The sequence below is a fragment of the Hevea brasiliensis genome, chromosome 13 (assembly GCF_030052815.1).
Source record: "Hevea brasiliensis isolate MT/VB/25A 57/8 chromosome 13, ASM3005281v1, whole genome shotgun sequence".
NCBI lineage: Eukaryota > Viridiplantae > Streptophyta > Magnoliopsida > Malpighiales > Euphorbiaceae > Hevea > Hevea brasiliensis.
Genome location: NC_079505.1, coordinates 78,641,245 through 78,713,333, shown reverse-complemented (window position 1 = coordinate 78,713,333; position 72,089 = coordinate 78,641,245). Strand labels below are relative to the sequence as shown.

At 32.7% G+C, this 72,089-nt stretch overlaps 4 protein-coding genes and 1 non-coding gene across 8 annotated transcripts in view; 3 read left to right on the top strand and 2 right to left on the bottom strand.

The window, feature by feature from the left end:
* LOC110659449 (uncharacterized) overlaps positions 1–11,036 on the top strand; it is a 24,598-nt gene extending 13,562 nt beyond the window's left edge. The window contains exons 11-33 of one of the 2 annotated variants that reach the window (XM_021817392.2): positions 77–145; positions 464–539; positions 1,447–1,577; positions 2,365–2,424; positions 2,534–2,603; positions 2,709–2,773; positions 2,853–2,914; positions 2,997–3,120; positions 3,201–3,258; positions 3,349–3,461; positions 6,232–6,309; positions 6,407–6,469; positions 6,593–6,688; positions 6,777–6,886; positions 7,513–7,702; positions 8,498–8,612; positions 9,161–9,273; positions 9,354–9,431; positions 9,842–9,907; positions 9,988–10,116; positions 10,218–10,274; positions 10,356–10,436; positions 10,703–11,036. In XM_021817392.2, coding sequence (XP_021673084.2) covers positions 77–145; positions 464–539; positions 1,447–1,577; positions 2,365–2,424; positions 2,534–2,603; positions 2,709–2,773; positions 2,853–2,914; positions 2,997–3,120; positions 3,201–3,258; positions 3,349–3,461; positions 6,232–6,309; positions 6,407–6,469; positions 6,593–6,688; positions 6,777–6,886; positions 7,513–7,702; positions 8,498–8,612; positions 9,161–9,273; positions 9,354–9,431; positions 9,842–9,907; positions 9,988–10,116; positions 10,218–10,274; positions 10,356–10,436; positions 10,703–10,753 — 2,055 coding nt within the window. In that variant the 3' untranslated portion in view covers positions 10,754–11,036. Of the gene's footprint in view, positions 1–76; positions 146–463; positions 540–1,446; positions 1,578–2,364; positions 2,425–2,533; positions 2,604–2,708; positions 2,774–2,852; positions 2,915–2,996; positions 3,121–3,200; positions 3,259–3,348; positions 3,462–6,231; positions 6,310–6,406; positions 6,470–6,592; positions 6,689–6,776; positions 6,887–7,512; positions 7,703–8,497; positions 8,613–9,160; positions 9,274–9,353; positions 9,432–9,841; positions 9,909–9,987; positions 10,117–10,217; positions 10,275–10,355; positions 10,437–10,702 lie in introns of those variants that run through there. The other variant, XR_009142591.1, reaches the window with a different exon arrangement.
* Positions 11,037–21,473: 10,437 nt separating this feature from the next.
* Positions 21,474–22,332, bottom strand: LOC110660677 (RING-H2 finger protein ATL5). Its single transcript, XM_021819053.2, has 2 exons — positions 22,115–22,332; positions 21,474–22,010 (listed from the first exon to the last, which is right to left on the bottom strand). Exons 1-2 carry the CDS (start codon positions 22,152–22,154, stop codon positions 21,607–21,609), a joined length of 444 nt encoding a protein of 147 aa, XP_021674745.2. The 5' UTR covers positions 22,155–22,332; the 3' UTR covers positions 21,474–21,606.
* Positions 22,333–50,472: 28,140 nt separating this feature from the next.
* LOC110660803 (receptor-like protein EIX1) lies at positions 50,473–53,046 on the bottom strand. The gene has a single exon (XM_021819241.2). The coding sequence runs from the start codon at positions 53,044–53,046 to the stop codon at positions 50,473–50,475; it is 2,574 nt and encodes an 857-aa protein (XP_021674933.2).
* Positions 53,047–61,131: 8,085 nt separating this feature from the next.
* Positions 61,132–61,238, top strand: LOC131172328 (small nucleolar RNA R71). The gene has a single exon (XR_009142810.1). It is a non-coding gene; the product is annotated as a small nucleolar RNA R71 (small nucleolar RNA).
* Positions 61,239–65,198: 3,960 nt separating this feature from the next.
* On the top strand, positions 65,199–70,399 carry LOC110660702 (5'-deoxynucleotidase hdd1). Of its 3 annotated transcripts, none has more exons than XM_021819076.2 (8): positions 65,199–65,600; positions 66,321–66,445; positions 66,961–66,998; positions 68,215–68,325; positions 68,417–68,496; positions 69,510–69,546; positions 69,623–69,664; positions 69,777–70,399. In XM_021819076.2, the coding sequence occupies exons 1-8, from the start codon at positions 65,328–65,330 to the stop codon at positions 69,806–69,808; spliced, it is 738 nt and encodes a 245-aa protein (XP_021674768.2). In that variant the 5' UTR covers positions 65,199–65,327; the 3' UTR covers positions 69,809–70,399. The 3 variants fall into 3 exon arrangements, with proteins under 3 accessions (XP_021674768.2, XP_021674770.2, XP_021674767.2); XM_021819078.2 differs by having other exon boundaries at positions 65,200–65,600; positions 69,804–70,399; XM_021819075.2 differs by having other exon boundaries at positions 65,201–65,600; positions 69,793–70,399.
* Positions 70,400–72,089: the final 1,690 nt, after the last annotated feature.

Here is a 72,089-nt window from a genome sequence, read left to right as displayed (position 1 = left end):
TTATTTCTGTTTCTACTCATAGTTTTCATTTTACCTCAAATGTTGTATTTAGATCTATGAAACTTGTTTTATGTAGGTTGTTGGGAATAATATTAAGGAGTTGGTTTATTACACCATTGCTTTTCTGCAAATGACAGAACAACAGGTATTACACATTTTAAGGTCCTGTTTTCTTTTTCTACCCTTTTATGTGTATCATACAGTGGTCGTTGTGGAAGAACATCATTTATTTTAGGAGAGATCTATCATGTTAAATACAAAGTCGATGATGAGTCTTGTATTTGTTTCTGAGAAGAACTTTTGGGCTTTCTATGATTTTTTGATCATGCTGAATTTCCTGTCTGTCTATTTATTCAACTTGTTTGAATCTGCAAATATTCTGTTATTTATGGCCTTGAAACTGAGGGTTTTCCTCCCCTTCTTTTTCCGTTGATTGTGTTGGTTCATATGTGATGGTGGGTAGGTTCATACGTGGTCAATGGATGCTAATCAGTTTGTCGCTGATGAGGATGATGTCACTTATAGCTGTCGTGTTTCTGGTAAGCAGCTTTAAGCCTCTTAAATTGTTATTTAGTACTCGTGATGATAAATTGCGAAATTACTAACTGGAAAAATGAGGTTGAATATATCTTTAGTTGCTTAATTTGAAAACAAATTTATGATAGCTATGAAATTTGGAAATGTTAAAGAAGCTGACCAGGAAAATTTTAGAAGTTATGATGAGATTAAGCTTGCTGATAAAACTTGATGTTTGAACGATCAACTATTCTTTGGAAAAAGAAGTAATGTAGTTATTGGGACGTGTACAAACAAGTAATGCCTTTACAAAGTTATTTTTGGTCTTTGGATTTTGATATTTTGTCTATTTCATAGGGATATTTAATATGTTACCTCTTTTATTCTTATATTGAAATATTAGGAGTTGCGAACTGGCTAGGAAGGTCCACAATGATGAATGATCTTTGAAAAAGTGGAATATCTGAATTTATATATCAATATACTTTTACTCGGTCATGTTTTTGAAGCTTAGTTCTCTCTGTTGCTCCAGTTTGCTGATTTTCTTCACGAATTCAATAGCCCAATGAAATGGATTTGCCAATGTCTCTGTCCCAATAGAATGGATTTGGGGATACTGTTCTAGGTTTGGATAATATTAGGAATAATGGAAGAAAGCATAGTGACTTAAGGGTGGAATTGTGTTTTAGATAGTGGGTAGCCAGACCAGTCGAGTATATGCCTTAAATGAAATATTAATCATATACAAAATTTATCTTCTGAAATGCCATAGAATAAGTTAATTGTATTACACAGTTTATTCAATTCTATTCTTTATACACATACGTTAGATTCTTTATCAGCACAGGGATTTGTAATGATAGTTGTGATATATATATATATATAATCTACTAATAATGGAATTTTTTCCCCTCAAACTGCTTCTGGCAGGTGTGCTTCTGCTAGAGGAGGTGGTGAATTCTTTTGGTGGAGAAGGAATGAATGCTATCATAGATGCTGTGAGAGACAGATTCAATGAGTCTCGACAAGAAAAAGCTGCTGGTTCATTAGTTTGGTGGAGGGTAAGTGTAGAAATTTTATTTCTTGATGAAGCATTGATCTTGTAAAAGGGTATAACTGAGGACCTTTAGTTTTGCCCTTGGCACTTCAATTTTTGTCAAGTTTCTCATTTTGACATTATACGATATGTACAATACAGCAGATACAATGTACATTGCGTAGTTTTCTCCTTCTGAGTTTCGAGCATCTCCTTTTGATATTGGATTGTTTTCTCCAATAAGGACATTGCAGCAGCAGCAGTCATTTAGCTACTGCACTTATGGCTTTCAAAAGGAAGTCTTTCATACTTTGCTAGTCCTTGGTCATAAGCTTTGGTCAAACTGTACTTTAAATTTATAGCTCATTGCTCTTATATTGGCGAGACTGCATGAGCATCCTCATTAGCTTCTAGTCATTACCATGACTATTCTGAAAGTTGCTGTATTATGTGAAGTTGTCTCTTGTGGTGAATGTTTTCTCAATCTCCAAATAAACTATCAAAGCATCCTACTGAACTCTTAACAACCTCTCTCTCTCTCTCAATTTTTTTTGTTAATGGCGTAACTGTGTAGTGTTTCTCTATTTTACGCATTCCAGTTATGGTTTTATCTTACACTCAAAGGATTTCTGTGGGTTTTAATAATTAATTATTTATTTTTACGTGATTTTTATTAACAGCTTGGAGAAATTGTTTGTGCCTTGATGCAGAACTTCAATTACAGAGTTCTGATGGAAAAAGTTATATTATGTTGTTCTTTTTTAATTTTTTGTAGTCATCTTAATTCACTTTTGCTTGGTAACATCTGGCAGATGAGGGAGTCTACACTCTTTGCTTTGGCTTCTCTGTCAGAACAATTGCTTGAAGCAGAGGTTTGTATTTTTGACATTATTTCTCTAGTTGTTGGGTTCTAACATGGCTGTTTTTTCTTTGTGTGTAATATGAGATGCTGTTCCCTAAGTGTTCAACTTTTCTTTATAGGCTTCAGGTCTGACAAATATTAGCTTAGGAAACCTTGTAGAGCAAATGATTACTGAAGACATTGGAACAAGTGCTTCTCTATTTCTCTTCTTTTTTTCCACTATTTTCCTTTTGGGAATAGTAACTTTGATATTAATAGGTAGACAATAATTGGTTCTATTGTTATGTTGTGCAGGGGTGCATGAATATCCCTTTCTTTATGCTCGTATTTTCACCTCAGTTGCTAAGTTCTCCACTGTGGTAATTACTGCTATATTTATCTTTCTCTAACATCAAAGTATGTTGAAAAAAATTGTAACTGAATGTCACTATTGTACAGATCAGCCATGGAGTTCTTGAGCATTATCTCTCTGCTGCAATCCAGGCAGTTGGCATGGATGTGTTAGTGAACCTAATGATATTGTGATATTTACCTTTACAATAAAGATTGATATGAATCTTTTGACATTTGTTATCTTAGCAGGCCCCCACCTGTGAAAGTAGGTGCTTGCCGGGCACTTTCCCAACTCCTACCTGAAGCTAACAAAGGAATTATTCAGCCTCATATGATGAGTTTATTTACTTCGCTTACAGATCTTCTTCATCAGGTAGTGATTTGCAAATATGTTGCTGAAATTATAGTTTTTATACTCACTTTTATAAGTTGCTCTATAATTCTGCTTCACAGGCATCTGAAGAAACTTTGCACCTAGTACTTGAAACACTGCAGGCAGCAATTAAGGCAGGTGGGCATGGATATAAATGTGAACCATACTTCTATGGTATCTTCATTTTTTTTTGTTGCCTGACTCACTGTTTGTATTTGCTGATTGTAGCTCATGAAGCATCAGTAGTGGTTGAGTCCATTATCTCTCCTGTAATCCTTCATACATGGGCAGTTCATATTTCTGATCCCTTTATTAGTATTGATGCCATTGAGGTTCTGGAGGTAACACATACCCTTGTCTGTATCTGCTTTCTATTTCTTCCTGTAATAATTTCTTTGCTTTCAATTTTAGGGACCATCTATTCATATTGGATGGATAGGATTGGTGATTGGATTGCAATAAGTTAAATGGGTCATATTTTTGTATATTGTATTATTTTCTTTGGTGGTTGTGTGAAATTTTATGCTTATGTTTATCGTATGTCATTGGAATTGAATTAATATTCAAATGTAAAGACAGAACATGCCTTAAAGCGGGTGGTGAATTCTTAAGTACTTTTTGTGATATTGATGCGATATGTATTCTGAGCCTGTTCTGAAATTATGAGGTGGTTGTTACATTTTGGGAGTAAATTAGTTGGGACTAGGGGTGAGTATTATTCGGTTCAAACCGAATAAACCGAACCGAACCGCCTTAATTCAGTAATTCGGTTCGGTTTTTAAGATAATTCGGTTTGGTTTTATATTATAAAAATTTCTGTTATTTTGGTTCGGTTCGGTTTTGAATCGAAAAAAATCGGTTAAACCCAACTGAACCGAATAGTTTTATTGACTTTTGAATTAATTTATTTTTATGTAGAATTTATGAATTATATGTAATTTTGTATAAATAAATTGTTTAATTTTATTGATTAATGGTTATTAGGTTCAAACCAAGGTTAAAATCAGACCAAATAACTTGAAAATCAAGTCTAAATTAAAAAATAATAAAAAATCAAAACCGATCGGTTTGAAGCGAATCAAACCGAAATAGAGCGGTTCAGTTCGGTTTCTAAAATATGTAATTTGGTTTTTATAATTTGATTCGATTCGATTCGGTTTGAACCGAATGCTCACCCCTAGTTAGGACTTTTTTTTTCTTTTTTTTTTTTTTTGGGGGGGGGGGGTGTGTGTGGTGGTGGGGAGTGCTGGAGAGAGAGAGAGAGAGAGAGGTGGAGAGTAATGTTACATACTGCTTATGGCAATGACTGTTGGTGTTTCATTATTTGTTTAATTATTGATCTTGATCTTGTATATAATTAGAGTTGCTGATGCACTATCAATTAACCTTGCAAACATTAATGAAAGTGCCACCAGAAGTTTCTAAACAAAAACTGCTGAGTTCATGTTTGAATTTCAGCTATGAAACTGGAACTAAGATCAAGGCTTTTTTTTTTTTTTTTTGCAAATAATTTTGTGGAAAAATTTTCCACATTTTCCAGTGTTTGGGGTGTGTAGTATATAAATGGAAAGGGGAAAACTAAACTGTTGATAAGGAAAATGATTTATTGTTTCAAGACACAGTAATTTTTTCGGAATTTTTAAAGCTAAGAAAGGATGTAATTCACAGAAGAAGCAAATATGCACATATTTATTAGTCTGTTGCTGATATCTTTTGTGTTGTACTGGATCACTTTTGGCTGCTGGAACTTTCTTCTTGTTCCTTTTTTTAATTTTAATTTGTGTGTATACTTTTCTCTTTTACAGAAGTTGATTAAAATGAAGTATCCAAACATAGAGTTCTTATTGGAGCAAATCAACTGTTCTCATTGTTTAACTCATTTAATGAAAAATTACTTTTACCAATATATGTATTTCAAATTCTGAGAAAAAATTTATAATTGATTTAGTGTTACAACCAAACAATAAATGTATTCATTTCTTCACAAAATGTTTTGTACAGAATGATTTTCACTGGCAAGCCATTTTCAGCTAAGCAAACCGAGTTTAATCACATAATGTTTGTACAGAAAATGGCTTTCACTGGCAAGCCATTTTCAGCTAATCAGACCTAGTTTCATCGGTTCATTGTTTTCCAGTTCAACTTGTTTATAAATTTTTGAGGCTCTTTTGTTTCAATAATTAAGAAATGATGTGTTTAGTTCTATTATTGTTGGTACAAAATCCTGAAAATAGTAGGATCTAGAAAGTGCAGGGACAAGAAATTAGGACAGTGGCTGGTGCGGTTGTCTTGACATACAACTCACAGCAAACATCAACATAGAGGAATATTTTGTGATTTTCCCTATTCTTTTGTAACAATTATTCATACACAGTGCTAAAATTCTTCCATATCATATTTGTGTTGTGGGGGAAGAGAGGTGGGGGTATGCATGTGTATACAATTTCATCTGTGCAAACATAAAGCTGGTCTTATTTTCTTGCTACTAGTTGCACCTAATTTAATTATATGAACCTGCCTAACTTCACCTTAAAAGCCAGCTTGTATGGGAAAGGCTGCAAACCCCTAAGACTTCCCTTGCTAACCGATGTAGGAAGTATCATTCCCGACCCCCTTAGAATGTATGTTCTCATATAGAGAACTGGGATCATGGCGCATCAACCAGACAAGATGGGGCTTTAATATCAAATGACCTGAACTTGTCTCACTCCACCTTAAAAGTCAGCTTATAAGGGAAGGGATGCAAACTATATACAACACCCAAGACTTTCACTTGCTTACCGATGTGGGATGCATTGTTTAATGTTGCAAATTTGTCCTCTTATTTAGTTTCTTCCCACTCTTTGTTGTTGTTCTGACTTATATAATCAATATTCCTATTCAATGTGATTTGAATCCAAAGAATTTATGGCAATGTTGGGCCTGTCTCCTCATATTTAATATCCTCAAAAGTTGTTAGAAGCAGTTGAAGAAAAAGACAACTTTTCTGGATTGGTCATATCTATGACATGCACGCACACATGACACATTCCCTTAAATTTGATGATTTTTTGCAATTTGATTGTATATTATTCGTTTATCTTATTATTTTCTCTTGAAAATATCCTCCAGGCAATAAAAAATGCTCCTGGCTGTTTTCGTCCATTGGTTTCTCGAATTTTGCCACATATTGGGCCAATCTTAAATAAAGTATGGGCATGAGAATTATGTTTAAGTAAATTTTGTTTCAGTTTCTCAATAATGATTTAAGGGATTGATTCTGATGAATGTTGTTGGTAATTATCAGCCACACCAACAGCCTGATGGACTTGTAGCTGGATCCTTGGATCTGGTAACTATGCTATTAAAGGCAAGTGATCACAAAAAGGTTTTCTTGTTTTTGGTTTTGTATTGATTTTCTTAACCAACTATAAGCAACACCATAATTGTGGTACCTGCTTTGCTAATTACAGTTTATGATAGCATTGTACAGAATGCTCCAAATGACGTAATAAAAGCTGTATATGATGTTTGTTTTGATGCTGTTATACGGATAGTCCTTCAAAGTCAAGATCACAGTGAAATGCAGGTTATTTATATTTCTTAGTTATGCTTTAGTTTTGCATATGTTCAGTAGATAAATGACTTGTTTGTCTTACTGTTACATCATTGATCAGAATGCCACAGAATGTTTGGCTGCTTTTGTATCTAGTGGAAGGCAAGAAATGCTTGCTTGGGCTGCTGATTCTGGATTCACAATGAGAAGTTTGCTTGATGCAGCTTCAAGGTTGGTTATTTACCTATTCTTTAAATATTTTTTTCTGGCATCCAGACTTCAGTGCTTTGGTCCTTGTCAAGAATGGGAAGGGCTAGGATTCTTGGAGTTTGTTTACAGTATCTAGAGGTCATAGTGATGCTTGGCATTTTATTTAAATTATTCACTGCCATAATTTTCCTAAAACCATTCTTGCTGATTAAAATAATGCACTCCAGCTTTGAATATATTCATATGCATCATATTAAACAATTGAAAAATATTGGTTGTTTCTTCTGAAATTATGAAATGTGAATTGAAGCACAAGTTACTGGCATAAAGATGGTGATTTGACTTCTGGCTTTTCTTATTTGGTAAATGTGGAAGGTGTTTTCTCCTTTATACAGAGCATTTCTTCACCTTTTTGTCAGACGCTGGTATATCTAGCCAGCTAGTTGAGAGACATTGATTTGTTTTTTTATGCTATTCGGCATAATGCATGTACAATTTTACATGATAATTGGGACTAAATGGTTTGTGATAATGCCCCATTTAAAACATTATATTGCAAGTGACATATTGTGGGAAATCTTGCAAAATTTTTACTGACAAGTTATTTTAGATTGTAGTTTCTTGATACCAAATTCTGGTAAATGCAGGCTTCTTGACCCTGATCTGGAAAGCTCTGGATCTCTTTTTGTTGGACGATACATTTTGCAACTCATGTTACATTTGCCATTGCAAATGGCGCAGCATGTCCAAGATCTTGTTGCTGCTCTTGCTAGGCGAATGCAAACAGCTCAAATAGCGGGATTGAGAAGCTCCTTGTTACTTATTTTTGCTAGATTGGTACTTGTACTTCAACCATTGGCAGATGCACCACACTAAATGAGGGCTCATTGACCCGTCTTTTTATTATATATATAAAGTGAACCCTCATAAATTTATTTAAACCATTTTTTGTTAAAAGTTCATGATATCGGTTGATGAATAATTGTTTAGTTACTTGTTTATAGAGAGATGTATTTGATAACATTGATAATAATGTAATTCTTTATAGTTTTAGTGTATTAAGAGTGGTCGAGTTCAATTGTAAGATATTAATATTGTATTTTTGATATTTTTTATTAGTATTTTTTATTATTTATTTTATATGTTGATTACAGAAAAAATATTTCTAGACCCGCCACAAACTTCAATGTTCTTTGCTTCATTTCCGGTGAACTTAAAAACTTCTACTGTCAACTGTTTTTGTCAAGTGGAGCAATGCTGGATGATAGTGTTAAATCATCTTTTTTTCAAATTGCAACTCATTTTACTAGTGTGGTCTTCTTGTGCATTAATTGATGAAGCTAGAGACTGAATTTATTTTTGGTGTGAAAATTTCTAACTGGCTATTTAAATAGCAGACATCTCTAGCTGTTTGGATCTTTTTCCCAACTGAATTGACATTGTTTTTACTGCATAAAAATGGCATTCTACGGCCTTTTCTGGCCTACACTTTGTACTTGTCATGCTTGAAACTTGAGAGTTGCTTGTGAAATTTACCTATTTCACTTTTTCGTTTCCTTCTTTCAGCTCTGGGTTATAAGCTTTCATTGTTTGTGGTTTTCATGGATTGATCTCCAATTCTTGAAAATGCAGGTCCATATGAGTGCCCCTAATGTTGAACAGTTCATAGATATGCTGATCAGTATCCCTGCTGCAGGCTATGAAAATTCCTTTGTTTATGTAATGTCAGAATGGACTAAACAACAAGGTCAGTATCTTTCTAGCATACTCTTGCTCAACCAAGTTGGCAATATTATGCTTCTTGTTGTCGCCTTGTGATGCTCTATATACGAAGTTCCTTTGTTTCCTCATATAGAATATTTGTGTTGTTTTAACACACCCTATACCAAGAACTGGCACTGGCCATAGCTGCCTTTGCCGGAATTCAAAATTTCCTTTTGTGAAGACTATTGCAGTGATGTTATTTTGCATGGATGACAATTGATGAATTCTTAACATTCTGTTATTTTTTCTCATATTTTGTTATACATAGTGATCCAACATTTTCGTCAGCATCTCCTTATCTTAGTTCACTCTGGTTTTACCTTGTAGTAGGGATCAAATATTTTGCTGTTATAGTGATTTGCTAAAGATCTTATAAGCAGTGTCTCAGTGCCCACTTTTTCTCTCAGTGCCCACTTTTTCTTCTTTCTTCTTTATTAATCTCATTCTGTTTTGTTATCCTACAATCACTGTTCACCAAGCAGTCAATTGTTAGCTCCAACTTATTTATCTCAAAATCCTTATTGAGCTCAGGGGAGATACAAGGGGCTTATCAAATTAAGGTTTCAACCACTGCTTTGTCCTTGCTGCTATCCACGAGACATGCTGAACTAGGGAAAGTTAATGTACAGGGTCATTTGCTGAAGGTTTGTGTTGATCATTTACTTAAAATAATCATATGTAGGATGTTCTTCATTTGTTCGAGAATTTACTCCTTTTCATGTAGTCTAATGCAGGGATAACTACTCGCTCAAAAGCTAAATTAGCTCCGGATCAGTGGACTGTTGTGCCACTTCCTGAAAAGGTACTTCTAGAATCTAGACTAAATTCAGTCTTGAATCTTTTAGGTGGATGAGTTGTCACTGAGCAGAGGTTATCTTGTGGTAAATGTTGGTAGACAAAACATTCTGCAAGGCCAAATTGGCTAGTGTATGCTTTTTGCTAATTGAACTAGATGGGTAATCTCCCGAAATAAGACAAACTTTTAAAATTAAAGGCAGAAGTAATTGCTTCATTCTGTCTCCCAGTTACCATGTATTGCAAATATGGTTGTTGCTTCCAGAATAGTTTCATGGTTCTTCACATTTTGTGCCTGAGTTCTTACAGCTTGTGTTTTAACAAGGTTTTGTTTCTTTCCAAATTATTCATATTTCGCATCTGAGTTATTTGGAGATAAAAAATGAAAAGGTCTTCTCTTTTCTCATGTGTTTGCAGATACTGGCTTTATTGGCTGATGCATTGATTGAAATCCAAGAGCAAGTGACTGTTGGTGATGATGTGGTAGGCTTCCTTGGCAGATTCCTTTCATATCGGCATAGCTACAGAAAATGGAATAGCTTTGAACCAACTGTTATTTGCAGGAGAGTGACTGGGAAGAAATTCAGGAAGGAGATGTGGAATCTGATAAAAATTTGTTCTCTGCTGCCCGTACATCATGTGGCAGAACCACATATGATCAACTTGAAGCAATGGCAAAAGCTTTTAACGAGGTTGGTTGACACAAAATTCCCCTCCCCTTCCCCCTCTTGTATTTCATACTTTTCCTGCCTCTCACAACGCTAACAAACTATTGTGATACATAAATTTCAAGAATGAAGAGGATGGGGATGATGATGACTTATTCCATGTTGCTGATCCACTGAATGAGGTGGTTTTTCATGCAATATATTTACCTAATAAATATATATAGTAATCTATATGTCTTTAATTCCTTGAATATGCATTACAGATTAATTTGGCAAGTTATCTAGCAGAGTTCTTTGTTAAGTTCTCTCACAGCAACAGAGGGCTGTTTGATCATCTTTGCCAGGTGAACTTGCATTCCCAGTCTTAAGTATTTCAATTCAATAATTAAAGAGAATATCAGTTTGGTAATTAATAGAGTAATAGTCCAGGCCCTTCTTTTTTTGTAAGGTATGCATGGGGATTGTCCTGTAATTACTGTAAGCTATTGTCTATGTATATGCAAGCTTATTACCCTAGACTATTGCTGGGTTTCACCACATATTTCTATAGTAATCTCAGTTTATGATAATGAAATGAATTATAGTTTGTTTCTTTGATTTGGAATTTCAGGGTTTAACACAGGCTCAACAAGATGCCATTCGGACAGTACTAGAACGTTGAGATGTTTATTAGGCGTGCTTGTGACTATGGATTTTTGCTACGTTGGGTGCTATTTGTATTTTCTCGTCTTTATTATTATCATTGGCTTCCTTGAGGGATTGTGGGCAAAGTTATTCCACTGATTGAACAAGAAACTGCTGAGTTGAGTTTGTAAAGCGAAAATGTATTTTTCATTCTCGATTGTATTCTATTTTTTTTTTTTCTTGGAATTATCGATTGTATTTAATTTTTTTTCCCCTGTGAATATAGCAAATTCCATGGACAACTTCAAAAGTTGTGAATATTAATGATGTTTTTCTTAGGCGAATATGGAAAATGTTTTTATGAAAAAAATATATTTTTTATTAAATTTTTTTTTATTATTTGATCACACTTATTTTTACATTAAAAAATAATTTTCTTAATTAAAAAAATATTTTTTATTGATTTATTTTCTTGAGTATTTTAAACATTAAAAAATATAAAAAATATCTTTAAAAAACAAACAGAATCTTAATTATAAAATTGAAGCCATTGCAATAATAAAATATGTATGTTTTATATCAGAAAATAAATTTTAATTTTAAGTAGTTGAAAATTGGAGTATTCACTAATACATTTATAAAAAAAACATACATATAAAACCACTGCCATCACAATGCTCAAGGAGTAGTTGTCACTTCATCATATATATATATATATATATATAATTAAAATATCTTTATCAAATTTCTAATTAAGATAGTATTAAAATGTTATTATTATTTACAATTAACTCTTACTTAACAAATTATTTAAAATAATAATATTAATAATAACATGATTAGTAATTATACTAAATTTTAAAAAAAATTCAAAATATAAAATTATAATCAAAATTCAATATTTATAAAAAGAATTATGTTTGTATATAAAAAAATCAGGGCATTACAAAAAAAATTTACAAAATTTATATATTTAATTAAAAAAGCATAATATTCTGTAAAATAATTATTTTATGTAAAATGTTAGATTAACATATTTATTTTATTTCATGATAAATTATAACATTACACAATTTTTATATTCTTGTTGTACATATTTATATAAATTGATGTTTATTTTTTATAAAATAATCACTTCACCAAAAAAATTATATTAATAAAAAATATAACATTCAATATATATAATACTAAAAAAAACACAAGTATGTGATATGAATTTAGTGATTAATTAGTTCAATTAGTATATTTTGTATATACTAATGAGCAAATAATGAAAAAGTATAAAATTTTCATTATTTGCTCATTATAGTTCAATTAGTATACTTAAATCAATTATTAAATATATTACAATTAAATTTAGTATGCATACCTTAACTCCATATAATTAATACATAACATTATAATATGTGCTTGATTTTTCATTAATTGCTCCTCATAATTCAATTGATACTTAAATCAATTTTGAAACATATTATAATTAAATATGCTATTCTTATTTTATATAATAAGTACATAGCACTAGATCTTTTATTAATTACTTCTTAATTATAATTCAACTAGAGTAAGTACTTAAATTATATAAAAATTATATATATAATTGATTCATATTATTTAACTAAAGATTAAATAATATTTGAATTCAACCATATAAATATTCAATTGCTCAATATCAATAAAAAAAAAAAAGAAAATAATGCAAAGATGTCTAGTTGATTGGGTGATATTTAAATGTTAAAATTTCCTATGCAATAGTTTTGATTCGTTTTATATTTTTAATTGTTCAAGGACAAAAGTAATCATTTCAAACTATTTTATTCTTTTTTTAATTTAAAAAACAAAAAATTGCTTGGAGAAAAATCAATCATTTTGCATTATTTTTTTTTTTAATTTTAAAAAGTGATTGAGTCATTTATATATCTATTTGTAAATTCTTCTCTCACTCCTCACATATAAAAGTATCAAATTTAAAAGAGAAAAAAAAATACATATATAAAAAGAAAAAAAACTAATCTATCAATTACTAGAAATTCCTTAAGTTAATGAATACGTTTCTTTTGATGTCAAATAATTAAAAGTAACATGACATATATTTTATAGTATTCATCAAGATTTTCAAATTCAAATAGATCAAAAATTAATTAAAACATATGATTAAAAGTTTAAGATTTAACCGAAGTCAAGCTAAATTTTAACTCAACTCAACTCAACTAACCCTTTATTCCAAGAATTTGAGGTCGGCTATATGGATTCACTTTCTCCACTCTGAATGATTTTGGATTAAATCCTAAGAAATGTGTAATGCTTCTATGTCATGTTATACTACTCTCCTCCAAGTCAATTTAGGTCTATCCCTTTTTTTTCTTTCTATCCTCTAACATAATGTGCTCTACTTATCTAACTAGAGCCTCCGTATGTCTATGCTTCACATGACCAAACCACCTCAATCTCCATTCTCTCAACTTATCTTCAATTGACACAATTCCTACCTTTTCTCTAATACTCTCATTATGTACTTTATCCAGTCTAGTATGGCAACTCATCTACCTTAACATTCTCATATCTGCAACTCTTATCTTATACGCATACGATTCTTTCAGTGCCCAACACTCACTACCATATAACATAGCCACGGGAGTTTTATGTGATAGTAAGATTTCCAATAAGTTAAAAAGAAAATTTTAACTAACATAATATTAAATAAATATTAACTATATTATAAAATTAAAAATTTATTTGAAAATTATAACTTACATATTATAGTTAGTAATATATATAAATATTTTAAATAACTTAAAATTTTTAATTAAAATTTAAATTTTGTTTAACAATATTTTATAATAAAAACATTTGAATTTAAATGTTATATTAATAGAATTGTTGATACCAATAAAAATAAATTAGTTAACAAATTAAAATTTTATCAATAATAAATAGAGATGTGTGTTATATTGGTGTAGAGCTGTTGGTTCACTAGGTTCCCTACGCTAGCTGCTAGAAATGTTTTTTATTGGACAACACTAACATTTATTCATTCTCAACCGCCAAAAATTGGATTACACCACTTTTTAAGAAAATAATAATAAAGATTATGATTGTAATTTTCATCCATTCTTAATGCATTAATATAAGATTGAAAATTACAATTTTTTACTTCCAATAATGCCCCATTTGATCTGGATCAATTTGATCCATTTAGCATTACTCAATTAAGAATTAGAGTGTAGACTAAAAAGGAAGCAAATATCTAATTAAAAGTTTACTCTGTGATTTCCTTTTATTATTTTTTGTATCCCAATATCTTAATTGTGCGGGGTCTTATCTCAGAAAATTTTAACATGACTTTTGAGTTTTTAAAGTTATCAATCATGGGAATAAAACAAAATTTTATATATTTTGAAAGAAAAAATATTTTTAAAAGTTATTTAAACCTTATTTGTTTTATAAAAAATAAATTTTTTTTTTAATATTTGAAGTACTCAGAAAAATGATTTTAAAACTAAAAAATTATTTTTATTTTTTAGATTTTAATAATCTTATTGAAATATAGAAATACTTACACATATATAATATAAATATATATTATTAATTTAATATTGTAACTACATTGTAACAAAAAAAAAAAAAAGATGGGACTTTGACGTGTGACAGTGGGTTTCCACTGTCACTGCCAGCTTTTTATAAAAAAAAAAAAAGTTTCAAAAATCCCCCCCCCCAACAATTTCTCTCCTATCCTCTCTTCTTCTTCTTTCCTACTCCGATGACAGGTCGGCGACCTCCCAAGCGGCCCCCCACCAAGCCGGCGACCCTCCGGAGACGGCTAGACCACTAGAAACGGCGGCAAGAGAGGGAGAAGAGAGAGAAAACGCGTGCACGGTGGGCAACGGCTTTTTGGCGCGATTCCGGCTTCATCTGACGTCCGATCGAGGCAATTCAGGTGGCGTTGGAAAGCTTGTTCCGAGAGCTTTCTTTTGATACCAATTTTGTAGCAAATGGAGGTCGGATGAGTGAGACATAGAGGAGAGAAGTTTCGGGTTTTTCAAGCTTTTTCGTTAGATCTAGGACGATCCGACTGTTGGATCGACGATCCGAGACCACATATAGATTGAGGAAGAGGGGAGGAACATGATGCTATGATCAGATCTGGCAAATGTCGCTGGCGACCAGCGGCCAGCCACCGTGCGCGGTGGTTCCAGCGGTGGCTCCGGTGGGCTATGGAGATGATTCAACTTCCAGAGGCTTCCTCATAAATTTTTGAAACTTTCGAGATACAGATAAACTTCGGGTAAGACTATTTTATTATTTCTCTGTCTGTGGAGCATAAATACAGTGTTTCTTAAATAGGAAAAATTGGAGAAAAATTCTAAGAAAAATATATTATGAAAGTAAAATTATTTGGAGATATTTTATGGTGTTTGTTGAATTTTTTGAGTGATTGTAGAATATTTTTGGAAAATATAGATGGATTTTAGTTAGATTTTTAGTATATGGGCATATAAGATTATTTGAAATTTATGATATTTAAATTTTATATAATTGGTTGAAGCTTGAGGATGGAGGTTTAAATATGTGAATATTGAATTGGGTTGAATTAAGAATATGTTAGCTGTTGGAAACTTATAGAATTGAGTAAAATTCTTGAATAAAATATTCATGGGTGATTAGAAAATTACAATTCATTTTGCAATAGCCTTATAATATTATTAAGGACAGCGGGACAAAATTTTAGAATTTTTAGAGCATGGTTGAGTAGATTTTTACAAAATGTCAATTATAGGGACTAAAACGTAATTTTTAAGATTTTGAGTATTGCTTGGTTTAGAGGGTCCAGGAGGGGCCATATAATGATGATGAGATATGAGTTGAATTTAGAAGTGTTATTTGAGCCTTTTTGCAGGTTGGGTAGATCCCAGGTATAGGGGAAACTCTGCCGGATTTCCGGCATAAATTAGGCTGTCTATTGCCTCTTTAGAGTTTTATTTTGACTTAGCACTAATAAATTTATAATTTAATTATTAGGTGATCGATGTCAGCTATTTTCCTGCATCCAGCAGCCACAATAGTCATCGGTGTACAGTGAGTAAAATATTAATTTTAATTGTAATTTCGATATTATTATATGTTAAGCATGCCCATGCATCACTTATATGTATGTATTTATGTAGTTAAACTCTAGGCACATTTTATGTTGCATTCATAACTGTTAAAGTGCCATAGATGTTATTGTGGTAATTTGGAGCAGTGTGCGTGCGTTGGCGTGCGTGTGATGTGGTGTTGACTATGGATAGGACGGGTAGACACGGCTTGAGTTCTTCACTGGGATCCAGATTTGGTTATTAAGTGGAAGTCCGAGCTGAGTTCTTCGCTGGCACAGGTTGGATTAAGAGAGCTGTATCGGGGATCAGCTCCCATATATATATTGATTGATATTACTGGGTGTGTGAGTGCTCCAAATTACCTTCTTGTTGTTATGATGTGAAAATTATTGCTGATGTTGCATTTCACTCTACAGGGTGCATTAGCTTTAGATAGTTATAGAGATTATGGTTAAAATTGATATTTTACTCTCTGAGTCGAACGCTCACTTCTATTCACCATATTTTTCCAGGCTACAAGAGGAGAAATTTTTCAGAATATCCTGTCCCTTTCCTCTCAGGTTATGAAAAGATTACTTAATTGTATTATTATCCTCTAAATTTGTAATTTAGGACTCCGCATGTACTAGTAGTAGCATTAATTCTGTCAGGGACTGCATGAATTTAAGTTTTTGTATTAATAAATGAAAAATTTTTTATGAGTTTTAAATAATTTGTAAGTGATGTAACAGGGTTGAGCTGGGCTCCCCTAATTTTAGTTTCTGATAATTACTGGGCTAAGTTAGCCTGAAATAAAATTATAACAGTTTAATTTAAATTATTTTATATGCATATTGGACCTAAATTATAGGCTTACTCATGGGTTGAGGAATAGTTAGGCTTACTACGGGTCTCGGGAGCTTTAGGCTGGCCCAGGTCTTAGTGTCGGTCCGGCTCATAGGTTGGGTCGTGACAAAGTTGGTATCAGAGCTTAGGCTCCAGATTCATGGGAAAGAATATACTTGGGAGTGTAAAAGGAGTCTTGTTAGGATGTTACATGCGGAGTATAGGATTCTGTTTTGTCATTTCTGTAATTCTTTGTTTCTAGATTCTGCGTTATACCTCGGAAAATATAAAAGTGCCTCAATTAGTGTCTTGATTTTCGTGGAGTACATAGAAATGTGAAATAGAATTAGTAGACATGTGAGGTCTATCATGAGGATACGTACTCCAAGAAATGCTATGTTTCTGTCTGTATGGGTTTAAATGGTGTGCCCATTTCGTGCAAGGCACAAGTACATAAAGGTGAGTCTTGAAAGTACAGTTGCCCTAGATAAGGATGAGGATACCATCACTGGCGATCATCGATGAATGACCCAGTCAGAATAAGTTTTTGATAATAGAAGATCCAAGAGAGATAAAAAATTGGGAGACCTAGTATGTCAGGACGTATCGTAGTAACTATACAATGTTCTCGATGTCTGCTCTGTAAGCTACAGATTACAGTACCGATCTGAGATGATTGTGTAGAGCTGCATGCATCCCTGTGGTGCTCCGTAATGAGGGTGTTTACGGATGGCTTCTGTTTTGGTACAGTTATGCCAGAACAGAGTTCTATATCTGCAAAGGAGTTGGGAACTCCTAGTTAGGGGTCTAGAGTTAGAATATTGAAAGGTCACAGTTGGGTGATAACTAGAGTCAGTGACTCAGTTACCCTAGCATGAGCTAGAGTTACATCAAGAGTTGCCATCAGACCAGAGGTTTCAGATTAGTTGCAAAGTAAACGTGACACTTATAGAGTGAGATCATCTAGTCTTCAGTATGGAATTTTGGATCGTTATTGTAGTATGACAGACGTTTTGCTTAGAGTTTAGTGAGAATAGTATATCTTGTGTGTATCAGTAAGGTGTAAAGTACAATCCTACTACCTAGAGAAGGTCGAAACTATGAACTGATGATTTATAGAGCTATGATATGATAAAAGAGTCATTAACTTGACATGGTTCTTGCAAAGTGGTAAATATAGTACCTTTGTTGCAGCAAGTTAGGGTATAGTCCTATCTTTTCAGAAGGGATCGAAGGTTATTGCTGATAATGATGACTTATGGAATAGTGTCCGAGATAGGACTGTAGTGTGTGGTAGAGAGTAGTTGGCTCGGGTATCCTGCAGAGGATGCAAGTTCCATTATAGGAATCATATATAATCAGATCACGAAGAATGTAAATCCTTTGAATTGGATAAACATGGAAAATAATAATAATAATAATAATAATAATAATAATAATAATAATAATAATAATAATAATAATAATAATAATAATAATAATAATAATAATAATAATAATAATAATAATAATAATAATAGTAACAAATAAATAAAATTATTGCAGAATCAGTTCTTGAGGTAGTAAGGGTATTATGTAAGCTAAAGGATAAGAATAGAAATCATACGATAAAGGTATGACTGCAATTTCCTGAGTTCCTTTCTAACTTCATATTGTTCAAAACAATAGTATAATCTAATTATAATAGTGTTAAGAGAAATAAATTAGCGAAGATAAATTATAGAAGGCCAATGGATAGAGAAAGTGCAGAATGAAGGTTTGGACAATTGATTGTAGATGCAATATAATCTAAATGCCAGTGGAAGTACTAGCTAGAGTGGTCAAAAGACCAAATCTGAGTAGCACAAACATATGATAACGCGATAGAGACTCTGAAAGATATAGTTAGCAAGTACAACTGTCATGTTAGGAAGAAGAATGGAACTAGGGATAGAATAGTCAAGTTTAATTTTGGGTAAGACAAAGGAAATAAATGAAAGGACAACCTAAATAGCGCATAATAAAAGGAATAAAGTTAAGATATAGGGTAGGCTAAGTGTTATTATTGACAAGGTGAATGACAAGGATGGAGAACCCAAAATGGGACCATATTAGTGAGAATAGTGATGGAAGTGTGGAATCTAGTAATGTGATACTCATAGCATGATGTAGTTGAGGTAGTGCCAGGGGCTAAATTATAGAGCTTGGAGTTTCATGATTGGATCATACTCTATCTATTCTCTATTTCTAAAGTGAAGTGGATAGCAATGGGGCAAGATTCTTTTAACTTGTTAACAGTATCAAGAAGATTAGGCGAGGAATACAATAATAATGAGCAAAAGCTAGAAGGTGTGCAATGATATTGTGGACTATCTAATTAGGCAGAGAAGAAGAAGTTAGTAAGTAGTAAGTTGAATAAAAGTTAATCTAAGGGATCAAAAAGGTATGATGAGAGGAAAAGAATGATAGATAATGACACAGGGGCTTTAGGTTAGACTTTTGAGATAGTGAAAAGGTAGTTAGAGGTTCATTATGAATGTCAGGCAAACATTTTTAGTGTGATCAACAGAATCACTTTGTAGTGAAGCAATAACGACATGACAACAGTAGGGGTAGAATGAAAAGTGACAAGTCTGGATGGTTATAAATCACTAGAAAGTTCAAGGATCAAATTAATGACCATAGATAAGGGTAGAATTAGTGTTGGAAGAATTTATTAGTGAGAGAAATCTTTCAGGAATCAACAAAAGTTAAGGGCACAATATAAATGATGATAGATATGAATCATAGGTCAAGTATAAGTAAAGTTAATAAATTATAAAATATTATGTCAGGAAGGACAATGGTACGGTAAAGGGTTCATGCAGATGATACCTTATAGGTAGAGCACAATTATGCTAGGAGATAATGAAATTTGGGGAGAAAAACCAAGAAACATAGGTTAACATTATTATATGGACAATCAAGCGTAGTTGAATATAAGAGAATATTTTTCTTTCTTTTCAAGTTTAGCTCGTGTTTTTGATTCTAGAGTGTTATATAAGGAACAGAAACTGAGTCAAGGAGACCTAGTTATTTAAGAGTTTGGTAGGCACCGATCCATACACAATTTCCTGATATGAGAATGATAGTAAGTGCATACTTAGTGTTAAGTATGAAAGGACGATCAGAGTAATAACAGGAGTTAAATCGAGCTAGTTACTAGGGCTTACAACCCTTTTGAACTATAAGCTGGAGGAAGTGCTAATTGCTAATGAGTTACAGTGAATAGAATTGTTGCTAATGGGAAAAGTTGAGACTGAAGTTTGGAAAGCTATGAGCAGTATATGTGATTATATTAAGGAGAATAAACATGTGAAGTATCTTGTTTGGAATTAAGGCACTACACACATTTCCCACAGCCGTGTTAGTTCATATGGAACTTATAGTTTATGGGGCTCCTATCCATCCAGGATGAGCAATTTCCTACTAAGGCTGTTAGGGAATGATAATGTTCTGATAGTTAAGTTAGAAAAGGGGGATACAAAAAGAATTTTCTATGGTTAATTATAAGTGTTACGTAATGTGAAGAATGTGCTGGTAGGGGTCAATCGTAAGATTAAAATTCTCAAAGTAATGGAACTAGTAATCAAGATAGGACTAAGAAATAAAAAGAAAGTTAAAGTTGATGATGGAATGGACATCCTTGAAGGAAAAAGTATAAGAATGAGAGAAAACAAAGGTTAAAGAATAAATACAGTAGGTTGAAAAGATATCAACAATAACAGAAATAGGAAAAGGAAGTGGATGAGACATTTTTCAGAATAACCTGTCCCTTTCCTCTCAGGTTATGAAAAGATAACTTAATTGTATTATTATCCTCTAAATTTGTAATTTAAGACTCTACATGTACTAGTAGTAGTATTAATTCTATCATGGACTGCATGAATTTAAGTATTTGTATTAATAAATGAAAATTTTTTTATGAGTTTTAAATAATTTGTAAGTGATGTAACATGGTTGAACTGGGCCTCCCTAATTTTAGTTTCTGATAATTATTGGGCTAAGTTGGCTCGAAATAAAATTATAACAGTTTAATTTAAATTATTTTATAACCATATTGGGCCTAAATTATAGGCCTACTTATGAGTTGAGGAATAGTTAGGTTTACTACGGGTCTCGGGGGCTTTAGACTGGCCCAGGTCCTAGTGCCGGTCCGGCCTATAGGTTGGGTCGTTACATAAATAATGAAAATATTTTTTATAAAAAATATTAAAATATTTTTTATGAAAAATATTTTCTATATATAAATTATTTTTTACGAAACAAACGGAGCTTTAATTAGTTGATAATATTTTGATTCTAATTTATGATTCTTCAAATGAGTCAATTAAGTCTCTTAAATTTGTTAAAATTAGCTATATAGATTATTTTTGCCATTCAGTAATATTCAAAATTAATTTCGTATAAATATTCAAAGATTATAAATTTTTTTATTTTACTTTCTTTCATATCATCTTAGGTCTCTTATTTTTATTCTCATTTTTTACCACTAATTTATTATATTTTAAGGTTAATTAAATAAATTCAAATTGAATGTTAATTAACTCTTAATTTTATAAATGATTTGAAATTTTATATAAATTAAAATAGATAGAGAAAATTGAAAAAAAAATATGTACTTTCAATTTTTACCGATTGGCAGGACATGACATCTGATTGGAATCTCCACTATTAAATTAATAGTATAGTTAATGGTATGGTAGAAGTGAAAAAATATAATTAGTAATTTTTTAATATGAAATATAATTACAAAAAATTTAAAACTATATATTTTTTTCGTTTTTATAATTTCCTCTAATATTCTACACACTTAATAAAAAAAAAAAATTATAAATGTTCTTTATTTGTGGCGGACAGATTGCGATCGACGCCCACCCTACCTTTCAACTCCAAAGATAAGGCGCTTAGATCACTGAGACATGCATTAATTATTATATTTGGAAATTCATATTCATCTTAGCCACCATGTCTGACGGTCGTCATTAGAACAGAAAGAAGAAGAATACTTAAACACGAAAACTTCCGGTCCAGGCTCTGTGACAGTCCTACGCGGGGCAATGAAATCGCGGCAAAGGGGACACCTTGCACATTTGCAAAGGAGCCAGGAGTCCAAGCAAGCTCTGTGAAAGACATGGTTGCATCTCAATTCTCTAATCTCTTCTCCATGTTGAAACCTGGAAAGACACACAGCACATTCCTCCAAAGAGTCGTTTTGCCCCGGAGGGTTGCGCTCATCGTAGTAACACAGGCTCAGTTCTTGCAGAGTTTCAGGCAGGTCCAGGCTAGGGTGACTGGAGAAGAAAGAATAGTGGAGCAAGAAATTCCATGCCCATTTTAAGAAGCTAGCTGCCAAGACTATATAAGAAAACATGATTGATATAAATGGGTTAGGGCAAATGCAAGCAAAGGGATAATAATTAATTTGATAAGGTAGCCATGGTGGAGGGATCGATGCTTACTGGGTACGTATTTATAGAGTCCCTGCATTCCCATCTCCATAAGATTCCGTGTAGCAAAGTATCAGAAGTCCAACACAAGTAGTTAAAATTAATTGAGATCTTGAAATGCGAACAGGCACTCATAACACAAAATTATTATGGCGTGTTAAACGTGTTTCAGCAACCACGTAATTGTTTTCTTCTGCATTTCCCTTTCCAATGGAATCATTGAATCATTAAATAGTCTACACCACAAAAATACAATTATTTTTATTTTATTAATTTTTAGGTTCAATTTTAAATTTTTTAATTTTAAAATTAAATTATCTCAAAATAAATTATTTTACACTAAAAGTGATATGTTCATGATTCAATTTATTTAATTAAATATCTTATTAAAATATATAAAAAAAATATCATCTAGCCTTTGATAATTAAATTAAACACCCTTTTTTAAAAAAAAAAATGGAAAAATTTACATCCTCATAGAATTGGACAAATGAATGGAAAGTATCTCATTTGATATGTGGCGAAGGTTGATTTTATTGTCAATTTTAATTATTATTTTTGAAATTTCAAAAATACCAATTTTTAAACAATTGATATTCTAAATAAATAAAAAAAAATGGCCATTCAATGTTAATTCTTAAAAGAAATGATGCTTATCTTCCTTGATCCTCATCAACGACATCATGTTGTGCCTAACTTTTATTTTGTTACTGTTCATAAGTAAGATCACAATAATAATAATAATAATAATTAATTATTCTTTTAACATAATAAAATAATATAAAATAAAATACAAAAAGCAAATTTAGCCCGTTAAACATACATAGAATAATTAGTCATATAAATTCCTCTAATGTAAGTGGATGCCTATCATAAATTAAACAATTAGATAGATAATTAGAAGATTGAGATTCATTAATATCAAATTAGCATATATAATGCACAAATGTTGACCGATGACATTCGCTACATAATTAATTAAATTAATTAATCTCTGAATTAAATTTTAATAAGGCAAATTATGAACGTATTGATTGATTTGGATAGCCATGGCTAAGGTCCAATTTCAGGTTGATCTTAAACTAATTTTCATCTGAACGAGATCTTGAACAAAACTCCAACTAGTGAAAGTACACATCTTAACGATGTGATCGTTTCCCTCTTGCGTATGAGGTAGTTTATAAAGACAATTATATTTGTCTTGTAGTCGTACTATGAGAATTATATATACATGAGGACATTGTGATTTTTAAGTGGTAGTGCCTTTTTTTTATAATTTTTTTTTTCACAATAATTATACTTTTTTTTGGTGCCAACGTCATCTTGTAGCTTTGAAAATATTCCATATAACTAATTACATCTAATCACAGTTTGGCTTGAATTGTAAATTATATCAAAATTGAATCAAATCAATATTTTTTATTTTTAAATCAAATTAAAACCTGTCAAAAGAGGTCAATTACCGTTCTGTGTTTTCTTAAGCATAATTAGAATCGGTTCAGAATCAAATCGAATTAAAAATTTTCAAATTTTATTTTTTTTACTTTTTTATCTATATTATGTAAATAATTTTGAGTATCTTTTGGACCATTCTCACTATGAATTTTGAAATTAATAAGTATATTTAGACTTTTAGGTTTGATTTAAAATTTTAAAAATTATATGTTTAAAAATATTTTTCCTAAATTACGTAAATAATTTTGACTATTATCAAATGAGGTAGAAAATAATTTCTATAAATTTTTAAAGTTAATTAGCATATTTCGATTTTTAGGTTCGATTTGAAGTTTTTGAAATTCTATTTTTTAACATTTTTTTCTAGATTATGCAAATGATTTTTGAGTATTTTTAATAATTAGACCATTCTCAAATAAGTTACACAATAATTTTTATGAATTTTTGAAATTGATTAGCATATTTTAGACATTTAGTTTATTAAAATTTAATTTGTTTTAATAATTTATATGTATTTTTTTGAAGTTAATTAACAAATTTAGATTTTTAGGTCCAATTTGAAATTTTTGAAATTCTATTTTTTAAACATTTTTTTTTTAAATTATATAGATGATTTTGGGTATCTTTAATTTTTGGATTATTCTCAAATAAGGTACACAATAATTTCTATAAATTTTTGAAATTAATTAACATATTTTAGATTTTTAATTTTATTAAAATTTAATGAATTTAAAAAATACTATTATTGGGATGCATAAGGTATAGAAATATCTAAAAAGTTTTTTTTTTTTTAATTTGTGAATTATTATTATAATTATTGTTATTATTTATGAAGAAAATAATTTATATAATGAATTTTAATAAATAGGTCTTAGAAAAAATATATATGAAAAGTTTATGAACAATATGGGAATTTAGAAGTTCCAATGAGTATATATATATATATATATATATATATATATATAGATGACAATTGCACAGGAATTACAAAGCCCATGCAGCTCAGAAGGCAACACAAGATTGGAACACACAATCCCTTGCTAAAACTATAACTGCTCGACCAAGAAACCATCAACTCCAAGATGAGGGTTAGCTAGGAGCAGCAGTTGCCGTTGAAGGGGATCAAGGAATCATGGCTTGGAAGACCGAAAATTGCTTGGCAAAGCTCTTCAGGCATCTCACTTTGATCTAGCCAAGGGACCGGCAACCCACAGTACGTCGACATCTTCACGTCCCTTGAGAATTCCAGCAGACTGGGAAGACTCCCGAACAAGATACAGAAACCATCAACAACCACATATTCTTCATAAATCCCTCCCATTGAAGGAACAATCTGTTAGCCAAAACACAAAGCTACACTATTCATAACTCATGCCAGGGGTGGGGAGAGAATAATCCACACTCCGATTAGGGAAGAAATCGTCCCCTACCTGGAGGGGGAGGGGCTGGCACCACTCGACACTCAATATTTTCTTGACTGGACACATAAATTCTCTCACTGAGAAGAGAAACAATTGCTCTCACTAATTGTACTGTAATTATACAAATAACATAAAAAATTGTACTCTAATTGCACAACAGATAATGCTTGCAAGAATATCAAAAATAAAAAGAGAAAAATAAAACATATATAGGCACCAAGAATTAGGGTTTATCTTTGCTTCTTAATTCCTGACAGATACATAAATTTCAATATGATAAAGTTGTTGCACCAACAAACAGGAGTGTTAATGGAGTGATGATTATCACAATGAGATCCTTAACTTTTTTAAGGCTAATCATATGAAGAATGCTTTTTATAAAAATATTATTAGAGGTAATCAGTACGTATATATTATTTCTCTAAAAGATATAGATTTTATTTTTTTTAAAATTAAAAATAATTAATTTTTTATATTCAAAAAGCACTATTTTTTAATACTCTCAATATATTTAATAATAAACTTAAATTATAATTCTTTTAGAAGAAAGAATATTCATTACACTTTTGAACTTCAATTTTTAAAAAAGAACATGGTAGCTAACCTTTGATTTTTTTTCTCTTACTCTTGTTTAGTCAGTATCGCTGCATTTATAGTATAGGTCCTATAATTTCCTCACTTTCATACTTAACTTTAAACAAACAGAATCTTATAATCCCTCACTTTTCAAACCCTTGTGATTCTTTTTGAGACTAATAATTTGTAACGGCCAGGCTCTAATAACTAGAGTAATTATCCTTTTTGGTCATAAGCCTCACGGATTTATCCCATAGGTGAAATGGAGAACTTCCCAAGAGGTCACACATCTTAAGATTTCTCTAAAGCGAGCATGTTTAACCCTGGAGTTCTTCCAACTCTCCAGGCCATTCCACCAAAAGGCGCCTCTAGTGATTAGTCTTCCATTTAATATATCATTACTTTTTGAACCCAAGACTATCTTCGTGCTTTGTCGATGTGAGATTTGCCTAAGGGACCTTTCTCCCCCCCTTTTGGGACTTAGCGTCCTCGCTGAGGTTTGCCCTACCATCACCCAAGAGGACACGCGAGTGGCTCTGATACCAACTTTGTCACGACCCAATATTTTGCATCGTGACCGACGCATAATTTAAGTATTCTTAAATCATGCAAGCCTTATCAGAGTATCTTAAACAAATATATTGTCACTTACTAATCCCAAAAAAATAGATAAAATCCAAATAAACAAAATATTGAATAAATATCATAAATATCCCATAAGTAAACTGTAGAGTCTTTACAGATTTCAAATAAAACTTAAACTGTTCAATAAACTAAACTAATTATTAGCCCGAGGAAACATGAATTTGGGTATACCATGAGAACAAATCAAAGATTGTCCCTCAAGAAAATGGGCTGAATATTTGGATCAGCTGCAGAATTCTACTAATCTAAAACAGATAACAGACAGAAAATGTGGTTTGAGCTAATGCTCAGTGAATGATAATTATAGCACACAATGGAACAGGAACATGCAGATGCTTGATTAATTTCATAATAAATTTTTTATTCAATAAAATTATGCTCATGCTATCAAAATCATTAATAAAATAATTTCATAAAATATATACATAAAAGAAATTCATTCAATAAAATTTTATGATACAGTACACCAGGGTGATGATACCCCAAATCACCAAAGGCCAGATGATAAGTGTGCTACCAGATATTAGATACCTTCCTCTTCCTTCATAGATATCAATGCATATGATACTAATGCAAACCATAAAGTGTAATGATGCATGACTCAACGATGTAACCTAATATCATGATAGTCCACATGGCGGGGCTAGATAGTAGATGCAGATTCTGGGCACAGGTACCAATTCAAAATAGAAAATCAAATTGTACAAATCAATCAAAATCCATGAAAAATTTCAGATAGCAAATAATAACTGATAGTGCAATTCCAACAGTTTATTTTAATAATTTCAGAGAGTCAATAAGATCAAATCAATCTCAAATAAATTCAATGTAATACATTGATAAATTTTATATTCAGATATCAATCAATATAAAGACATTAAAGGCCTGTTCCCGGAATCCTAATGGCTCTAATGCATAGATAATTGACAAAATTAATTATTTAATCAAAATCGGAATAAAATTCAATAATAAAATAAAACTCTAGAAAATCAAATGTAATATAATTGTTAAAATATTGATTTAAAATTTCATTTAGTAACAAATTTAATGCTAAGAAATTTTAAAAGGAACTAAAACGGTGCCATGTATTATAATTACCACTCACCTGGAACCTCCAAGACAATAGTTATTTTCAATAGAAGAGAGACAATTTCAACTGACAGATTGAATATTCGAATATCTTATACAACCAAAATATAAAAGAAAAATATCAAATAATAATAAAATAAAATAACTTTAATATATATATATATATATATATATATATATATATATATATATATATATATATATATATATATTTGTACTTTTTTTCTATTTTTTTTTTATAAAAATCAGTTATTGTCCAACAGTAATCATGATCAATCCAATTCAATATCAATAATAATAATAAAAAAAAAAAGAATTTCTAGAGTAGCTGTAACAGATCAAGGATAGAAAATAAAATCAGATTCACCAATTATTAAACAAAGAACGAGAATTTTTACCTTAAAAACAGAACCGAAGGTGATGAATAGAGAATTAAAAATTTAGAGATTTTCTGTGCACATCAGATTATAAATCGTAAATTTATATATATATATATAACAATAAATAAAAGATGATGAAAATACATGTTGAGAGTATTTGGTATCAAAGGAGATAATGAACAGGCTTTGAGAGCAAAGTTTAACAGAAAGATATTATTAGGGTATATATATTTCAAGAGTTCCGTTAGGTGTAGAATAGGATAAGAGTTATTATTGAACTGGGTTGTTCAGATTAAAGATATATATTTAATTTAAAAAAAAAAAAATATATATATATATATATATATAAATAAATAAATAAGCAGGCCATCAAATAAAATATTTCTCTTTGTTTTTAGATAAATATATTAAATTATTATTAGCTAATTAAAATAAATAAATAAATTGATAAAATATTGGGTTTCCACATACTTCCCCCCTTAAAAGAAATTCAGTCTCTAAATTTAAATAGACAAAATTCTAACATGAAGAATCAAATAAGTGAGGATATTTGGCTCGCATTTCAGATTCTACCTCTTATGTGGCCTCACTACTTGAGTGATTATGCTACAAGACTTTGACCAAAGTCACTTCCTTAGATTGGAATTTCCTAATTTGTCGATATAAAATCTTTACTAGTTGCTCCTCATGTGACATATTATCCCTAAATTGTATGGTATGAGGTTGCAAAATATGAGATGGATCTGGTACATACTTCCTAAGCATAGAAATATGAAAAATTGGATGTACATGTGCAAAACCAGGTGGAAGGGCTTAATGGTAAGCAACTGCTGCAATTCTCTCTAAAATTTCAAATGGACCAACAAAACGAGAGTTAAGCTTCCCTTTCTTCCCAAACCTTATGATTCTTTTAATAGGAAAAACTCTTAGAAATACATGATCACCAACCATAAACTTTACATCTTTACGCTTAGGGTCAGCGTAACTTCTCTGTTGACTCTGAGCAGTTAAAAGTTTATTACGAATCAACCAAACCTTCTCTGAAGTTAACTGTATCAACTCTGGTCTAGTAAGCCTTCTTTCTCCAACTTTATCCCAACAAATTGGTGACCTACATCTTCAACCATATAATGCCTCGTACGGAGCCATCTTTATACTTGTCTGATAACTGTTATTATAAGCAAACTCCACTAAAGGCAAATGATGATCCCAACAGCCACCAAAATCCATAACACATGCACGAAGCATGTCCTCCAACGTCTGTATGATCCTTTCTGATTGTCCATCTGTCTGAGGGTGAAAAGCAGTACTAAAGTCTACTCGTGTTCCCAAAGCTTCTTGGAATTTCTTCCCAAATCGAGAAGTAAACTGAGTACCACGATCAGAGACAATGGAAATTGGAACACCGTGAAGACTAATAATCTTGTCTATATACAAATGTGCAAGTTTAGCAAAGTCATATGTAGTCTTCACAGAAAGGAAATGAGTAGATTTTGTCAATCTATCCACTATCACCCAAATTGCATTATAACCACCTCGTGTACTAGGTAAACCTACAACAAAATCCATAGTAATATATTCCCACTTCCACTCGGGAATAGGCAACGGCTGAAGTAAGCTAGATGGTTTCTGATGTTCTGCCTTAACCTGTTAACAAGTCAAACATTTAGCAACAAAGTCTGCAACATCCCTCTTCATGCCACCCCACCAATAATGCTCCCTTAAATCACGGTACATCTTAGTTGAACCTGGATGTACTGTGTAAGCAGAATGGTGTGTCAACCCAATATTTTATCTATTTATTTATTTAATTATCTAACAATAATTTAAAATATTTATCTAAAAAAAATAATAAAATAAAATAAATAATATTTTATTGGATGGCCTGTTTATTTATTTTTATATATATATTATTTTCGAAATTAAATATATATCTGTAATCTGAACAACCCAATTCAATAGTAACTCTTATCCCATTTTACACCTAATAGAACTCTTGAAATATATATACCCTAATAATCTCTCCTGCTAAATTTTGCTCACAAAACCTGTTTGTCACCTCTTTTTCTACCAAATACTCTTAAAATGTATTTTCATCATCTTTTATTTATTGTTATATATGTATACATATAAATATATAAAAATTTACGATTTATAATTTGATGTGCGCAAAAAATCTCTAAATTTTTACTTCTCTATTCATCACCTTCGATTCTGTTTTCAAAGTAAAAATTCCCTTTCTTTGTTCAATAATGAGTGAATTTGATTTTCTTTCCTTAAATTGTTACAACTACTCTATAAATTTTTTTTTTCTTTGACTATTGATATTGATTGGGTTGATCATGATTACTGTGAGATAATAATATTAAATTTAGATTTTATATATATATGTAAAAGAGAGGGAAGCTGAGTTTCGTCTGGGTTATCATCTATCTATGTTTCGTCTGGATTGTCATGTGTGTGTATATATATATATATATATATATATTTTTTTTTTTAAATTAATCTATTTTTATTAATTTCATTATTATTATTATTATTATTAACTTTGATTTTAAAATAAAATTTTTTCATTCAATGGGTCTATCATATTAGTTTAATTGATTAAGTTTTTGCTATATTTTGGGTATGTAGGAGATTCGAATATTCAATCTGTCAGTTGAAATTGTCTCTTCCATTGAGTATAACTATTATTTTGGAGGTTCCAGGTAAGTGATAATTATAGTACATGTCATCATTTTAGTCCCTTTTAAAATTTCTCAACATTAAATTTGTTATTAAATGAAATTTTAAATCAATATTTTAATAATTATTTTACATATGACTTTCTAGAGTTTTATTTTATTATTAAATTTTTTTCGATTTTGATTAAATAATTGATTTTTCAATTATCTCTATATTAGAGCCATTAGGATTCTGGGAACAAGCCTTTAATGTCTTTATATTGATTGATATTTGACTATAAAAATTTACCGATGTGTTACACTAAATTGATTTGAGATTGATTTGATCTTATTGACTCTTTGAAATTATTGAAATAAACTATTAGAATTGTATTATCAGTTATTATTTGCTATCTAAAAGTTTTTTTATTGATTTTGATTGATTTGTACAAATTGATTTTCTGTTTTGAATTGGTACCTGTGCCTAGTATCTGTATTTATTATCTGGCCCCACCGTGTGGACTATCACGGTATTAGGTTGCATTATTGAGTCATGCATCATTGTAATTTATGGTTTGCATTAGAGTGAAGAAGGAGGAAGGTATCTAATATTTGATAGTGTGCTTACCATCTGGCCTTTGGTGATGTGGGGTATCATCACCCTGGTGTACTGTACTAAAAAATTTTATTGAATGAATTTCTTTTATTTATATGTTTTATGAAATTATTTTATTAATGATTTTGATAGCATGAGCATGATTTTCTTGGATAGAAAATTTATTGCGAAATTAATCAAGCGTCTACCTGTTCCTGTTCTATTGTGTGCTATAATTATTATTCACTGAGCATTAGCTCAAACCACGTTTTTTTAATCTGTTATCTGTTCCAGATCAATAGAATTCTGCAGCTAATTCAAATATTTAGTCTATTTTCTGAAGAGGGACAATCTTTAATTTATTCTCATGGTATGCCCGAATTCATGTTTTTCCTCGGGCTAATAATTAGTTTAGTTTATTGAACAGTTTAAATTTTTATTTGAAATCTGTAGAGACTCCGCAGTTTACTTATGGGATATTTATGATATTTATTCATTATTTTATTTATTTGGATTTTGTCTTTTTTTTTTAATTAGTAAGTGACAATATATTTATTTTAAGATACTATGATAAGGCTTGCATGATTTAAGAATACTTAAATTATGTGCCGATCACGGCTCAAAATTTTGGGTCGTGATAAAGTTAGTATCAGAGCCCGATTAAGGTCTAGTAAACTTGCGGAGCATAGGATCCTTAACGGCTTTTCAGTTTATCATTGCTTTAGATATCTGCGTCCTTCGTACTTTTCACCTGTCTTAATTTGGCTCACATTTTCAGATTTAATACTTGTTTATTAAAATGAATAGGTGCCTGAGTCTGTTAAACGTAAGAGGAGAGTTAGGGCCAAGGGTCTTAATGGTGCAAATCTTGATCCAACAAGGAAGGTATCACCTCAAACTATTAATCAGACATCTGAACAAATGCCTATGGCTAATACTAGGGCACAACTATTCCTTTATTTCTCCATACTTTTCCATGAGATTTAGTACTCCACCTACTTTGTTCGAGTATCCTTTATCTGTATCAACACCTATGGGTAACGCAATAGACACTGATATGGTGTATAGGGGATGTATAGTTCACATTGGAGATGTGGAATTAGTTACAGATCTTGTTTCTTTGGATATGTTTAAGTTTGATGTGATTTTAGGCACGGACTGGTTAGCCACTTATCACATTTAATTAGATTGTCATAATAAAGTTGTGTTCTTTAAAATTTCTGGGGAGACAAAATTTCAATTTTAGAGAGATCGTAGTATAGCCTCTAGTAATCTTATCTCAGCAGTGAGTGCTAGACTATTATTGTGAAAGAGGTGTAAGGGGTATCTAGCTTATGTTAGAGATGTTCAAGTAGAAGGTACAAGTTTGGAGAATGTTGCAGTGGTTAAGGAGTTCCCTGATATGTTTCCAGAAGATTTATTAGGTTTACCCTCAGAACGAGAGGTAGAGTTTAGTGTAGGCTTAGTTCCTGGAACTGAGCCCATATCTATGCCACCTTATCGTATGGCACCTATAGAACTTAAGGAGTTGAAGGAGCAGTTACAGGACCCACTAGATAAGAGGTTTATTCACCTTAGTATTTCTCCATGGGGTCCTCCTATGTTATTTATGCGGAAGAAGGATGGATCTTTGAGAATGTGCATTGATTATAGGCAATTGAATAAGGTAACTGTGCATAATAAGTATCCTCTTTCACTCATAGATGACCTGTTTGACCAACATCAAGGTTCAAAGTATTTTTCTAAGATTGATCTTCGATCTAGGCATCATCAATTTAGGGTCAAGAAAGAATACATACTCAAGACGGCCTTTAGGACTAGGTATGGACACTATGAATTTCTTGTAATGTCTTTTGGTCTTACCAATGCTCCAGCCACTTTTATGGATCTCATGAATAGAGTTTTCAAGCCTTTCTTAGATCAATTTGTTGTAGTGTTCATCAATGACATTCTAGTGTACTCAAAGAGTAAAGAAGAGCACGAGCAGCATTTGAGAATTGTCCTTTAGACCTTACGAGAATACAAGCTATATGCCAAATTCTCAAAATGTGAGTTCTGGTTAGATAGTGTGGCTTTCCTAGGCCATACAATATCTAAGGATGGGGTGTGTGTTGATAAGAAGAAAGTTGAGGCATTGCTTCATTGGCCTAGACCCATAACTCTATCAGAGATTCGTAGTTTTTTGGGTTTAGCAGAGTATTATAGATGATTTGTTCAAGACTTCTCTATTATTGCAACACCTTTAACTAAGTTGACACAGAAGAATGTGAAATTTCAGTGGTTTGAGGCTTGTGAAAAAAGTTTTTAGGAGCTCAAGACTCATTTAACTACAGCACCAGTGTTAGCCCCTTCATCTGGATCAGGGGGTTATGCAGTGTATTATGATGCTTCTAGGATTGGTTTAGGATGTGTTTTGATGCAGCATGAACAGGTTATTGCATATGCTTCTCGTCAGTTGAAAAGACACGAGCAGAATTATCTAACTCATGATTTGGAAATGGCTCCAGTAATTTTTGCTTTGAAAATCTAGAGGCACTATCTGTATGGTGAGACTTGTGAAATCTTCACTGACCACAAAAGTCTCAAATACATCTTTGACCAACGTGATCTTAATCTTAGGCAAAGGAGATGGATAGAATTGCTGAAGGATTATGATTGCACCATACAGTATCACCCTGGAAAAGCTAATGTGGTGACTGATGCTCTAAGTAGGAAGTCTTCTGGTAGTTTAGCCTATATATCTACCAAGAGGAGGCCTTTGATTGGTGAATTACATGAGTTGTTAGATCAGGAAGTAGAGTTTGAAATCATAGCTGGATCATTCTTAGCACATTTTCGAGTTAGGCCTATCTTGATTGATCGAATTAAGGCTGCTCAAAAGAGGGATTCTCAGTTGTGTGAGATTATAGATAGTATTCATCAAGGCCAAGCTCAAGGGTTCATGTTAAATGATGATGGAGTTCTTTGTTATGGCACTAGACTTTGTGTCTCCAATATTGATGAGTTGAGAAGAGAAATCATGGAGGAGGCACACCATTCTGCTTACACTGTACACCCAAGTTCAACTAAGATGTACTGTGATTTAAGGGAGCATTATTAGTGGGGTGGCATGAAGAAGGATGTTGCAGACTTTGTTGCTAAATGTTTAACTTGTCAACAGGTTAAGGTAAAACATCAGAGACCATCTGGTTTACTTCAGTCGTTACCTATTCCTAAGTGGAAGTGAGAGCATATTACTATGGACTTTGTTGTGGGTTTACCTAGTACACAAGGTGGTTACAATGCAATTTGGGTGATAGTGGATAGATTGACAAAATCTGCGCATTTCCTTCCTGTGAAGACTACATATGACTTTGCTAAACTTGCACAGTTATATATAGACAAGATTGTTAGTCTTCACGATGTTCCAATTTCCATTGTCTCTGATCGTGGTACTCAGTTTACTTCTCGATTTTGGAAGAAATTCCAAGAAGCTTTAGGAACACAAGTAGACTTTAGTACTGCTTTTCACCCTCATATAAATGGACAGTTAGAAAGGACCATACAGACATTAGAGGACATGCTTCGTGCATGTGTTATGGATTTTGGTGGCTGTTGGGATCATCATTTGCCTTTAGTGGAGTTTGCTTATAATAAAAGTTATCAGGCAAGTATAGAGAAGGCTCCATACAAGGCATTATATGGTTGAAGGTGTAGGTCATCAATTTGTTGGGATGAAGTTAGAGAAAGAAGGCTTACTAGACCAGAGTTGATACAATTAACTTCAGAGAAGGTTTAGCTAATTCGTGATAGACTTTTGACTGCTCAAAGTCGACAGAGAAGTTATGCTGACCCTAAGCGTAAAGATGTAGAGTTTATAGTTGGTGATCATGTATTTCTGAGAGTTTCATCTATGAAAGGAATCATGAGGTTTGGGAAGAAAGGGAAGCTTAGCCCTCGTTTTGTTGGTCCATTTGAAATTTTAGAGAGAATTGGAGTAGTTGCTTACAGTTTAGCCCTTCCACCTGCTTTTGCACATGTACATTCAATTTTCCATATTTCTATGCTTAAGAAGTATGTACCAGATCCATCTCATGTTTTGCAACCTCAGACCATACAATTTAGGGATGATATGTCATATGAGGAGCAACCGGTAAAGATTTTAAATCAACAAATTAGGAAACTCTGGTCTAAGGAAGTGGCTTTGGTCAAAGTCTTGTGGCATAATCACTCAAGTAGTGAGGCCACATGGGAGGTAGAATCTAAAATGCGAGCCAAATATTCTCACTTATTTGATTCTTCATGTTAGAATTTTGTCTGTTTAAATTCAGAGACCGAATTTCTTTTAAGGGGGGAAGTATGTGGAAACCCAATGTTTTATCTATTTATTTATTTAATTATCTAACAATAATTTAAAATATTTATATAAAAAAATAATAAAATAAAATAAATAATATTTTATTGGATGGCCTTTTTATTTATTTTTATATATATATTATTTTCGAAATTAAATATATATTTGTATTTTTATATATATATTATTTTTGAAATTAAATATATATCTGTAATCTGAATAACTCAATTCAATAGTAACTCTTATCCCATTCTACACCTAATTAAACTCTTGAAATATATATACCCTGATCATCTCTTCTGCTAAACTTTGCTCTCAAAACCTATTTGTCACCTATTTTCTACCAAATACTCTCAACATGTATTTTCATCATATTTTATTTATTGTTATATATGTATACATATAAATATATAAAAATTTACTATTTATAATCTGATGTGCGCAGAAAATCTTTAAATTTTTACTTCTCTATTCATCACCTTCGATTCTATTTTTAAGGTAAAAATTCCATTTCTTTGTTCAATAATGGGTGAATTTGATTTTCTTTCCTTAAATTGTTATAACTACTTTAGAAATTTTTTTTTTCTTTTACTATTGATATTAATTAGGTTGATCATGATTACTATGAGATAATAACATTAAATTTACATTATATATATATATATATATATATATAAAAGAGAGGGGAGCTGAGTTTCGTCTTGGTTATCGTCTATCTAAGTTTCGTCTGGATTGTCGTGTGTGTGTGTATATATATATATATTTTAAATTAATCTATTTTTATTAATTTCATTATTATTATTATTATTGTTATTATTATTATTGTTATTATTATTATTATTAACTTTGATTTTAAAATAAAATTTTTACATTCAATGGATCTATCATATTAGTTTAATTGATTAAGTTTTTGCTATATTTTGGGTATGTAGGAGATTCGAATATTCAATCTGTCAGTTGAAATTGTCTCTTCCATTGAGTATAACTATTATTTTGGAGGTTCCAGATGAGTGGTAGTTATAGTACATGACACCATTTTAGTCCCTTTTAAAATTTCTCAACATTAAATTTGTTATTAAATGAAATTTTAAATCAATATTTTAACAATTATTTTACATGTGACTTTCTAGAGTTTTATTTAATTATTGAATTTTATTTCGATTTTGATTAAATAATTGATTTTGTCAATTATCACTGCATTAGAGCCATTAGGATTCTGGGAACATGCCTTTAATGTCTTTATATTGATTGATATCTGACTATAAAAATTTATCGATGTGTTACACTAAATTGATTTGAGATTGATTTGATCTTATTGACTCTTTGAAATTATTGAAATAAACTATTAGAATTGTAGTATCAGTTATTATTTGCTATCTAAAAGTTTTTTTGTTGATTTTGATTGATTTGTACAAATTGATTTTCTGTTTTGAATTGGTACCTGTGCCCAGTATCTGTATCTGTTATCTGGCCCCACTGTGTGGACTATCACAGTATTAGGTTGCATTATTGAGTCATGTATCATTGTAATTCATGGTTTGCATTAGCATCATATGCATTGATATCTGTGAAGAAGGAGGAAGTTATTTAATATCAGGTAGCGCGCTTACCATCTAGCCTTTGGTGATGTGGGGTATCATCACCCTGGTGTACTGTACCAAAAAATTTTATTGAATGAATTTCTTTTATTTATATGTTTTATGAAATTATTTTATTAATGATTTTGATAGCATGAGCATGATTTTATTGGATAGAAAATTTATTGCGAAATTAATCAAGCGTCTGTCTGTTCCTGTTCTGTTGTGTGCTATAATTATCATTCACTGAGCATTAGCTCAAACCACGTTTTCTCTGTCTGTTATCTATTTAAGATCAGTAAAATTCTGCAGCTAATCCAAATATTCAGTCTATTTTTTGAAGAGGGACAATCTTTAATTTGTTCTCATGGTATACCCGAATTTATGTTTTCTCAGGCTAATAATTAGTTTAGATTATTAAACAGCTTAAGTTTTTATTTAAAATCTGTAGAGACTCCGCAGTATACTTATGGAATATTTATGATGCTTATTTAGTATTTTGTTTATTTGAATTTTGTCTTTTTTTTTTTGGATTAGTAGGTGACAATATATTTATTCAAGATACTTTGATAAGGTTTGCATGATTTAAGAATACTTAAAATATGCACCGGTCACGGCTCAAAATGTTGGGTCGTGACAAATGGTGTGCCTCCTCCATGATTTCTCTTCTCAACTCATCAACATTGGGGACCCAAAGTCTAGAGCCATAAGAAGAACTCCATCATCATTTAACATGAACCCTTGAGCTTGGCCTTAATGAATACTATCTATAATCTCACACAATTGAGAATCCCTCTTCTGAGCAGCCTTAATTCGATTAATCAAGATAGGCTTAACTAGAAATGTGCCATGAATGATCCAGATACGATTTCAAACTCTACTCCTTGATCTAGAAACTCATGAAATTCACCAATCAGAGGCCTCCTTTTGGTAGATATGTGAGCTAAACTACTAGAAGACTTCCTGCTTAAGGCATCAGCCACCACAAATAGCTTTTCCAGGGTGATAATGTATGGTGCAATCATAATCCTTTAGTAATTCTACCCATCTCCTTTGCCTAAGATTAAGATCACGTTGGTCAAAGATGTATTTGAGACTTTTGTGGTCAGTGAAGATCTCACAAATCTCACCATACAGGTAGTGCCTCTAGATTTTCAAAGCAAAAATTACTGCAGCCATTTCCAAATCATGAGTTGGATAATTCTGCTCGTGCCTTTTCAACTGACTAGAAGCATATGCAATAACCCATCCACGTTGCATCAAAACACATGCTAAACCAATCTTAGAAGCATCACAATACACTACATAATCCGCTGATCCAGACGGAAGGGCTAACACTGGTGCTATAGTTAAACGAGTCTTAAGCTCCTGAAAACTTTTTTCATAAGCCTTAGACCACTCAAAATTTCACATTTTTCAGTGTCAACTTAATTAAAGGTGCTGCAATATGAGAGAAGTCTTGAACAAATCATCTATAATACCCTGCTAAATCAAGAAACTATGAATCTCTGACACAATTGTGAGCCTAGGCCAATGAAGCACTGCCTCAACTTTCATATTATCAACACACACCTCATCCTTAGACACTATATGGCCTAGGAAAGCCACACTATCTAACCAGAACTCACATTTGGAGAACTTGGCATATAGCTTGTATTCAAGTAAGGTCTGAAAGACAATTTTCAAATGCTGCCCATGCTCCTCTTTACTCTTTGAGTACACTAGAATGTCATCGATGAGCACTATAACAAATTGATCTAAGAAATGTTTGAAAACTCTATTCATGAGATCCATAAAAGTGGCTGGAGCTTTGATAAGACCAAAACGCATTACAAGAAATTCATAGTGTCCATACCTAGTCCTAAAGGTAGTCTTAAGTATGTCTTTTTTCTTGACCCTCAATTAAGGATACCCAGATAGAAGATCAATCTTGGAAAAACACTTTGCACCTTGAAGTTGGTCAGACAGGTCATCTATGTGTGAAAGAGGATACTTATTGTGCACAGTCACCTTATTCAATTGCCTATAATTAATGCACATTCTCAAAGACCCATCCTTTTTCTGCACAAATAACATAGGAGCACCCCATGGAGAAATATTAGGGCGAATAAACCCCTTATCTAGTAGGTCCTGTAACAGCTCCTTCAACTCCTTAAGTTCTGTAAGTGCCATATGATATGATGGCATAGATATGGGCTCAATTCGAGGAACTAAGTCTATACCAAACTCTACCTCTCTCTCCGGGGGTAAACCTAATAAATCTTCTGGAAACACATTAGGGAACTCCTTAACCACTGCAACATTCTCCAAACCGGCACTTTCTGCCTGAACATTTCTAACATAAGCCAAATACCCCTTACACCTCTTTCGCAATAATCACCTAGCACTCACTGCTGAGATAAGATTACTAGAGGCTATACTGCGATCTCCCTGAAATTGAAATTCTGCCTCCCCAGGAATTTTAAAGAATACAACTTTATTATGGCAATCCAATGAAATGTGATAAGTGGCTAACCAGTCCATGCCTAAAATCATATCAAACTCAAACATATCCAAAGAAACAAGATCTGTAGCTAATTCTCTATCTCCAATGTGAACTATACATCCTCTATACACCATATCAGAGTCTATTGCATTCCCCATAGGTGTTGATACAGATAAAGGATACTCTAACAAAGTAGTTGGTGTATTAAATCTCATGAAAAAGTATGGAGAAACAAAAGAATGAGTGGAACCGAGATCAAACAGTACTCTAGCATCAAATAAACAAATATAAAGTGTACCTGTAACTATTGTATTAGATGCCTGAGCATCCTACTGAGTCAAAGTAAAAACCCTAGCTTAACCTCTACCACCAGATGTCTGTCCCTGAGTTTGAGCAGATCCTCTACCACCAGAACCTCTACCACCCTGACCACGACCACCAGAAGCCTGACTTCTACCACTATACTGTGAAATTGGCTGAACCTGAGAGGGAGTAGAATGTGCTGCTTGACCAGCACCTTGAGTTATCCCACTAGTAGTACAGTCCTGTCTACAATATCTGTAACACCCCTATATTTTGTAGTGCATTTTACTGTTCCGATAACCAGTGTCTGTCCGGACAGCTAGAATGTCTGGAACTATGCTTAAATATTAGTGAGGATACTTGAAATAATGAAACACAATAGAGGAAAATACAAGAAAAACAAAAAAAAAGAGCAATGAAATGTGATTAGGTTAAACGAACCGGCACCGTAGCGATGGGTGACCGCACAGGGAAGTTACGGTGAAGGCAATCGCCGACCCCAGGACCGCGGGGAACCCTCGAAAATAATTTTAGGGACATAATTAAAGGTTTATTGAGGTGTAATTGACATTAGAAAAGTCAAAGAAAATTAATGAATTAGTAAAAATAAAAATGAAAAATCAAGAAAATGACAAAAATCAGTGTTAACGAAAAATCGAGAATACAACCCTAAGAAGGGCATTTTGGTCATTTGACACCTACAGTTGTCTTTTGACCTCAATGTCCATTAAAAATAAGTAATATTGTACTTTGAAAATGTTATGAAAAATAAAAATGAGGTACATAATGTAAATAGTGCAAGAATGATGGTATAATGATGAGTTAGGGAAGTGTACCATTTTCGACAGCCATGGAAGTTTAAAGTGTTTAGCTTGCTTTTACATGTAATTGATGGGAAATCATGTTGATTGAGGTTACAAGATTTCTTAACCAATGTATATTATGTGTATGTGTGAATTGAACTTTAGAATTGGGAGTTTGGAAGGAATTGTGAGGACTTTAGCAAATTGGTAATTTTGGTAGCCTTTTGGTTCAAGGAAGAGTATTTAATTTCATGGAATTGTTTGATGAATTATGGTACCAAGGATTGAGAAATGTGTATGTAAATCAATATTTGAAATTATATGTAATAATTAGGTGTGTTTATGTATATAAATTATTGAATTTGAACTTTGTAATTTAGAGTTGTGTTTGGTGTATTGAGAATTTGTACATTCTGCCCAAATTAACCAAAATGTGATGTGATGAATGGTTGTGGTATGATACAAATGCAGAATTAGGTTTGAGAAATGAAGTTATAGCTAGTTGAATGTGTGATTGGTTGGTGCTTCAGAAATGTGTTAAGGGCAGTATGTATTTTAAGTTATAAATGGAATTGTGTGACCCCAATTGGTATGAGGCCAATTGGAGGTGAAATTAGGCACAAAATGTGCCAACTTTCATGTTGAAAGCCTATCAAAATTCTGTCCGGAAAGTGATACTAAAACTGACTTAATCCGGAATTACAAACTTGGTAACCCAGAAATTGACCCTTTAAATAGTAGTCAGTCTTTTAGCCATAACTCACTCAAAACATATCCAAATGACCTGAAATTTATACCGTTGGAAAGCTTAGATATAGGGCCACATCTTTTGTAGAGATCACCAAACCCAGAAGTGACCATAAGCAAGTCAAAACGCTTGCAAAAATTCAGGTATAAAAACTGCCAGAACTGAATTTGATCTAAAATTGACCAAATTTTGTACCAAAAATGCAATCTTTCCAGCTTTGGTAAATTGACCATATCTTGGTCTATACAACTCAGAATGATCTGAAATCAGTGCCAAAATATCAATAAGACATAAACCTACAATATTGCTCTTTTGACCAAGACCTAGAAACAAAGGAAAATAAATCAATTAGCTAGGTCAAAGTAGTGCATCAAAACTGAAAAATTGCAATAAAATGCAATAAGTTCTAAAATGAAATTGGTAACATACACCAACACTAAAGGACTATAAAATGTGACATATTAGTAACATTAAAATTAATTCACCCTGTATGTATTAAAGGTCAATATTATAGATTGACTAATGAAATTAATTGAAGGGAATAGTACTAAGAAAATTTAGATATTGGATTTTATTATTAGAAATAATTTAACAGAGTACTGAAACACTTTAAATTATGTGTTTCAGTTGAAAAGGATATTGAAAAGCATAAGAAACATTGAGTCAAAGCCTAGAGGCGACTCAAATTAGGTCTGTGCATAATACTTTTTATAATCGCTGCTTTTACTAGAAAATTTATTTGGAGAAATGAGTTATGAATAATTTTTTATTGTTTTGGCTTTGGGAATTTTATTTGGAAATTATTATATTGCCTACTTTGTAAATGTAAGTTTTGAGGTAAAATGTGATTTGTGGTTTGTATGAAATATTTAAATATTGTGATTTGAAATTTTTTTTGATTCACTTGGCATGGCAATATTACTATGTTCCTCCTCCATTTATGAGTGAGTATGACTATATTTCTCCCTCTTTGACTTGCCAATCTGAGGTAAGTATGGATGAGTATTCATTATCTAGCTAGCCACCTCCCTCATTGATTTCGATTAGTGGAGTGAGTATGCCTTGTCGTGGTGTACAACACGGCATGTTTAAAAAATTTGTGTCATAACCTAAGTTGTGTTATTGATTGGCAATACTGTGTTATTCAATTATTTGATCAAATTTGTGTTATATGAGCTTTGAAAATTGTGACATGAAATTGTGAATTATTTGAATTGTAAATTATCAATAAAAGTTTTATATACTTCATTTTAAATTGTTATTATGCACCACTGAGTAAATTTTACTCAGCGATAGCATTTTCATTGCTGTCGCAGGTAAACAGACAGATAAAGCAGCAGAGTAGGCTGCTTGTGCTACACTTTTGAAATTTTACTGGGTATATTGAGTATACCACCTCCTTGTAATTTTTGTTGTAATGTATGTGAACTATATGTATATATTGTACTTGGTCTTGAGTAGTTGTAAAATAAAGTTATAAATTATTTTGGCCTGTCAAAATGTTGTATTACAATTCTGTTATTTTAGCTTTTGAAATACTCATTTATTTTACACTTTATCTTTGGAATTGCTGAAAATGATATTGAATTGAGTTTGAACTATGTTGAGGACACTGATTTGAGTTGAGCCATATTGGAGTTTGGGATTGAACAAATATATTGGAAATGTTTTTTACAGGTTTTTGAAGAACTGTTTTTCTTCAAATACAGACGGCACTCTGTCGAAATTTTTACAGAAATTATTGATACTTCAGATTTGTTATTTGGTTTCACTTCAGTTAAAAAGAAAAAAATTTAACACCTGTCAAAAGTGCTCACCACTGTAAAAAGAAATAAGAAAAGGTTTAAAATTTCTTGTAGTGTATTTAATGAGTTATCAATAGACGAAGTTTGGTAATTCATTAGATATACTACGAGATCATGTTATGTCTTACGGAGGGGTCAGTGTCCCAGCTATCCATAACCAAAGCATGCTCCAGTGGCCTAATGACAAGTGCCCTTATGTGGCTTACCACAATGTTGACAAGGAATGTAAACAAGCCCAGTGCTAATTTGACTATACCGAGCATTCCCTGCATGAGTCCTCTACTCACGTCCCTGACCAACTCCAGATTGAAGTGCCCTATTACCAACTGTAGATTGAGAACCCTGCTTATTACCCTGATAAGAGCCCTGATGAGTCTGTCCTCTGTTAAACTGATTACCCTGACCATCTTTCTTAAACCGCTTATGCTGCTCATGAGCCCAACGTTCATCATCATACATCTCCATTTGTCTAGCCCGATCAACCATCTCCTCATATTTAGGTAGTCGTAAAGGAGCTACACGATCAATTAGCTAGTCTCGTAAGCCCCTTTCAAACCTGCAAGCCTTCTTGTCCTCATTTGGAATCAAGTGTTTATCAAAGTGAGATAATTTGGTAAACTTCATCTCATACTCTGTAACTGTCATGTTGCCTTGCTTTAAGGTTTTAAACTCTAAAGCCTTAGCCTCTTGAACACTACGAGGGAGAAATCGCTCTAAGAAGAAAGAGTGAAAGTCAAGCCAGAAGATAGAACCTTCGGGTCGCTCATTCTTCTTAGACATACACGAGCAACTCCCTTAAGCTGATTTCTTGCCAACAACACCATCCTAGCACTACTGCAACCCATAGTGTCATAACACCTCTCCATGTCATCTAGAAAATCTAAGGGATCAGCTAATGCATCCTCTCCAGTGAACTCCTTTGGTTTTAGCTTGAGAAAGTCTGTAGAGTCAAGAAATTGAGTCCTACCCTGAGCTGGTGCTGAAATAGGGCCAACCACAGATTGCTATTGTTGAGTTGTAAGGTACTCAGTTATAGTATTAACAGCACGATTCACTGCATGCAATCACGTTGCCAGATTTGCCATAGTAACCTAATTAGCTCTAAGTGCTTGAGCTGCAGTAGCTAATTGGAATGGTTGTGCCCCAGTCTTAACTATAGGCATCTGTTCAGATGTCTGATTAATAGTTTGAGATGGTACCTCCCCTGTTGGATCAAGGTTTCCACCATTAAGACCCTTGGCCCTAGCTCTCCTCTTACGTTTAACAGACCCAGGCACCTATTCATTTTAATATACAAGCATTAAATCTAAAGATGTGAGCCAAATCAAGATAGGTGAAAAAAAGTACGAAGGACACAGATATCTAAAGCAATGATAAATTGAAAAGACGTTAAGGATCCTATGATCCATAAGTTTACTAGACCTAAACCAGGCTCTGATACCAATTGTAACGGCCCAGCTCCAACCATTAGAGGAATTGTTCGCTCTGGCAGTAAGCCTTACGGTTTTGTCCCATAGGTGGAATGGAGAACTTCTTAGGAAGTCACCCATCCTAGGATTTCTCTCAAGCGAGCATGCTTAACCTTAGAGTTCTTCCAACTCTCCAGGACATTCCACCAAAAGGATCCTCTAGTGATTAATTCTCCCATTTTATATATCATTACTTTTTAAACCCAAAACCATCTCCGCGCTTTCCCGATGCAGGATTTGCCTAAGGGACATTTCTCTCCCCCTTTTGGAACTCAGCGTCCCCGCTGAGGTTTGCCCCACAATCGCCCAAGAGGACACTCTGATACCAATTGTAACAGTCGGGCTCCAACCACTAGAGGAATTGTTCCCTTTGGTCATAAGCCTTACGGTATTGTCCCATAGGTGGAATGGAGAATTTCTCAGGAGGTCACCCATCCTAGAATTTTTCTCAAGTGAGCACGCTTAACTCTGGAGTTCTTCCAACTCTTCAGAGGCCATTGACCTAGGATTTTTCTCAAGTGAGCAAGCTTAACCCTTGAGTTCTTCTAACTCTCCAGGCTATTCCACCAAAAGGCCCCTCTAGTGATTAGTTTCCCCATTTTATATATCATTACTTTTTGAACCCAAGATCATCTCCATGCTTTGCCGATGTGAGATTTGCCTAAGGGACTTTTAATTGTAATGGTCGAGCTCCAACTACTAGAGGAATTGTCTGCTTTGGCCATAAGCCTCACAGTTTTGTCCTATAGGTGGAATGGAGAACTTCCCAGGAGGTCACCTATCCTAGGATTTCTCTCAAGTGAGCACGCTTAACCCTGGAGTTCTTCTAACTCCAGGCCATTCCATCAAAAGGCGCCTCTAGTGATTAGTTTCCTCATTTTATATATCATTACTTTTTGAACCCAAGAACATCTTCGTGCTTTGCCGATGTGGGATTTGCCTAAGGGACCTTTCTCCCCCCCTTTCGGGACTCAGCGTCCTTGCTGAGGTTTGCCCCACCATCGCCCAAGAGGATATGTGAGCAGCTTTGATACCAATTGTAACGGTCGGGCTCTAACCACTAGAGGAATTATCCGCTTTGGCCATAAACCTCACGGTTTTGTCCCATAGGTGGAATGGAGAACTTTCCAGGAGGTCACCCATCATAGGATTTCTCTCAAGTGAGCATGCTTAACCCTGGAGTTCTTCCAACTCTCCAGGCCATTCCACCAAAAGGCACTTCTAATTATTAGTTCTCTCATTTTATATATCATTACTTTTTGAATTCAAGACCATCTCTGTACTTTGCCGATGTGGGATTTGCCTAAGGGACCTTTCTCCCCCCCTTTTGGGACTCAGCATCCTTGCTGAGGTTTTCCCCACTATTGCCCAAGAGGACATGCGAGCGGCTCTGATACCAATTGTAATGGTCAGGCTCTATCCACTAGAGGAATTGTCTGCTTTGGCCATAAGCCTCACGATTTTGTCTCTAAGCCTCACGATTTTGTCCCATAAGTGGAATAGGGAACTTCCCAGGAGGTCACCCATCCTAGGACTTCTCTCAAGCGAGCACGCTTAACCCTGGAGTTCTTCCAACTCTCCAGGCCTCCTTTCAGGACTCAACGTGCTCGCTGAGGTTTGCTCTGATACCAACTTTGTCACGACCCAAAATTCTGAGTCGTGATTGGCGCATAATTTAAGTATTCTTAAATCATGCAAGCCTTATCAGAGTATCTTGAATAAATATATTGTCACTTACTAATCTAAAAAAAAAAAATAGACAAAATCCAAATAAACAAAATACTGAATAAATATTATAAATATCTCATAAGTAAACTGCAGAGTCTCTACAGATTTCAAATAAAAACTTAAATTGTTCAATAAACTAAACTAATTATTAGCCCAAGGAAACATAAATTCGGGCATACCATGAGAACAAATCAAAGATTGTCCCTCTTCAGAAAATGGACTGAATATTTGGATCAGCTGCAGAATTTTATTGATCTGAAATAGATAATAAATAAAGAAAATGTGGTTTGAGCTAATGCTTAGTGAATGATAATTATAGCATACAACGGAATAGGAACAGGCAGACGTTTGATTAATTTCATAACAAATTTTTCATTCAATAAAATCATGCTCATGCTATCAAAATCATTAATAAAATAATTTCATAAAACATATATATAAAAGAAGCTCATTCAATAAAATTTTATGGTATAATATACCAAGATGATGATACCCCACCTCACCAAAGGCCAGATGATAAGCATGCTACCAGATATTAGATACATTTATCCTCCTTTACAGATATCAATGCATATGATACTAATGCAAACTATAAAGTGCAATGATGCATGACTCAACAATGCAACCTAATACCGTGATAGTCCACAAGGTGAGGCTAGATAGCAGATACAGATACTGGGCACAGGTACCAATTCAAAACAGAAAATCAAATTGTACAAATCAATCAAAATCCACGAAAAATTTTAGATAGCAAATAATAACTGATAGTGCAATTTCAACAGTTTATTTCAATAATTTCAGAGAGTCAATAAGATCAAATCAATCTCAAATAAATTCAGTATAACACATTAATAAATTTTATATTCAGATGTCAATCAATATAAAGACGTTAAATGCCTATTTCCGGAATTCTAATGGCTCTAATACAGAGATAATTGATAAAATTAATTATTTAATCAAAATCAGAATAAAATTCAATAATAAAATAAAACTCTAGAAAATTATATGTAAAATAATTATTAAAATATTGATTTAAAATTTCATTTAATAACAAATTTAATGCTAAAAAATTTTAAAAGGAACTAAAACGGTGTCATGTACTGTAATTACAACTCACCTAGAACCTCCAAGACAATATATATATATATATATATAAATCAGCTATCTTCCAACAGTAATCATGATCAACCCAATTCAATACCAATAATCAAAGGAAAAAAAAAATGAATTTCTAGAGTAGTTGTAACAGATTAAGAAAAAAAAATAAAATTAGATTCACCCATTATTGAACAAAGAACAAGAATTTTTACCTTGAAAACAGAATCAAAGGTAATGAATAGAGAAGTAAAAATATAGAGATTCTCTAAGCACATCAGATTATAAAACTTAAATTTATATATATATATATATATATATATATATATATATATATATATATATATATAAGATGATGAAAATACCTGTTGAGAGTATTTGGTATAAAAGGAAGTAATGAACAGGTTTTGAGCGCAAAGTTTAACAGAAAGAGATTATTAGAGTATATATGTTTCAAGAGTTCTATTAGGTGTAGAATGGGATAAGAGTTATTATTAAACTGGATTGTTCAAATTATAAATATATATTTAATTTTTCAAATAATATATTATATATATATAAGAAGATTATTCAATAAAATATTTTTTTTAAATAAATATATTAAATTATTATTAATTAATTAAAATAAATAAATAAATAAAATATTAAGTTTCCCACGTAATTACAACGAGGGGAACTTTTTTTTTTTTAAGAGAATGATTACATATTTGTTCGCTTGTGGGAGATTTTACATTTATATCCGAACTAAATGAATTTAAGATTTGTATTTCAATTATTAAAATTTTCTTTTATATAAATATACCTGTAAAAAAATTATTTTGTTTTAGTTATTGGTACTCAAAATAATTTATATTTTATCATTATAAAGGCAATGTGGAAAGTTAAAATCGTTTATTTTTAATCATGCATTTAATAAATTTTTATTTAATTATGTTTTATTATGACATTTTTTGAATATATAACATTGAACTCTTAAAAATATATAAATAATGAGTGTAATTAAATAATTTTTAAATTAATTTTATATATAATATTAGTCTCTCGAGAAAATTTTCCAGACTTTTACCCTTGTACGAGGAGATTTAAGTTGATAATTATATGTTTTCGTTAATTAATTAGAGTTATATGAATTTAAGTTAGAAATTTAATTAACTAGAGTTATATATATGAATTTAAGTTAGACATATAAATGTTGAGAAAATTTTATTAGAATGTTATTTCAAATCGTTTCAAATGAGTTACCAAAATTAATTATTTTCTTCAAAGTTTTGTTGAATTGATTCTTTTTTGCTATTCAATCAGTGATGAAGAAGTAGCTGATAGCTTTTCTGTATTTCTCTAATTATGACACATCTCCATGTTCAGGTAGAAAATGGTTGCAATTCTCTTATCTGCCGGGGTAAAGCCAAACTTGACCATAGACCCCACTCCAGAAAACCTTGGTGGATGCACTGCTATTGGTCTTATTTAGGTAAGCATTTTCTTCCAACTTTTGTTAATATAGTTAAGATGGGAATTTTTATCTAAACATGGTCTATCATAAACTAAAAATATGCACAAATATGTTAAACTTATATATTCAATAAGTGGATTTCACCGTATATTTTGTATATTGAGTTTATGATGGACTGAGTTTAAGCAAGAAAAATCTAAGATAAGACATCCTTAGTAATTGTTAGGCTATTTCAGTTGCTAATTACTCATATCAACTTTTTTTCCCTAGTATGTGATTGCCTCGTGCTTATGAAGCATTTTTCATTATCAAAATGATATGAGTAATTAAATTTATTTTATTCTAATGTAGGGCGCTTTTGGAGGCTTCTTTGGCCCCATGTTTAAAACATTCAGTTCTCTTTAATCCATGAACTGAGAGTTATATGCCCACAAATGATGATGGAGGTTTAAATTCAAATATCATTTGATTAGAATCAGAAAACAAATAAGGGCAGCAGGCAGCACAAGCAAGTGCAGCAACTTTTAGTAATATTTACAGAACTATAAAGCTGAAAAGGTTGAGGAAAGAAATGCAGTAGTTAGCTTATCTTGTTGCCGTGTATTTGTGTTTCTCTATAACTTCTTCCATGTTCTTTCATTTAACATGCAAGTCCTAGGTTTGGGTTTTTTGGTCTATTGACCCTGGATTAGTTGGACTTGTCATGTTAAATTTTTCTTGGTTTAATCTTTAATGCTATTCGTGCTAGCTTACCAAAAAGATAAATAAAATTCCTACTAACAGTGCTCATCTATGAATAGTGATGAACACTGAAGTAATTCTGCTCTGCTGCAACACTAGTGTCAGCAAAAATAAAAGCAACTACCAGTGTTAATGGTACCTTGAGGAACAGGATGTTTGAGTCTCTTCTGAGAATGATAGGGAACCTCAAAGCTCTCCTTCATTCTCATGGCAGCAGGGCTCTTCTGATCAACCAAGATATAATTAAAAATAAGATAAAATAATTAGTCACCACATAAAAAATTTGTTTAAATCTCTATCAGAAGTTTTGCTAATGGTGAATCTATTTTAAAACAAAATATTAAGTAATTTATTACCAAAGCCAAACTTTAATGTAAGTTCATTGATCTTATAAGTGAAATTAGTTCTACAAGTAAAATACCTATTGAATAAAACTTCCAACTTTTATTTAATCTGCATATGTTACAAAGAAAAAAAAAAAAAAACTCTCGCCCAAAGGCACTGTAAATAGTAGCTAGGAAACATTGTTACAAAATAACCACCCAAAAGGCTTAAAGATGTCGCAACATTATCTCAATCCTATACCACATGCGATCAAGAAACTGATAATACTCTATTCTCCAAGCCCTGTTGAAAATTAGAGGACCCAATACACCCCAAAAACCTACTACAAATCCTATTGTAATGCGCACAACCTTCCAACCTACTTCTAGCCCTGTACTTTCTTCTCCATCATTACCAATCTTAGGTGTTGCATCATTTTCATTGCAACTCTCTGCGAGTGGTGCTCCACAGAGTTTGTTCCCCACAAAGCAGGATGCACTAAAGCTTTGTAATTGAGTGCTTGATGGAATCTTTCCAATCAAATTGTTGTAGGACAAGTTCAAGTGACTCAAAAAAGTCAAACTAGATATGCTTTGTGGGATTTCACCAGAAAGTTGATTCGCAGAGAGGTCAAGTGATTCTAGCTCTACCATTGCACCAATGTTTTCAGGAACCATTCCAGTCAAAAGATTGTGTGACAAGTTGAGCGATTGCAAACCATGAAGGCTTGTGACTTGCCTACTGGGGATCTCTCCTGATAACAAATTGTAGGAAGATCCATGCTTCTGACTAGTTTAAGCGTGGTGCTATATTCGAGCACTTTGCCTTTCATGACAAGTAGTGCATCCTCAAAATAACTCCCTCCAGAAGTTTCATAGCTTATGAACGTAGTTGCTGAATAATTTTTTATGACCATGGCTTTAAAGTTGCTGATACACCTTGGTATAGTTCCTGACAACTCGTTCTGCCTTAGGTCCAAGATTTGGAGAGAAGTTAGAGCGCATAACTCGTCAGGTATGGCACCGTGAAACTTGTTTGAATGAAGGCTGAGGATCATTATATTGGGAAGCCATTTTCCCATCCATGTTGGTATATTTCCATCAAAGTCATTCTCAGAGAAATCAATTGACCCCAACTTAGAACAATTTCTCAGGGACAGAGGTAGCTTTCCGGAGAGATTGTTTTTGCGTAGGTTCAACGACTGAAGGGAACTCAAAGTTCCCACTGAGTCTGGAATATTACCCGAAAATTTGTTGTTGGCTAACTTTATAGCGACCAATTTCTGCCAATTTCCCCAACAGTCAGGTATTTCATCAGAGAAATGGTTATCAGCAAGATTGAGAACTTCGATTTGGCTTGGTTCATTCATCTTGTCACACAAGAAGTTGGATATTGACCCTGACAATGAATTGTTGGAAACATCCAAAGCAGCTACACGAGAGGAGACAGGAGGCAATGGACCTATAAATTTATTTGAGCTCAAATCAATAACCAGTGAGTATGAAAACGCATCTATGCTTGGAATTTGTCCATAGATTTGATTGTGGGATAGATTAAGAACTGTGAACTGGAGAGACAAATTCCAAAACCAAGCAGGAACAGAATCAAAAATTCCCGAGTTAGAAATATCTAATTTTAGTAAGTCCTCTTGAGACTGAAGCCAAGACGGAAATCGAGGACCTAATTGCCAAGATCCCAGTGCTAAGGTTTCAACACGGAAAGGAGGAACCCAGTCAGTGTCGACTTTCAGCACCAATGAGTTTCCATATGCATTGAAGGCCTTCAATCTTGCGAGATTAGCAAAGTGAACTTCTGAAACAACACCCTTCAACAAATTCTGAGAGATCACTGCGTCTTCTAATTTTGAAAGCTTGCCAAAACTTGTAGGAAGACTGCCATTCAATTCGTTACCATAAAGGTACAGAGTTTTTAAGGATGAAAGTTCACCAAGAGACACTGGAATTGGACCAGAAATTGAATTACCCCACAGGGACAAAAGGTTAAGACGTTTGAATTGACCAAGTTGGTTAATCAGATGACCAGAAAGTGTACAATTACCCATATATACCGACTCTAAGGTATTAGAAGCGCAGCCTGACAGAATTTCCAAAACTTCAGATACATCTTGATCAAGATTAACACCGGTCAGGGAAATGGACACCAAGTTGCAAAGTTTTCCAAACGATCTTGGAATTTTCCCACTTAATTCATAATTGAATGAAAGTTCAAGGTTATTAAAAGTAGAGCTCAGGTTGGAAATGGCACTAGATATTGTACCATGCAGGTTGCAGGAGCAAAAGTTAAGGTACTCAAGATGACTGAAACTGTGGAACCAATTGGGTAATCCAGAGTTTAAATTGTTAAATGATAGATCAAGATTCTTTAGTGAAGTAAAGTTCTGAAGATTATCAGGGATTGGACCTTGAAGATTATTTGCTTGGAGATTGAGAGAAATGAGATTGCTGAGACGAGAGATCCACCTATGAAACAAAGAGTAGTCAAACCAGTTCCAAGAAAGATCGAGGACAGCAAGAGAAGAAGAAATATTAACATCTGCTAAAAGAGGAAAGTCACTAAGTAGACAATCTGATAAGCGCAACTGTAGCAGAGAAGGTAGTTTGTTTACCACCTGTAGCCAATCAGTAGCTGCGCTGAGGTTTATGATGCTCAAATCCAGGTATTCCAGAAAAGAAAGGCCAGAAAGCCATTGAAGATTCTCCACATGTAACTGATTTGCTTGAAGATCGAGATACTGCAGGTTTGAGAGATTTCCAAGTTGATGAGGAACCTTTCCTTGGAATCCCGATACAGAGAGATTAAGGTACCTTAAACTAACCATAGAACCAAGAAATTCAGGAATTGAGTTGCCCACAAAGTTATTGTCGCCCAGGTCCAAATAAATCAGATTCTTCAAACTTAGCAGCGCAGGATTTAACTGACCTCCTAGTTTGGACATCTCATAAGCTTTATATTTTACTTCTGATGAAAAATCATCCAAAGGAGGATTCTTTAGATGGAGCTCGCTGACATAGCCTGTTTCATTGTTGCAGACAACTCCAGCCCATTTACAGCAATCTTGGTGGTCAACCCAAGAGGCAAGCCGGTTCGAAGGATCAATTAGATCCTGCTTGAACCTTAAAAGAGCTTGTTTCTCCCTCTCAGTGCAACCCACATAATTGGAAATTTGGAAACAGGAGCTGAAGCTAAGATTTGCTGCGGCAATTAACAAGAAAAGAATAGTAGCAAAAGCAGCCATAGCACTTAAAAGCGTTTATACCGACTATGAAAACAAGTGGTGTGTGCATGAGACAAGCTGCAAAGATGTTTGGTATTTTATAGTGTTATTTTCTCATTAATATTGAGTTCCATCAATACTTTTCCACAACAGAACAATTGCTATTCTAAACCCTTTCATACGCATAATAATATTGACTTGTCAACAAAAATTGGATTCTAGAAATTAACTACACGTCAAAATTTAGAAATGGTCGATTAGATGTATTTTGTAAGTTAGGCAACTTGTTGCACTATAATTCTTGTAGTGTCCAGAAACATCACTTCACTGGCATGGTTCTAAATGGAAATTTTTAAATTAATTTTCTTTTATTTGATTTTGAAAAACAATTAGTTGGCAAATTTATATTATTATTATTATTATTATTATTATTATTATTATTATTATATAACAGTTTAAAAATGTAAGTATATAAGATACGGAGTATATCAACTTAATACGATTTTTATTTTTAAATTAAATAATCATAATAATCGACTACACTAAATGTCATTTCGACTTTATATAAAGTAAATCTAAATTGAAATTGAAAGAAATTTTGAAGTATTGGATTAATCGTTTTTTGATTATATTTTATTTTTTTTACTCATTAGTTGATTGAGTGAGGTTCTATATTGCAGATCATCTTCTATTTATAATCTCACTTGAAAGCATTTGGGACTATTTGAATGCATACTTCACCACATCTTGCATTCCTGTACATATGCTGAAGGTTACTTAACTGACCACTTTTCCACCTTCAGCAAACTTCTCCATAGCTTCTTATCTTTTAGCAAACTTCTTTCTGTCTTTATCTATAGTTGTAAGATAATTTCAGAATAACTAAATTAAAATAAATTAATTAAAACTTAATTTCTAATTAAAAGAAAAGAAAAAAAAATCATTATTTTCAAAGTCATGGGCATCCATCAAAATCAAAGCGAGGATAAATTTCAAATTTCTTGCAAGTTAATTGGCTAGTGATTTTAATTTCCAGCACTTGGTTTGGTGCCAAGTAGAATTCTAGTTATCTCTTGATATTACCACACAAATTTCCTACCACTAACAATAACAACAATTTCTCATCCCATCTTTTGAAATTGTTACTCATTAGAAATTTGACACGGCAGGATTTCCCAAATTCCAAACGATAATCCAATTATTTAATCATGACGATTCCTCTTAAATTTTTAATTAAGCATATAACTTTTCATAATGTTGTTAATAAAATTAACTACATTGTGTTTCTATTTTGAAAAAAATATTATTTATTTTTTAATTTATAAATTATTTATTAGTATTTTGTAATTGAACATGATAAAATGTAATTAAATAAAAACTTAATAAAATAATAAAGTATATTTTATTTAATTATATTAAACATATATTATTCTTTATGAATTAATCTAATATATTTAATATATAGAGTAATCAATTGAAGAAAACTAATAAAATGTAATTAAATAAAAATTTAATAAATTACAAATTAATTACATTACATTATATTCAATTAATTGCATTATACCGACGCATGTATTATATTGGAGTCAATAGAAAATGAAGTATCTTTGTTGACCCTTGTTACTGCTCTATTGGTTGAAAAAAATTCTTTGGTCTACAGCCTCTTGGTTGACACTTGTTACTCCCTTTCATTATCTCAAGGTGATCGAGTCTCTGAAAGCATGGGTTTTCTTCACAAGCAGCCTTGATAATACACGACTTGACTAACGCCCGGCTGAAGTTGGCTGAAATTTATCAGTCGCTAATCAAATTCTTAGGCTTTTGTTGAGAAATTAAGGCAGTGAATGAATTCACTCTTTTTTTATAAATAAGTTTCTTCTCACCCCTGCTTGGTGATAAAATAAATAAATAAAAGCACCCATTTGGAAAAAAAGGCCCGTTAGACTTGGAAATGAAATTCTTGATCTTGAAAATAATATTCTTGATTGTTGATTGATTGTGATTATATTGAATGAAAGACAATCCATACATTTATCTAGGCACATCACACACTTAATTATGAATACTTATCTCATACTTACACTAAATGCATAGCATTCACATTAATTCTATGCACATATATCTAACCTTATTAATATTTAAATTTATACTTTCAACATCCCTTCAATTTAAATACCTTTTAATATTATATTAGCCATGATTGCTTGGACCATATCCTGGGGAAAAATCATAAGCTATAATAACTAATATTCAAACTACAAAATAGCTAGACTCTTTAGTTTGTTATGTTTCTCTAGTTTTTTCTTTAATTTATCGTATTCTATTCTCAATTTTTCACTGGCCTCATCCAGATTATCAATCGAAATATTTGATTCATGTAACTCTCACTCATTTACATCTTTAATGATAACATCATAAAATCATCTAAAATATCTTATCACTCCCAAAGCGATTTCATTCATAAAATCGTCCAATCCTTCATGGATCCTTGTGCCTCCAATGATTCATAAATCAAGTCTTTATTTAATATTTTTTCACCTGCATTAAAAGTTTGTTCAATTGTAACTATTGACTAGAGTGTTGTAAACACTTCTTTTGCAAATTTGCATAAAATTGAAAAATGAAACTCAACATTTTAATAAAGTTGAAAAGTTATCAAAATGACAATTTCGTAAATAATTTCAACTTTTTAGACCTCCCTCTATTCATCCGTTAATTTCGATCTAACTCTATTCAAGGTTCGGGAAAGAAAGGGACCAAGCCCGACCTTTAGTGAGAGCTTTGTCTCTCTTCCTTAGTGAAAGTTTCTTCTCTTTGTTTAGACAATAAAGAAGCCTATAAGTAAAGCAATGGCCATCTCTTTTCTTGCCATATCTAGTTTGGGCTGTGTATATTTGGCTATGGGTTTTGGTGGTAGCAGACTTTGCTTCAAGGAGAGGGTTGAGAAGATATTTGCTTAGTTATGGTTATGTATCTTGTTTGGGAGCTCTTCCCATATGGCTGGTATTCTCAAAGGAGAGATGGTGCTGCTAGATCTATGGGTTACTGGTCCCTGGGCTATACAAGATTGAGACACTTGAGCTCTGCCATTACATTACTAGTTTTTTCGGTCATGGATTTTTACTCTCCTTCAACAGTATATGTCTTTCAATCTTTTCTACCTCCCCCACATCCAAGGGCATTGATGGGTGTCGAATCCACCAGAAATTAAATTAATTGAAATCACCAAGTATGAAATATTTTCTGCAGTAAGTGGTGAATTCAGGTCGAACCCTAGAGACTGAATTATTAAATTTTGTGTGCTTGTGTAATGGAAAAAAGAAATAAAAGGGGAAGGGGAAGGGGAAGGGGAAGGGGAAGGGGGGGGGGGGGGGGGGAGGGGTTAATTCACAATCCAAAGAAGAAATCAAAAATCCAAAATTAAGATTTGAAAATAAGAAACTCTCCAATTAAATAAACTTCAATCCAAGGTAATTCGCATTCTAATGCATTGATTTGATCATAGACAAAAGAAATACAATTATATCTTATTGAATACTTAACGTAGATTTACCAAACAGCGAGGTAAACCCCTGACTTCCCTATACTCATTAATTCGAGCCCAGTACTCTTATTGACTCTAATTATTAACTGAGTTGGTATTAAGCAATTCTCATCAAATTAATAACTGCTTTAAGAAAAGGAATTAGTTAAGCTGAACAACAATTTATGAAGCATAAATCATTTAATCCACCCTATTATTTCCTTAGGTTATTATCGAAAACTTGGATCATAATCAATAAAACCTAATTACTACTCATGTTCAATCTTACACAACAATTACGGATTATGAAGATGAACTAGCAATTGATCAAATCAAACAATTAACTAATAGGCCTTTTTAGCAAATTATTCAACAGATCAAAAACAATTAAATTAGAAAATAATAGATATTTAAAAAGACATAAATTAAATTAAGAACCTAGTCTCACAAATCATACATAAGAACTTGAATTTCTTGAACTGAATTAAAAACTTAGCCACTCATATTCATGGCTTGCAGAAAAAAATAAAGAAAGAAATATAAAGAAGAAATCTAAAAAGAGAATGGAGAATGAAAGCCTTCAAATGGAGAACGAAGGTCTGAATTGGGATACTCTTTGCTGCTGCCCAAATATGTATTTATAGTAAAAAACCTAACCCCAAAGATAGGAACCAAACCAAACTAGGAAAGGTTTTGAAATTCAAGATGCAGATTTTCAGTCTGCATTCACATTTTTGGAATCAAGGCAGACTTTTAGCAACTTTCTTTCTGAATCTGCCTCTGCCCTCTTTAAGAAAGTTGTAGCCCTATTTCTTAGCTTTCCAACAGGTACTCATGGACCCAAATCTGAGGTCTACAGCCCAAGTTATAGCCCAAAAACCGGGACTAGTTCAGTCAGATGGTCCAGCCCATTATGACAACTTCATTGCCATTTTTGATAATTAAAATAGCCTCATCTCTCGTCCAGCCCTTGATAGAAGTTGTAGAGGTGGCTCTTAAGATTCAATTGGGCTTGGCCTTGCTTCATTTGGACATCTAAAACTCCAGATACAAAATAAATACTGAAACTGATCGTGACCCATCGAGTCTGGGCTTTTGCAATAGATCCATAGCTCATTTTGTCAACCTTGGAGACTGATTTGGGCTTTGGTCCCTCTTTATCATTTGAAGTGCTTTATCTTAGCTTTTCAATGGATTAAACATCACTCAATTTGGAGACTTATAACAATAGAAACACCTAAAAAATACAGCAAAGGTCAAATGCTGAAAATTTCTCCATTTAACACAATTATTCCACAACTATATAAAAATATGCCTAAATGATAAATATATTTTAACCAACTGAATTAAATATAAAAAACAAACTAAAAACACTAAATGTGATGAGAGTAAAATTAATAAATTATGCACTTATCAAATTCTTCCACACTTATTCCATGCTTGTCCTCACGCATGACTTAAACTCTCAATCAACTCCACTTAAAAGTTCCTTAACTTCACCCTATCATAACATTCTCTAATAAAAGATTAAAAATTTGAAAGAAGAGGCAAGTAAGGTAATAACCATCATAATAAATTCCATCAACACTATGCCAATATATCAACAATTTTTCAACATAAAACAAAAGGTTTGAAATCAATTAAGCTCACATAATTAAAGTTCCATAAAATTTTAAGTCAATACACACCAAAACACAAGGTTAATTTATCAAGTCACAACAATTATAGCTCTTTGCAAATCTTAGAGGAGATAGAAATGTCCCTTTTTTATTTATTTATTTATTTATTTTATTTGAAATTACACTTTTTTCTTGTCACAGTTATCACTTTTTTTTTTTATTTCAACCATCACCTTCAGAAAAATACCTTGCTTATATCCTAGTTAGCTTTTGACCTGAGAATCGACATGGGATTCATGAAGACCCCTGGTTAGTTTTCTTAACTAAAATAGCGGAGCAATTTTCAAGTTCAACATTTTATTTCCCCCAATTTATGCATCCACATATTATAAAGTGCCCTGATAGATTAAACAAAGTTCTGAAATATGCATAACATTAGTTTAAAGTACACATAACTAATTATTTCACCATTAAATCAAGCTTAAATGATTTATGCAGGAAAAAATTGTTCTATGGTATGGAGAAAAGGGAAAATCCATCATTAAAGTTACTACTACCTTTTCTAAAATCTCAAAAATTTAATCTAAAATAGAAAAGTCATTTCAAGGACAAAGCACTTCTCTCCGAGAGTTAATAAAGAATCATGAATCAAGCTTATGAGAATAAATTTTATTTTATTTTTATTATTTTATTATTTTATTTATTTATTTATTTATTTTAACAATTAAAAAGATTGCAGCAAAAAATTTCTCCTCCCCCACACTTAAAACTTACATTGTCCCCAATGTAAAGCCCAAACGCAAAAGAAAAGAAAAAAAATGCTAGAAAATAAAATAAAATAAGGAAAAGAAAACGAATCTGATTTTGGTTAACAAGCCACCAATGGGTTGCCTCCAAAGAAGCGCTTTTGTTTATCGTCGTTAGCTCAACATGACAAAGCTCCCTAATCCACTCAATTCTCCTGAAACCCCTTATAAAATGGCTTGAGTTCATGACCATTGACCTTGAACACTTTGTTAGTTCCTAAACTTTGAATTTCAACTGCACCATAAGGAAACACATTAGTAACAACAAAAGGGTCCAATCCAACGAGAGCACAACTTACCAATCATCAGCTTCAATATGGAATTATACAATAAAACTTTTTACCCAATCACAAACTGCTTCCTTATTTTGTCATGGAATGCTTTTGTCTTTTATTTACAGATCCTAGAATTTTCATAAGCCTTAAGGCGAATTTCCTCTATTCCATGCAATTGTAATTTTTTTTCCACATCAGCAATATCCAAATTTAAATTACAATGTCTAACAGTCTTATGTTCTAACTCATCCTCTATGCTTAACTCAAACACATCCTGCACAAATGTATCAACAATATTAATAGAAAAGACAAAATGATTATCAGCAGGATATTTCATAGCATCAAAGATATTAAATTTGACAGTCTTTCCATCAAACTCCATAGTTAAGGTACCCTCATCCACATCAATTTTTGTCTTGGCAGTTTTTAGGAAAGGTCTTCCAAACAAAATCAAAGCTGAATTTGATGAGAGAGCGCTATCATCCTCCATATCCAGAATGTAAAAATCTGCAGGAAAAATCAATCCTCCAACCTACACTAACACATCCTCAACTACTCCCAATGGGTAACCATTAGAATGATCAGCTAACTGAATAATGACACTGGTTTCTTTCAAAGGACCCAAATTCAAAGTTTGGAAAACTGAATTTGACATAACATTAATAGATGCTCCTAAATCTATCATTGCATGTTCAAATTTAGAATCACCTATTCTGCAAGGAATAGAAAATGAACCTGGATCCTTACACTTAGGGGGTAATTTTCGCTGAATTAATGCCGACACATTTTCTCCCATACTGATCTTCTCATTATTCCTTAACTTGCGCTTTGTAGTACATAATTATTTAAGGAATTTAGCATACCTGGAGATTTGTTTAATCGCATCAAGTAAAGGTATATTAACCTCCACCTTCTTGAAAGTCTCCAAAATTTCCTTCTCTTGTTCTTCTTTCTTCGTCTTAGCCAACCTACATGGGAATGGAGGAATAACAAAATTATTAACCTTATTCAAGTTAGGTTCAGTATTTACCTCAACTTCAGGAACTTCAAACTCTTTTTCTCCTTGCTTCTTCTTTTTTGTTGACTCATGTGGAGTCTGATTATCAACTTCTTTCCCACTCCGCAATAGTATTGCACTTGCATTTTCTCTGGGGTTCATGACTGTTTGTGATGGAAGCTTTCCAGAACCTTGAGCTTCAAGCTTGCTCACAGATGAGGCTAACTGACCAATCTACCTCTCTATATTTTGAATGCTATTTCTGATCTCCTGTTGAAACTGTTGAGTATTGTTAGCCAAAGCCTTAACAATTTCATCAAGTGACATACCTTGATTTGAGGGAGGTGAAGGCAGAGGTGGAGGTGGAGGTGGAGGTGGAGGTGGCTGGTTCACTTGTGGTCTTTGCTGATGGTATCGGTTTTGCACTGGTTGATTCCCATAACTCAAATTGGGATGATCTCGCCATCCTGAATTATAAGTATTAGAAAGGGGATCATACCTGTATTATGGCTGTCCATAATTTCTTACTGCATTAACATGTTGCATTGATTCATCCTCTTGTAATGCAAGACACATGGCAGTAGCATGACCCGAACCCGAACAAATTCCACATACCTTAACAGTTTGCATTTTTCCTACAGCCAATTACCTCACCAAAGAAGTTAAATCAGAAATTTATTTCTCAAGGTTAGATGTACGTACCTCATTAACCTTCATAGTTGTGTGATCCATTCTCATTCTAAACTGCTGAGAATTTACTGCCATGTTAGCAATCAGCCTCCTTGGTGTCTTGTCAACCAATGCTCCTCCACTAGCAGTATCTATCATACTGCGGTCCATTGGTAGCAGTCTCTCATAGAAATACTGAATCAAAAGCTACTCACTTATTTGATGATGAGGACAGCTTGCACACAGCTTCTTAAATCTCTCTCAATACTCATACAAGCTCTCTCCATTATACTGCCATATGCCACAAATTTCTTTTCTTGTGTTGGCAGCACGGGAAGCAGGAAAATACTTCTCCAAAAATATCTACTTGATCCCATTCCATGAGTTGACAGATCTAGAAGGAAGGTAATACAACCAATCCTTAGTTATGCCCTCCAGTGAGAAAGGGAAAACTCGAAGCTTGATTTGATCCTCTGAAACTCCTTGAGGTTTCATGCTGGAACACACAATATGAAATTCCTTTAGATGCTTATGTGGATCCTCACCTGCAAGACCATGAAACTTAGGCAACAAATGGATTAGTCCAGATTTCAATTCAAAAGTAACATTTAAAGCAGGATATTAGATACACAACGGCTGTTGGTTTAAATCAGGAGCAGCCAACTCTTTCAAAGTCCTAGCAGCAGCCATGGTCTCGTTTTCAGAACTTGACTCTGAATTCGAATCTGAACTTAGCTCTTTTGGAGATTGGACTCCTTTAGATGTACTCGGAATCTGCCTAGCTTGCTTAGCCAATTTTCTCAAAATTTTAGCTGTTTTTTCTACTTTTGGATCAAATATCAACTCACCAGATTGAGAAATTCTTGTCATAAACAAAAAAAAAAAATCAAAGTAAAAACAGAAAAATGCCTTAAAACACTAGAAAATAATCGAATTTGACCTCAAGAGGGTGGGGCTAAAGAATCCTACGGATTCATTAATCTTGATCAGAGCATCGTTTTCTTCAAAATATGTATGGTCCGCCCTCCAAATTCAACCAAAATCCTTAATGAACAATAACAATGAACAGTAACACCGTAATTAAATTTTTTTTTTTGAAAACCTAAAAATAGCAACACTTCACAAACAAAATTAATAACAAAATATCCTAACACCAAAAACACGAATTCCAATAAATTTTAGTCCCTGGCAATGGCGTCAAAATTCTTGATGGGTGTCAAATCCACTAGAAATTAAATTAACTAAAATCACCAAATATGAAATATTTTCTACAGTAAGTGGTGAATCTAGGTCGAACCCTAGAGATTGAATTATTAAATTTTGTGCGCTTATGTAATGGAAAAAAGAAATAAAGGTTGAAGGGGGGGGGGGGGGGGGATGGGGGTTAATTCACAATCCAAAGAAGAAATCAAAAATCCAAAATTAAGATTTAAAAATAAGAAACTCTCCAATTAAACAAACTTTAGTCCAAGGTAATTCGCATTCCAATGCATTGATTTGATCATAGACAAAAGAAATACAATTATATCTTATTGAATACTTAACGTAGATTTACCAAACAGCGAGGTAAACCCCTGACTTCCCTATACTCATCAATTCGAGCCCAGCACTCTTATTGACTCTAATTATTAACTAAGTTGGTATTAAGCAATCCTCATCAAATTAATAACTGATTTAAGAAAATGAAGTAATTAAGCTGAACAACAATTTATGAAACATAAATCATTTAATCCACCCTATTGTTTCCTTAGGTTATTATCGAAAACTTGAATCATAATCAATAAAACCTAATTGCTACTCATGTTCAATCTTACACAATAATTACGGATTATGAAGATGATCTAACAATTGATCAAATCAAATAATTAACTAATAGGTCTTTTCAGCAAATCATTCAACAAATCAAAAATAATTAAATCAGAAAATAATAGATATTCAAAAAGACATAAATTAAATTAAAAACCTGGTCTCACAAATCATAAATAAGAACTTGAATCCCTTGAACTGAATTAAAAACTTAGCCACTCATGTTTATGGCTTACAGAAAAAATAAATAAATAAAGAAAGATAAAGAAGAAATCTAAAAAGAGAATGGAGAATGAAAGCCTTTAAATGGAGAATGAAGTTCTGAATTGGGATACTTTTTGCTGCTGCCCAAAGACGTATTTATAGTAAAAAACCTAACCCCAAAGATAGGAACCAAATCAAACTAGGAAAGGTTTTGAAATTCAAGATGCAGATTTTTAGCCTGCATTCACATTTATGGAATCAAGGCAGATTTTCAGTAACTTTCTTTCCGAATCTGCCTCTGCCCTCTTCAGGAAAGTTGTAGCCTTATTTCTTAGCTTTCCAACGGGTACTCATGGACCCAAATCCGAGGTCTACAGCCCAAGTTATGGCCTAAAAACCGGAACTGGTTCAATCAGACGGTCCAGCCCATTGTGATGACTTCATTGCCGTTTTTTACAATTAAAATGATCTCATCTCTCATCCAGCCCTTCATAGAAGTTGTAGAGGTGACTCTTAAGGTTCAATTGGGCTTGGCCTTACTTCATTTGGACGTCTGAAACTCCAGATACAAAATAAATACTGAAACTGGTCGTGATCCATTGAGTCTGGGCTTTTGCAATAGATCCATAGCTCATTTTGTGAAACTTGGAGACTGATTTGGGCTTTGGTCCCTCTTTATCATTTGAAGTGTTATATCTTAGCTTTTCAATGGATTAAACAACACTCAATTTGGAGACCCACAACAATAGAAACACTTGAAAAATACAACAAATATCAAATGCTGAAAATTTCTTCATTTAACACAATTATTTCACAATTATCTAAAAATATGCCTAAATGATAAATATATTTTAACAAACTGAATTAAACATAAAAAAAACATACTAAAAAAACTAAATATAATTGGAGTAAAATTAATAAATTATGCACTTATCAGGCATTGCTTTTAATTTGGGAAGCTCCAATGGGTCTTGGAGTGATGGTTTTATTTGTTTGTCCTTTGAACTCCATAGATTTGTGCTTAATGTTGTAGTCTTCTTCTAGGCGGTGGTGCTTCCATCGGCAACAGTGGGTATACTTTGTGGGTCAAATACCCGCTTGAGATTAGGTTTTCTTAATGATATGGGGCTTCATTGCTTGGGCTTGGGTAGGGGAGATTAGATAGGCTTTGTTGTAAGTTGCGTTTGATCCATGAACATCTGATTTCTTTAATGAATATCTCTTTTCTAGTAAAAAAGCCAGGACTTTATGGGTGTTGATTTCAAACTGCTTTAAAATTACGGACCGATAATGATTTTGAGCCAAGTTTATCTAGAAAACTCATATCAATTAAAAAAAAAAGAAAAAAAAGAAAAACTCACATTCGTGGATATATATGAGACCAAGATATCATTAGGTGGAAGATTCTTGCAAGAGGTACTCTCACTTCATTATAGAGAGAGTTTTCTTTCCAAAGTTTCATTTTTCACCTGTGTTTCTCTTTGTTTTAGGGAGAGTTTTTTGTGTGCTTCAAGAGTTAGAGGTGGCATTGCTACGGTTGGCTTTGCTGAACGCCAATTTGGGTTTATGGGTTGATTTTTATGGGTTGACTTTAAAGATTAAGTTATAGGTTTAATCAAATCTTAATAATTGAATTATCAATAAAATAAAATTTTAACATTAAATTATTTTTAAAATAAAATTAGAGTTAAAGATATTTTGATATTTTTATTAAAGGTAATAGTAATTTAATTAAAATTTTAATAGTAGGGATAAATTTATAAATTTATTACTCATTCCGTCTATAAATAATAATTATATTTAATTTTTTATTTTATTTAAAATTATCTCTACATTTAGAAGATCGAGTAGAATTAACTTTTTTTTAATTTTATTCTTTATCTCTATTAAATATAATAAATATTTATATAATTTTTTAAAATTAATATTATCACCTCCTTTTTAATTAAATTAGCTGTTTATCACATTAATAATCATTTTTTTATATTTTCAAGAAAGAATAATTAAATAAATTATGAATATTTTTTTATGAAAATAAAATATCAAAAATTAAATTATTTAATTTTAAAATTATAAAACTAAATTATAGTTCTAACCAATCTAAATTGTGATTTACCCAAAATAAATTTGAGTTTTAGTACGAATAATGGCAAATGCGTAATTAATGAAGGGCAAAAAATAAAGGCGACCGAGGTATGTTTTGTGACTACGTGCGTCAAGGCGAGCGTGAGAGACGTTTTGTCTTGTAGCGAGCCTAGAGGTGGACTGGAGAGCACAGAGACGGAGAACCAGACCGCTATTTGTAAAAAATAATTAAAAAAAAAATCAGTCTCTCTTTCTCAATCCAGCTCTTTTTTCTTTTCTGTCTTCCTGTTTAGATCTCCACAACAGCATCAACCAACAATGGCGGTTAATCCATCAATTCAGTGTGCGCCTCAGCTGGGTCGCTCTCTATCTCCTCGCTCTCCCATCGCCTTCTTCAATCGGGTCTCATCACGACCCGCTTTCTTAAACGAAGCTCCGTCTTCGAGAATCGTTTTGGTTCGCTCTCAAATGCCTAGTTCGGATGGTTTGGGCCACACGAGATCCGTGGTGGAGTCTGATTCTCATGTTGAGTCCTTAGGTGCTTCCGCTTTGTCTGCGATTGATTTCCTCACATTGTGTCATCGGTTGAAGGTAAAGCGTCAAGATGCTTGTTTTGATTTTCTTTGGTTTTCCTTAACTAACGATTGAAAGTTTTGAGCATTTGTTTAGTTATCAAATTAGTTTTAGAAGTACCATTTGAAGTTGATCATGGAATTTCCACTTCATGCCAGGTTTTGTTGCCTAATTCTGCCTAAATTAGAAAGATGTTAAGCAAATACAGTTTTTTTCTAATGACAATTCGAGTCACATGAAATCAATCCAATAGAGATTGCAGTACTCGTGTTAGTTTCTAAAACTAGGTCTACCAAGTTCCGCGAAACCTGGGGAAGCATTCACAAACACGTTTGTTGTGAGATTGGATTTGATTGCATTATGAATTTCGCTGCTGGTTGGAGAGATTTATGATGTTTAGTGACCAGGAAACAAATTTTAAAAAAAAAAAAAAAAGAAATAATATCATTTTTCAAATAACAGGAAAGGACTTGATTAAAACTTAAAATATGTTCTTGAGGAGGCATGTCTCTTTGTTTAGATCATGAGTTAATGGCTGGCATGTATTTCAGATAAATGTTCTATTATGCTTTTGTCTTTCTTTTAAGTGAACTGCTATCCTAACTGCCTACACTTATGATTATTATTTATAAACTACAATAAGCTTTATGTGAAATGTATATATACCTAAGTACATTTCCAGTGACATAGCATTTGGAAGATTTCTAATCCCTCTCTCCCTGCTTCTCAAAATAAAAGACCACAAAACGGAAGGGATGGATCAACCATGGGATAAAGGGCCCAGAATCAATTGCTGACCATATGTACCGCATGGCTCTGATGGCTCTCATAGCTGGCGATCTTCCTGGTGTGAACCGAGAAAGGTTAGACTTGTTCATACCATGTCCATGTCAAGGCCTTTATTATTTACGTTACTTTCATCATAGGCATCTATTTTCCCTTTTATATCATTTTTTTTATTCAAATATAAGTAGGATTGTCAATGTTTAATTAATACTGATATACAAGGCATTAAATACACGCTTATCCTAATAAGTTGGGCATATGTGTTGATCTGGTGGAATTCTCTTCTGTGAACTATTATTACTTTTTAGAAGTTATTGATCTCTCAGCTTATCGGTGAGCTTTATGCCACCACATATAAATATTTGTGTTCTTTGGATTTGTTAACAGGCTTTTTGCAAGTAAGAAACTGCTTTAATTTACTACTAAAATATGTGGACATGGATGTATAAATCAGTGGGTACTCCTGCTGTTTCTCATTCTGTACTGGGAAATGGCAAAAGATAATGGGTGTGTTAATATTTGATATTTGGTTTTCTGCTTCCTTCTTTTTATTGGGGTTGCTTAGGTTATGTCTTTGTCCTCATTGGAACAGGTGTATAAAGATTGCAATTGTGCATGATATAGCAGAAGGTATTATTTTGATTTCCTTTAGTTTCCTAATATGGTTGATTGATATATTCAATAACTAAATGAGATGAAATTGATACAGATTTCAAAATGTATGGGTTCATGAGTGGGGGAACGGGGTGTAAAATTTTTCTCATGTAACTAAATTTTGTTTTAAATCCTCGTTAACTGGATAAAGTTGGCTCTTTATAGCATATAGCTCAATACATCTCTTAAAAGAGTGTAAAAAAACATGACTAAATATTAGGAGGCTTAGTACCAGTTATGAATATTTGGGTTTCATGAACAAGTTAAGATGGTTCTTTTGCTTGTTATTTTATGCCAGTTAAGCCTAAAGAATTACTGATTAGAGAGAAACATACCAGCAAAAGCTCCAAGCACTGCTCTTCATACTCGAGCATACACCTATATTTTTAGAGAGCAAGGGCATGATCCTCTTATGTTTATGAATGTTGGGAATTATGAACCTAGGATTGTAAATACTAAACTGGCATGCTACACATTGAATTGGGCTCCCCATCACCAAGCCATTTTGGTTTGGCTTGCCAACACTTATATGCCCTTTAATTTTCTTGTATATTATCGATGTAGGTCGTGTTTCACAAGTGATATTTCAACACTCCCCCTCAAGCGCCAATTGAGACATTTGGTTGACAATTAAAACTGAAATGCAACAGCAACATTGGGAAATTGAGCTAAAATTGAAACTAGATCTTGACTTGCTATGATACCATGTTGAGAATTATAGACCCAGGAATGTGAATATCAATCTAGCAGGCTACATGTTGAATTGGGCTTGAAACTAGACTATTCATCACCCCATTTTGCTTTGGTTTGCCACCACTTATATGCTCTTTAATTTTCTTGTACATTGTTGATGTGGGACTTGTTTCCACAAGTGATATTCCAACAATGAATTTTAATGTTGCTCTGGAATTATAGTGTATTCTTTATATATATTTACAATTTAGGGTGGGGGTTGCTAGTGGGGTGGGTGGGTTTAGGGGCACTCAACATATTAAATAGAATCAATTTCATAAACTTTGTGGGCTCTCAATAACAGAATTAGTATGGATTGGTGATTCTATTTTTACTCTCTCTCTCTCTCTCTTCTCTCTTATTTTTCTTTCTACATTTTAACTTCATTTTTTTTAGAATAAATGCACATGCATTTTCTTGTGGTTTTGAAGTTTTTGAATTGGGATTTGAACTTTGATAGCTATTGTTGGAGATATAACACCAGCTGATGGTGTGCCTAAACAAGAAAAGAGCAGACGGGAGCAAGCAGCCTTAAATGAAATGTGTGAAGTTCTTGGTGGAGGAATGAGGGGTACTTACTAACCCTTGTTACCTTTTCAATCTTAGATTGCTGATCAGTTTCATCTTTGAATCATGTGTGATTAACTAATTTCTCATTGCAGCTGTGGAGATCAAAGAATTATGGGCAGAGTATGAAAACAATGCTTCCTTGGAGGCCAACCTTGTGAAAGATTTTGACAAAGTATGTATAATTTGAGCATTCAAATAGAAGTTCTATGAATTATGTGTTAAAGAAATAGGTTTATGATTCAAAAAGCTTACCATTTAGTATCTAGCTTCTTCGGTTAAAATTTATGTAGCTTGGGCAGAATTTGATACTCTAATCAAGCCTAAACATGTAACAGAAGTGTCTCACTTATTTTTAATTATTTTTATTTTGCAATATCTGTATTAAATTAATATGAAAGTAATGTTTTTAACTCCAATACTCTTTTTTATATTATTTGCGATCATGTAGTATAAAATCTCTTATTTTTCTCTTATTTTCTTTTTCCTTACTCATGTACCCATATTCTATATAAAAAAAAATGAAAAAAAAAATCTTATACTATAGTTATTTATTTTATTCATGTGCTGTATTTTTGCTAAAATTTCATAACATTAGTATAACTTAAAAACAATGTTCTGCTAAATCTAGTACTAAAAGACATTTTCTTTTGATGGTTTAAAGTGGGTCATCTATTAAATTTATGCGAGTCGCTAAAAAGTGTTACAAGTCTCTGCTCAAAAGTCAAACTCACTTATCTTCGTGCTAATTCTTTTATAATAGGCTCAAAATTGTTGTTCAAACTTGTTCATTGATTTCATAAATGAACCGAGATAACAGATAAGCTTTTGCCTAGCTCATTCATGAGTTCACTGGTTGCACCAGTTTACAGAAGCTGCAGGTGGTAGTCTATATTGACCAGTATGCATTAAGCACAAGGATTCTTAAAGATGGGGTAAAAAAAAACAAGTACCTTGTGTTGGCTGAGGAATGTTCTTGTTATAACATTGACAACTTTTGGTGTTTCTATAACTAATTATTGCAATATTAATGTGTTTTTAAGTCTCATTAAGTCTTGTTCCCTTTCTTTCTTGTTGATATATGTTTGACCACATACCAGAACAGGTTGTTTTTTGTTTTTAACTACATTTGTGTATCGTTTACTCCATTCTGTGCCATGTTAACCTAAAGTTTTGTTTTCTGTTTAGGTTGAGATGATTTTGCAAGCATTGGAATATGAACTGGGTAAGTTTTCAGATGAGTTTATCCACTTTTTTGTCTGTGAGCTATTTTCTCATTTAATATTATCCTGGTTTTGCAGAACATGGGAAGGTGCTGGATGAGTTTTTCCTTTCAACAGCAGGTAATCGCATAGTATAGCTGGATCTGATTTTCTTACCGATGTTGATAAAATATATACACACACACACACACACACACACACACACACACACATCTATATGTTCATGTTTTAGAACATTTCTTCTGTAGGAAAATTTCAGACTGAAATAGGAAAGAGCTGGGCAGCTGAGATTATTTCAAGAAGAAACTCTAGGTTGGCCAGCAAGCTACACTGATCTTCTGTGTTTGGCGGCAGTTTTCATCTTTCTGTCCAGTTAAGTAAGTTGCTATGCCACTTGAAGACATTCTCATTTGGATATTGGTCCTTGATTTTGGATGGATAACCAACAAGATTGTATGAGAAGCATCAACGGGTATATCATTGGCTGTCCAACAGCCAAAGGTTCAAATTGTGGATACACACAGTAACCACTAACCAGTACTCCATCCAGTGGCGGAAAAATTTAATAACGGGTGCTCTTTTGTGGCCCATCAACATCTAGCAATGATCCCTTTTCCTAGTTTGGACTTCTTTACGCAATAACTATGCCTACACGAATAGCAAAAATATCAATTTGTAGCAATTGTGGCACTGTGAGCTACATTTGTAGATTAATTCTCAGGAAATTAGTTAACGTACTTTTAGTTCATCTGTGATAGATTTACAAATGCCTTGTGGAAGTGGAACATGGTATATGAACTCTCTTCTAATCAATTTTTTATATGAATTTTTAAATGAGAATTCTTTACATCAAAATTTATATTTGTATGGTCATAAAATAACTTCCAAGTGAATTCTGATGCATGCCTATGATTATTTCCAATTTGCATACATGTGCTGAAGCTGGTTTTGTGTATTGGATATTACTGTGCAGTTGTATTAATATTATTATACATGTATGAGCCGAAAGATGAAGAAATTATTTTGATGATCTCTTTAATAATAATCAAAGTGACAATAGCATGAATATAGATTACAGAGCAATAGAAAAGAATGTGAATTACACTAGAATGATTAGATTTTCAGTAATAAAGTAAGTACTTGAGAGAATGAAAGCGAGTAAAGTTTATGAATCCGATGGAATACTAATTAAAGTGTAGAAGTGTCTGAGAGTAGCATGGTTAATTAAACTATTTAATAAGATTCTAAACTCAAAGAAAATGACTGATGAATGAAGGAGTATTTTAGTACCTATTTTAAAAAATAAGGGAGACATGCAAAGTTGCTCAAACTATAAGAGAATTAAACTCATGAGCTATACTATGAAGTTGTGGGAGAGAGTTGTGGAATATTGATTATGTCATAACACTTCTATCTCTCCCAATCAATTTAGCTTCATGTCCGGTCGTTCAACTATGGAAGCGATTTTTCTCATTAGAAGCTTGATGGAGAAATATAGAGATGCGAAGAAAGATCTACATGTGATTTTTATCAATTTAGAGAAGGCTTAGGGTAGTATTCTGTCAGTAATTACCTAGAAATGAGATTTCTACTGATTACAGAGATTTTAGAAAAAGATAGACAGAAAGGAGGAAGAAGAGAGAGAGAGAGAGATAGGGATGAGAATTAGAATAAGAGAGAGATAAGAAATTTAGAGAGAAAGAAGTTTGAGATTTTATTCATTTCAAAATGAATATCAATTACATGAATGACAGCTATTTATAGTATTACTTGATAACTGTCATTGACTAATTTCAATAGCTATAACAACTTCTCAACAAAATAACAGTTTTTTCCCTCTAAAACAATTACTCTTCTTTTCTATTTCTAAACTTCCTCCTCCTATACGTGACAATTTCCCCCCCTTTAGAACCTTCTTGACCCCAAAAAGGTTTAAATGATGGAAACTGAGCTTGCAAAAATGACTGGTCCTCCAAGTTGCATCTTCTTCACTGAAATGCAGCCATTTAACTAAGCCCTACAAAACTGGAATCCCATTTCTTTTAATAGTTCTAATATGCAATAACTTCTCAGGATGCACTTCCCAAGTATGATCTTCTTGTAAAGCTGGAAGGTCCAAGATTGGAGTGATATTGTCCCCTACCTTCCTTTTCAACAAAGAAACATGAAAAACTGGATAAACAGTAGAGGAATGAGGTAATTGTAGTTTATAAGCCACTGCACCCACTTTAGCAACTATATGAAATGGCCTATAATACCTTGCTGATAACTTGAGTGACCTCCCAACTGTAATAGAAACTTGTCCGTAGGGCTGCAACCTCAAATATACCCAATCTCCAACCTAGAACTCTTTTTCTGCTCTTTTCTTATCTGCTTGCTGTTTCATTCTATGCTGGGCCTTAGTTAAATTCTCTCGTATAATTTCTGTCATATGTTGTCTCTCTTGAAGTAAATTAATCACAGCCTGGACAGGAGTGGAATCAGGGAAGGGAAAATTAATATCAGGAGGGTGATAGCCATATAAAGCTTCAAAGAGACTCATCTT

Coding starts and splice junctions, on each gene's coding strand:
- LOC110660677 (XM_021819053.2), bottom strand. CDS start 22,154: ATGGAGATGGGAATGCAGGGACTCTATAAATACGTACCCA. Junction 22,011..22,114: donor ACTCTATAAATACGTACCCA/GTAAGCATCGAT, acceptor TTTCTTATATAG/TCTTGGCAGCTAGCTTCTTA.
- LOC110660803 (XM_021819241.2), bottom strand. CDS start 53,046: ATGGCTGCTTTTGCTACTATTCTTTTCTTGTTAATTGCCGCAGCAAAT.
- LOC110660702 (XM_021819075.2), top strand. CDS start 65,328: ATGGCGGTTAATCCATCAATTCAGTGTGCGCCTCAGCTGGGTCGCTCT. Junction 68,497..69,509: donor TTGTGAAAGATTTTGACAAA/GTATGTATAATT, acceptor TTTTCTGTTTAG/GTTGAGATGATTTTGCAAGC. Junction 69,665..69,792: donor GTTTTTCCTTTCAACAGCAG/GTAATCGCATAG, acceptor TTTCTTCTGTAG/GAAAATTTCAGACTGAAATA.